Source organism: Hypanus sabinus, chromosome 13, assembly GCF_030144855.1.
Source record: "Hypanus sabinus isolate sHypSab1 chromosome 13, sHypSab1.hap1, whole genome shotgun sequence".
NCBI lineage: Eukaryota > Metazoa > Chordata > Chondrichthyes > Myliobatiformes > Dasyatidae > Hypanus > Hypanus sabinus.
In genome coordinates, this window is record NC_082718.1 from 3,181,946 (window position 1) to 3,254,034 (window position 72,089).

Consider the following 72,089-nt stretch of genomic DNA (forward strand, 5'->3'; position numbering starts at 1 on the left):
AGGACAAGATTGGACAAAGTCAGCATGGTTTCCTTCAACGAAAATCCTGCCTGATGAACCTGCGGATTTCTTTGAGGAGATTACAAATAGGATAGATAAAGGGGATGTAGTAGATGTTGTATATTTGGACTTTCAGAGGCCTTGATAAGGAGCCACACATGAAGCTGCTTACATAGAGACATTGAAAATAGGTGCAGGAGTAGGCCATTTGGCCCTTCGAGCCTGCACTGCCATTCATCCAACTCAGAACCCAAGTTAAGAGCCCATAGTATTACAGGAAAGTTACTAACATGGTTAGAGCATTGGTTGATTGGTAGGAGGCAGCGAGTGGAAATAAAAGGATCCTTGTCTGATTGCTTGCCTGTGACTAGTGGTGTTTCACAGGGGTCAGTGTTGGGACCACTTCTTTTTACGCTGCATATATATGATTTAGATGGCTTTGTTGTCAAGTTTGCAGATGATATGAAGATTAGTGGAGGGGCGGGTAGTGTTGAGGAAACAGTTAGGATGCTGATGGACTTAGATTAGGAGAATGGGCAAGAAAGTGGTAAATGAATTATAATGTTGGAAAATGCATGGTCATGCACTTTGGTAGTAGAAATAAATGTGCAGACTGTTTTCTAAATCCAGGAATCTGAAATGCAGAGGGACTTGTGAGTCCTTGTACAGAACACCCTAAAGGTTAACTTAAAAGGTTGAGTTGGTGGTAAGGAAGGCAGATGCCATGTTAGCATTCATTTCAAGACGTCCAGAACACAAGAGCAGAGATGTGATGCTGAGGCTTTATGAGGCACTGGTGAGGCCTCACCTTGAGCATTGTGAACAGTTTTGGGCCCCTCATCTCAGAAAAGATGTGCTGGCATTGGAGAGGGTCCAGAGGAATGTTGAAAGGCCTAGATAGAGTAGATGTAGAAAGGATGTTTTCCTTGGTGGGGGAGTCTAGGACAGGAGGGCACAGCCTCAGGATGGGGGAATAAGCTCCATCTACTTATTAAATACTCCCAATGGCGTGCACCTCAAATAGCTTCTGACAGCCAAGTCCAGCTCCTGACCTTCACATATGGCTGAGCTACCAGTCCAGCGGAACTATTTCTGCTGACAGGAGAAGGGGCAAGGGCAGGATACTGGCGCCTTAAAACTAGGTGCTTTAGGCAAATGGGGCTCATCAGCTGCAGTTGGCAGTGCATCTAGAGAAGGAAAACTCTGATCTCAAACCTCTGCTGCCTTGCGGCTAGACCCACACATGGGGAAGGCTTCAGGTATAAACCCTAATGGGGAAAAATCCAGATGCTGGAGTCCCTAAGACAGTCCTACATTGAGTTCAATAAGGACTGACAACTCCTGCGAAGTTGCTGGTACCAAACTGTATCGGTCTCTGCCATTCCCTTGGGTTCATCAGATGCATGGAGAGGGGGAGTTTGCTACGTGGGCAACAGCTTGCTCTCCATATTGTACTGCCCAGGCTTGTGTACCTAGGCAGCTAGGATGCAACATCCATGGCTGGCCCTGACTGACGAAGGTGAAGGCCTCACTCACAGTATACGTACTGTACTTTGATAACAAACTAACTTCGAACTTTGAACTTTTTGAACATGCAAAGAAGGTACTTGGTAATTGGTTTATTAGTATCACATGTACAGTGATAAACAGATTTACATGCCATCCAGACAGATCATTGCAAACATCTCTTCCTCGAGGTGGTACAAAGCAGAAAGCAATTACAGAATGCAAAATAGAGTGCTGCAGTCACCAAGTTCAGGTAAACAAGTAAGCTGATTAGCAGTCTACATAATAGTCCAAGCCTGATTCTTATCCAGGTTTTACTTCCAGCGGGCATAGATGACCACATTATCTGGAGAGATGTGAATGGAATTGTACAATCATCTGTAAATATCGCCACCTTTAATCTCATAGAAGGTCATTGATGAAAAATTTGAAAATAGTTGGGCCTAGGGAACAATTCTGAGTAATTAGTGTATTCAAACTCGCTAGACTCGATGATCTTAATTGCTTCCTTTAAGTGGAGAACTTTACCCTAATCCCCAATTAAGCTTAAGTAGGAAGTGAAGACATGTAGTTTAAAATTCCTGCATATATAAATCTATATACTGTATGTGTGCATGCATTTACATATTCAAACTACTAATATAACATGTCTAAAATTTATTTCTCAAGTTCATGTTCATTATCATCTGACTGTACAAATACACAACCAAACAAAACAATATTTCTCCAGACAACAGTGCACCCACAAAAAGCATTTCACACACATAAACCAAAATATTACCATAAATAAGTTAATAAAATATAATTCAAAATGCAAGTAGCGCACAGCGCAGGTTAACAGTAAACAGCTTGCTGATCTAGTGACGAGACCTTGGTGGTGGCAGGGTAGTCATTAGTCTCACAGCCTGAGGGAAGAAGCTGCTCCCCAGTCTGGCAGTCGTAGTCCTGATACTCCTGTACCTCCTTCCCGATGGTAGTGGGTCAACGAGATTGTGGGATGGGTGGTAGGGATCCTCAACAATGCTTCGTGTCCCTTGTTCGCAACTCTCCAGGTAAATGTCACAAATTAGGGAGAAAGGAGACCAGTGTTCCTCCCAGTGGTTTTTACTATCCTCTGTAGGGTCTTGCTGTTGTCTCGCAGCTTCTGTACCACGCAATGATGCAGACAGACAGGACACTTTCAATGGAGCTCCTGTAGAAAGTTGTTCCAAAGGAGGCAGGAGCCTTGCACGTCTCCATCACCTCAGAATGTGCAGGTGCTGCTGTGCCTTCTTGACTAATGAGAAGGTGTAGAGGGGCCCGGTTAGATTGTCTATTACGTGCGGGGCCCGGTTAGATTGTCTATTACGTGCGGGTCCCGGTTAGATTGTCTATTACGTGCGGGGCCCGGTTAGATTGTCTATTACGTGCGGGGCCCGGTTAGATTGTCTATTACGTGCGGGGCCCGGTTAGATTGTCTATTACGTGCGGGTCCCGGTTAGATTGTCTATTACGTGCGGGGCCCGGTTAGATTGTCTATTACGTGCGGGGCCCGGTTAGATTGTCTATTACGTGCGGGGCCCGGTTAGATTGTCTATTACGTGCGGGGCCCGGTTAGATTGTCTATTACGTGCACACCAAGGAACTTTGTGCTCTTTACTCTCTCCATGGCAGCACCATTGATGTGCAATGGAGAGTGGACAACCTGTGCCTTCCTGAAGTCCACAATCATCTGTTTAGTCTTGTCCATGTTGAGACTCAGGTTGCTGTTCTCTCACACAATGATACAGGCTGACAGGGCACTCTCGATAGTGCTGACTCAGGTTGCTGTTCTCGAATCACACAATGATACAGGCTGACAGGGCACTCTCGATAGTGCTGACTCAGGTTGTTGTTCTGGCACCACACAATGATACAGGCTGACAGGGCACTCTCGATAGTGCTGACTCAGGTTGCTGTTCTCGAATCACACAATGATACAGGCTGACAGGGCACTCTCGATAGTGCTGACTCAGGTTGCTGTTCTCTCACACAATGATACAGGCTGACAGGGCACTCTCGATAGTGCTGACTCAGGTTGCTGTTCTCTCACACAATGATTCAGGCTGACAGGGCACTCTCGATAGTGTTGACTCAGGTTGCTGTTCTCGAATCACACAATGATACAGGCTGACAGGGCACTCTCGATAGTGCTGACTCAGGTTGTTGTTCTGGCACCACACAATGATACAGGCTGACAGGGCACTCTCGATAGTGCTGACTCAGGTTGCTGTTCTCGAATCACACAATGATACAGGCTGACAGGGCACTCTCGATAGTGCTGACTCAGGTTGCTGTTCTCTCACACAATGATACAGGCTGACAGGGCACTCTCGATAGTGCTGACTCAGGTTGCTGTTCTCTCACACAATGATTCAGGCTGACAGGGCACTCTCGATAGTGTTGACTCAGGTTGCTGTTCTGGCACCAGACAATGATACAGGCTGACAGGGCACTCTCGATAGTGCCGACTCGGGTTGCTGTTCTCTCACACAATGATACAGGCTGACAGGGCGCTCTCGATAGTGCTGACTCAGGTTGCTGTTCTGGCACCAGACAATGATACAGGCTGACAGGGCACTCTCGATAGTGCTGACTCAGGTTGCTGTTCTCTCACACAATGATACAGGCTGACAGGGCACTCTCGATAGTGCCGACTCGGGTTGCTGTTCTCTCACACAATGATACAGGCTGACAGGGCGCTCTCGATAGTGCCGACTCGAGTTGCTGTTCTCTCACACAATGATACAGGCTGACAGGGCACTCTCGATAGTGCTGACTCAGGTTGCTGTTCTCGTACCACACAATGATACAGGCTGACAGGGCACTCTCGATAGTGCTGACTCAGGTTGCTGTTCTGGCACCACACAATGATACAGGCTGACAGGGCACTCTCGAAAGTGCTGACTCAGGTTGCTGTTCTCTCACACAATGATACAGGCTGACAGGGCACTCTCGATAGTGCCGACTCGAGTTGCTGTTCTCTCACACAATGATAGAGGCTGACAGGGCACTCTCGATAGTGCTGACTCAGGTTGCTGTTCTCGTACCACACAATGATACAGGCTGACAGGGCACTCTCGATAGTGCCGACTCGGGTTGCTGTTCTCTCACACAATGATACAGGCTGACAGGGCACTCTTGATAGTGCTGACTCAGGTTGTTGTTCTGGTACCACACAATGATACAGGCTGACAGGGCACTCTCGATAGTGCTGACTCAGGTTGCTGTTCTCTCACACAATGATACAGGCTGACAGGGCACTCTCGATAGTGCTGACTCAGGTTGCTGTTCTCTCACACAATGATTCAGGCTGACAGGGCACTCTCGATAGTGTTGACTCAGGTTGCTGTTCTCGAATCACACAATGATACAGGCTGACAGGGCACTCTCGATAGTGCTGACTCAGGTTGTTGTTCTGGCACCACACAATGATACAGGCTGACAGGGCACTCTCGATAGTGCTGACTCAGGTTGCTGTTCTCGAATCACACAATGATACAGGCTGACAGGGCACTCTCGATAGTGCTGACTCAGGTTGCTGTTCTCTCACACAATGATACAGGCTGACAGGGCACTCTCGATAGTGCTGACTCAGGTTGCTGTTCTCTCACACAATGATTCAGGCTGACAGGGCACTCTCGATAGTGTTGACTCAGGTTGCTGTTCTGGCACCAGACAATGATACAGGCTGACAGGGCACTCTCGATAGTGCCGACTCGGGTTGCTGTTCTCTCACACAATGATACAGGCTGACAGGGCGCTCTCGATAGTGCTGACTCAGGTTGCTGTTCTGGCACCAGACAATGATACAGGCTGACAGGGCACTCTCGATAGTGCTGACTCAGGTTGCTGTTCTCTCACACAATGATACAGGCTGACAGGGCACTCTCGATAGTGCCGACTCGGGTTGCTGTTCTCTCACACAATGATACAGGCTGACAGGGCGCTCTCGATAGTGCCGACTCGAGTTGCTGTTCTCTCACACAATGATACAGGCTGACAGGGCACTCTCGATAGTGCTGACTCAGGTTGCTGTTCTCGTACCACACAATGATACAGGCTGACAGGGCACTCTCGATAGTGCTGACTCAGGTTGCTGTTCTGGCACCACACAATGATACAGGCTGACAGGGCACTCTCGAAAGTGCTGACTCAGGTTGCTGTTCTCTCACACAATGATACAGGCTGACAGGGCACTCTCGATAGTGCCGACTCGAGTTGCTGTTCTCTCACACAATGATAGAGGCTGACAGGGCACTCTCGATAGTGCTGACTCAGGTTGCTGTTCTCGTACCACACAATGATACAGGCTGACAGGGCACTCTCGATAGTGCCGACTCGGGTTGCTGTTCTCTCACACAATGATACAGGCTGACAGGGCACTCTTGATAGTGCTGACTCAGGTTGTTGTTCTGGTACCACACAATGATACAGGCTGACAGGGCACTCTCGATAGTGCTGACTCAGGTTGCTGTTCTCTCACACAATGATACAGGCTGACAGGGCACTCTCGATAGTGCCGACTCGAGTTGCTGTTCTCTCACACAATGATACAGGCTGACAGGGCACTCTCGATAGTGCTGACTCAGGTTGCTGTTCTCGTATCACACAATGATACAGGCTGACAGGGCACTCTCGATAGTGCTAACTCAGGTTGCTGTTCTCTCACACAATGATACAGGCTGACAGGGCACTCTCGATAGTGCTGACTCAGGTTGTTGTTCTCGCACCACACAATGATACAGGCTGACAGGGCACTCTCGATAGTGCTAACTCAGGTTGCTGTTCTCTCACACAATGATACAGGCTGACAGGGCACTCTTGATAGTGCTGACTCAGGTTGCTGTTCTCTCACACAATGATACAGGCTGACAGGGCACTCTCGATAGTGCTGACTCAGGTTGCTGTTCTCTCACACAATGATACAGGCTGACAGGGCACTCTCGATAGTGCTGACTCAGGTTGTTGTTCTCGCACCACACAATGATACAGGCTGACAGGGCACTCTCGATAGTGCTAACTCAGGTTGCTGTTCTCTCACACAATGATACAGGCTGACAGGGCACTCTCGATAGTGCTGACTCAGGTTGCTGTTCTCTCACACAATGATACAGGCTGACAGGGCACTCTCGATAGTGCTGACTCAGGTTGTTGTTCTCGTATCACACAATGATACAGGCTGACAGGGCACTCTCGATAGTGCTGACTCAGGTTGTTGTTCTCGTACCACACAATGATACAGGCTGACAGGGCACTCTCGATAGTGCTGACTCAGGTTGCTGTTCTGGCACCACACAATGATACAGGCTGACAGGGCACTCTCGATAGTGCTGACTCAGGTTGCTGTTCTCTCACACAATGATACAGGCTGACAGGGCACTCTCGATAGTGCTGACTCAGGTTGCTGTTCTTGTATCACACAATGATACAGGCTGACAGGGCACTCTTGATAGTGCTGACTCAGGTTGCTGTTCTCTCACACAATGATACAGGCTGACAGGGCACTCTCGATAGTGCTGACTCAGGTTGCTGTTCTGGCACCACACAATGATACAGGCTGACAGGGCACTCTCGATAGTGCTGACTCAGGTTGTTGTTCTCGTATCACACAATGATACAGGCTGACAGGGCAGTCTTGATAGTGCTGACTCAGGTTGTTGTTCTCGTACCACACAATGATACAGGCTGACAGGGCACTCTCGATAGTGCTGACTCAGGTTGCTGTTCTCTCACACAATGATACAGGCTGACAGGGCACTCTCGATAGTGCTGACTCAGGTTGCTGTTCTCTCACACAATGATACAGGCTGACAGGGCACTCTCGATAGTGCTGACTCAGGTTGTTGTTCTGGCACCACACAATGATACAGGCTGACAGGGCACTCTCGATAGTGCTGACTCAGGTTGCTGTTCTGGCACCAGACAATGATACAGGCTGACAGGGCACTCTCGATAGTGCTGACTCAGGTTGCTGTTCTCTCACACAATGATACAGGCTGACAGGGCACTCTCGATAGTGCTGACTCAGGTTGCTGTTCTGGCACCATTTGACAAGCCTCTCCACCTCCTCTCTGGATGCCGACTCATCATTGCTGCCGATGAGGCCTGCTGCAGTATCATCAGCGAACTTGATGATGCGGTTTGAGTTGAATCTGGCAGTGCAGTCGTGGGTCGGCAGTGTGAACAGCAGCGGGCTGAGTACACAGCCCTGGGACTCCAGTGCTCAGTGTGGTGGAGCTTGAGATGTTGCTGCCAACTCGGACTGACTGAGTTCTTTCCATCAATAAGTCCAAGATCCAGTTACAAAGATGGGTATTAATCCCAATGAGGACAGTTTACCCCCAGCCTCTGCGGGCTAATCATGTTAAATATCAGGCTGAAGTCTATGAACAACACTTGAGGCATCATTTTCTAGGTGGGACAGGACGGAGTGGAGGGTTGAGGCAATGGCATCATCAGTGGATCAGTTTAAGCAGTAGGCGAACCACTATCTCTTTCTTCTTGCCTTTAATCTCGTGCAAGTTTATTGACAGTTATCCTAGTGTAAACTGCCAGAAAGTTGCAGGTAACTGGACTCCAAAAGGGGTCCAATATTAGGCCACAGGAAGAATTTCAGGATTGGTCAATTGTGAGGAAGATTGGGAATTGTCTTGGAGTTGCAAACTACGTTATGGGCCTGGAGGTGAACATTCCCCATAGTGCTACTTGTTCTTGTAGAAATTTCAGGCCCATGAACATCCTTGAAATAAACCATGCAAACCTGACCAGTAACCAGACATTTAAGGTGTTTGCGGAAAGGACCAGAATTGCCTCTGCCCTGCTGTCACCCAAATGAACCCATATAAAAAAAGACTGTTGAACACCCCATGTGCAGAGAGAGAAAAAACACGTCATGCCCATAAAAAAAGAACCTATAAAATAATAAAAGAACCTATGAAAATAAAGAAGACCGAATGTGCAGAGAAAAAAAAAACACATCATACAAACAATAACCACAAGTAAATAGGGTTCTGAACTGGTCCGCAAAGACAGTTCCATCGTTCAGTACTGAGCGAATCATGGAGCTGACCCGTCCCTCGCCTTGGGTCCCGACATCCTGACCTTTTCGATCTGACCCTGCGCCCAAGTTGATGTCCAAGCATTGAGTTCAATTTCCTCGATACGCTCTGGGGCCAGGATCCTGCTGCTCCGATTTGACCCTGCACTTAAACCTTCGTCCAGACGTTGAGCTCAGTCAAGTTGGCACAGTCTAGTGCCCAGACCTTGCTGCCTCCATTCAGCCTTCGGCATGGTGCTTGCACAGTTCTAGTGGGCCGAATGATCACCTGTTGTATGTATACATATCGATATACCCATGCAGAAATATTGCTTTTGTAGCATTCCTGTTGTGGTGACTTCTTCCAAACCACTTTGACTCACCAATTTACTCAATCTATTCGGATTTGATGCTTTCAATGTGTTCCTCATGTTGCATTTAGGTACGTGCTTTGGGTTATTGGTACGGCACTCATTCCAACACAGATCCTTTTAGGGTATCTGAGGTAATTGCTTCTGACCTGAGAGCTATGTCAGGCACAGAGGCAGAAACCAATTTAACTTGCCAGTCAATAACCACAGACCTCATCCCTGGGGCTTATGTGCAAAACACTAATTATTGGGGAATGCCAGATCTCAAGCCCACAAGACATGTACAGTGAAACCAAATGTCACAGCCATGACTCAGACTACCTCGGTGGCCAGAATGATGTGAAGCAGGAGATCATCATTTAAACCATGAACTGTGGGCAAAGGCTTTCAATGACATTTATACACAGTTTAGGAAGTTTTAGAGTAAAAGTATATTTACATTTCAACAAAAGCCTGCCCAGCAGTTTTGTAAATTCAAGGAATCTCTGCAAGATACATTATTCGCATTGCAATGATTTATACAACTACAGGAATACTCTTAAATATTTAGCATTTCTGCACAGCATTGATCTCAAAAGCAAAGTTTGTCCATTACACTTCTTTCATTTAATTTTCCCAAAGGAAATTCGGTGAAGACCCAAATGCAACAGGAACCTGTAAACTGCTTTGAACACATTTTAACTTCTTTATTTGTAGAGCTTGGAAAATCTCTGTGAAAGCAGGGAGAGAGGATAATCATGCACCTGCACATCCGACCAGTGCTGTTGATAGATGCAGATCCCCTGAGTCCGTCATCACGATCCCTCTCCCCCCCGAATAAGATACAATTCTTTTATCAACTAACTAATTCCTTGGAGCCCCAGTCCTCTTTGAAAATCATTTGGACTTCTGAAATCTACATCTAGACTCAAAGACTGGACACCACTGCTGTCATTTTCTCTGATATCTCTACCCTGCCACAATGCACAAAGATCAAGATTGCACTGGAGAATGTTTGTACTCTGACCTCCAACATAACGGAAGCATTACTTAACTTTATATTCTGCTTCTCAGTGAAAAATAAATAAGACTTTATTTACCACGATGGAGCTGTGAACTCAGCTCGCTCCATTATGCGTATCAACCTCCCTACTATCAAGGACATTGTCAAAAGGCAGTGCCCCAAGAAGACGGCATCCATCGTAAAGGACCCTCTTCATCCAGGACATGCCCTCTTCTCAATGCTACAATCAGTGAACAGGTATAGGAGCCTGAAGACATTAAACATTTAAGAACAGCTTCTTCTTTTCTACCATCAGATTTCTGAATGGTCTCTGAACACTCACTCATTATTTTCTCTTTCTGTACTACTTATTTATTTTTATATACATTTGGTACTGTAACTTAGAATAATTTTTGTGCTGCTGCCAGAAAACAACACATTTCAGACAGATGTTGAATTAAATTGAATTGACTTTATTTCTTACATCTTTCACATACATGAGGAGTAAAAATCTTTATGTTACATCTCTATCTAAATGTGCAATGTGCAATCATAATAATTTATAATAGATAGAACAGTCAATGTAATATAGAGTACACTCCAGTCAGCATGAGTTAATTAGTCTGATGACCTGGTGGAAGAAGCTGTCCCAGAGCCTGTTGGTCCTGCCTGTTAGGGGACAGGCAGGATATTCTGTGGACAAGAATGACATGATATTTCCTCCCAGGAGCCAGGATCGGAGACATTTTGTGTTTTGACAGAGAGTGGGGAGGGTGAGCAACCAGAAGATGTGGTATTTATTGACACCAATGGCATAGTTAGGAAAAGGGAAGAGGTCCTGTAGTGGGAATATAGAGAGTTAGGAAGGTCCTGTAGAAGGAATATAGGGAGTTGGGTGAATTTAAGGCAGAGATAGATAGGTTCTTGATTAGTCAGGACATCAAAGGGTATGGGGAGAAGGCAGGGGTGTGGGGATGACTGGAAGAATTGGATCAGCCCGTGATTGATTGGAGGAGCAGACTCGATGGGCCAAATGGCCTACTTTTCCTCCTATATCTTATGGTCTCAGCTGAAAAGCAGGACCTCAAGGGTGGTTATCTATGAATTGTTGCTTGTGCCACACATGGTGAACGTAAGGATAGAAAGATATTGTGGCAAATGCATGGCTGAATCAGGAAGGATTTCAGATTATGCATCATTGGGGAGGTATGATGCATAAACAGAATGGGTTACACCTGATTGCGAGAGGGACCAATGTCCTTCTAGTCAGGTTTGCTAGAGCAATTGGGAAGGTTTAAACTGGATTGGCAGGGGTTGGGTGGGAACTGGTGTTGGTACAGATGATGGTGTAAAAGCAAACAGAATCTGCAGGGAGACTGAAGAAGGACAGGCACCAGACAGGACATTAATGCTGGCAGTTGGATGGGTTGAAATGTGTTTCTGTTCATGCCAGAAGGCTGATGAGCTGAGAGTCTGATTCAGTATGGCGAACAATGACGCTTTAGCCATTACAGAGACAGTTGTCTCAAGGGCAGGAATGGCTACTGGATGTTCTGGGGTTAGATGTTTGAAAAGGGACAGGGAGGAAGAGGAAAGTGTGGAGTGGATATTGGCTAATCAGGGATAATATCACAACTGCAGAAAAGGAGGACATTGTGGAGGGAAGTCAGAAGTCAGATAGAGGGGTTAAGGGATATGGGGAGAGGGCAGGAACGAGGTACTGATTGTGTATGATCAGCCATGATCACAGTGAATGGCAGTGCTGACTAGAAGGGCTGAATGGCCTATTCCTGCACCTATTGTCGATTGAAACAGGAAGTGTGGGTGGAAGGCAGCAATCACTCTATTGAGAGTATTCTATAGACAACCCCCTCCCCCACCACCACCACCACAAATAGCAGCAGAAACACCCAGGGAGGCTGATTCAGGAAACGTGTAAAAATGACTTCAACCTCCCGAATATTGATCGGTATTTCCTTAGTGCAAAAGGTTCAGAACTAAATAGAATTTCTTGGGTGTGTTCAGAAAGGATTCTGGCAGTCTGGGGACAGGCTGACTAGAGGAGAGTTCATTCTCGATCGAGTACTAGGTAATGAGGTTGGTCAGGTGACAAACATGTTCTGGTAAGCATTTCAAAGACAGTGGCCATAACTCTCCGACCTTTAGCACAACCATAGACAAGGGGAGGAGCAGACTATATGAAATGTTTTTAACTGGGGAGCCCTAATTACCATGGTCTTAGGTAGGAATTTGGGAATGTAACCTGGGGACAAATGTTCTCAAGGAAATGCACAACAGAAACAACAGAAATGTGCAAGTTCTTTACAGAACGCCTGCATAGGGTTCTGCATAGGTTTGTCCCACTGAAACTGGCAAAGGATAAAGGAATCATGGTTGACAAGAGAGGTGGAAAATTTAGGCAAGAGGAAGAAGGAAGCAAAAATCAGACAAAGCTCTTGAGAGTTATAAGATAGCCAGGGTGGACCTTAAGAATGGGCTTCAAAATCTAGATGGGGCAATGAGAAAGCCTTGGTAAGTAAGATTAAGGAAACACTAGGGCAGGAGGTTGACTAGAGTGAAGGAATATCCACTCAGGGATAAATGGAGAAACACGTGCTATATTCACCAGGGAGAAGAACTTCTACAAATCTGAGGTCAGTGCAGAACAGGCTAATATACCAGAGCATGTCAAGGTTAAGAAAGAGGCAGTGTTGAAGCTTCTGGGAATCATCAGGATTTGCACTGCCTTTTGTGTGAAGAAGTGCTTTCTGGTTTCAGCCTGGATGGCATGGATCCATTTAATTTTTATATCTTTTTTTCCTAGATATAATAAAAAAAATTCTTAGAAGTATTAATTTCTTAGAGAAAATAATTTCTCTCTCTCTCTCTCTCTCTCTCTCTCTCTCTCTCTCTCTCTCTCTCTCTCTCTCTCTCCAATTTAACAACCCCTGTAAATTATCTTCAACATCAAAAATCAAAGTTAAAAGTAAATTCATCATCAAAATATGTAATATAATGGTTAGCACAGCATTTCACAATACAGGTGACCCAGGTTCAATTCCTGCTGCTGCCTGTAAGGAGTTTGTATGTTCTCCCCGTGACTGTGCAGGTTTCCTCCCATATTCCAAAAACATGCCAGTTGGTAGGTTAATTGGTCATTGTAAATTGGTCCATGATTAGGCTGGGGTTAAATTGGGGGTTGATTGGCAATGCAGCTTGAAAGACCAAAAGGGGCTATTCCACTCTGTATCTCAATAAATAAAAAATAAATGTTAAAAACACAAAATGCTGGCAGAACTCAGCAGGCCAGACAGCATCTATGGGAAGAGGTAGTGATGACTTTTTGGGCCAAAACCCTTCATCAGGTCCTGATGAAGGGTCTCAGCCCGAAACGTCGACAGTGCTTCTCCTTGTAGATGTTGTCTGGCCTGCTGTGTTCCACCAGCATTTTGTGTGTGTTGCTTGAAGGGTAATAGTTGTTCCTGAAGCTGGTGATGTCGGACCTAAAGCTCTTGTACCTTCTTCCCAATGGTAACAGCCAGAAGGGAGCATGGTCTGGATGGTGGAGGACCCCGATGATAGATCCTGCTTTCTTGTGGCAGCCCTCCTTGTAGGTGTGCTCGATGATGGAGATCAATGTCCCCTCTAAGGTGTGTGCAGACACATCTTTTGCTACGAGCGCACAAAGGAATTTAAACTGTGCACAAAAGGTTGTGCTGGGCATACTAAGCATATTTCACGATCGCACACAATCACATTTCCTTTTTCGGTTTCTGATGCAGACAGTGTTGACAACGTGGAGTTTGCAATGATTTGTTGGCAGGTTTTAGAATTGGCTTACTTATACTGCTTTTATTGAAGAAATTGTTCGGTGCACACATGTAGTTGTCACTGGGCAAAAAGATTCATGGCACAAGATTTTTTACGCACATTGCTCATTACACTTTAGAGGGAACACTGGAGGACATTGAGCTCTCCTGAAACTTGGATCTTGAAAGCTGATCATAAAGGAAGCTGAGCAAAACGTTGGAAAAGTTCACCTTTGTGGTGAATATGTAAGTCTCAAATACCAACTTTGCTGTTGACGTTCTCTTCTGTCCCTGCACCACGTTGTTCTATGAGATGGAGGTCACTGCCAATTGGAGAGCAGGTCTGTAATGTTCAAATAAAGACATTTTCCATGACGGGTGAGAGTAGATGTACTTTACTACAAAGCAATTGCTAATACTAACGAAAAGGAAATAGTTCAATTGCTTGTTTGAAATGACATTCACTAATCATTTGGTATTTATTTTGTGGCTTTCAATATGCCATCCGCCGCCCTTGGTTGAATTTCTGACTGATTAATCAACTGAAGCCATCTCTGTGTATCCTATTGCTAAGCTAAAAATTGGCTTCTGTGGCTGTGGGGAGGAACCACATGTTCTACTCATCTCCATTGGGAACCCTGCTGCTTTCCTTCCATTCTCCCCCCTCGCCTCTCACCTCCTCCATTCTGAAACATCGAGCATGACTGGTAGGCTGGTGAGACAGCTCTTCTGCAGTCCACTAATGGTAAAGCTCAGCTCCAAACACATCTTGCACTGAGGAATTCTATTATTTTTGTAGTGACCATAGACCCAGACTAAACTTACATTCGGCTTTAGCACCAGTTTTCATGGTTGTTCTTTCATTCTCGTCTGTGTGGCAATGATCGTTTAAAATCTGGTATTTTTTGGTACAGTGTCCACCCTGAAGGACTAACATCAGTCGTGGAAAAGTTACTAGAGAGATTTGAATCTGTAGCATTTGTAAAGGCTGGTTTCACTAGGGATAGTCAGCATGGCTTTGTGTGAGGAGAAATATGTCTCCTGAGTTCGACTAAGTCTTTTGAAGAAGTGACCGAGGTGATAGATGAGAACAGTCCAGTAGACTTTGTCGATATGGACTCTATCAAGGCTTTTGATCTAGTCCACACGGTAGACTAACCTGGAAGCTGAGATCACATGGGATTCGGGAGAATGAGACAATCAGATGTAACCAGGATGGAACAGAGATGATTTGCCAAGCGCTTCCACTCCATCCACCAAGCGTGGAATTTCCCGGAAGGCCAACCATTTTGATTCCTATCCCCATTCCTGTTCAGACATGTCAGTTCATGGCCTCCTCTTCTGTCACCATGAGACTAAAGGAACAACTTCCTATATTCCACCTAGGTAGCATGAACATCAGTTCCTCCAACTTACAGTAATTTTGTTTCTTATTTTCCTTCCTCCTTCTTCCATTCCCCACTCTGACCTCTCATCGCTTCTCCTCACCCGCCCATCACCTAGCCTGATGCCCCTCTTCTTCCCTTTCTCCCATGGTCCACTGTCCTCTCTTAACAGATTCCTTCTTCTCCAGCCCCTTACCTTTCCTACACATCTGGCTTCACCAATCACCTTCTAGCTGGCCCACCTTCCCCTCCCCCCACATTTTAATTCTGGCATCCTCCCCCTTCTTTTCCAGTGTTGAGGAAGGACCTCTGTCCAAAATGTTGACACAGATGCTGCCTGATCTGCTGAGTTCCTCCAGTATTTTGTGTTTGTTGAACCAGATACAGAACTGGCTTATTAGAAGGAATCAGAGAGCAGTGGAGGAAGGATGTTCTTCAGTTTGAAGCCCGGCAGCCAGGAATGTATCACAGGGAACTGTTTTTTTTATAGATCCCTGCTGTTTGCTGTGTGTATCAATGAATCAGATGGCATTATTTGTGTCCTTGTTAGGAAGCCTGCCGATGACACCAAGGTTGCGGGTATAGTGATAATGAAGGCACAGATACAACAGATCTAGATCAACTGATAAGGAATGGCAAATGGAATTTAACTCAGACAAGTGTGAAGTGATGCATTATAGAAAGTTAGGCCAGGGCAGCACCTTTGGAAGTGTTGTATAGTATTTGTGGGGCAAGAATGACAATGAGTGGTATGATTAAACATGTTTACTGAACCATGTTGTCACAGTACACTTTGGACAACTTACAGTGTGTGAGTTATCAGCTGGTTCCACTGAGATAAAAAAAAACATGCCCTTGAAAGCGTGTACATGTAGGAAGCACTCTATGTGTAGGAGATCCAATGGATTCACCGTGCAAACGGTCGGCCTCAATCCAATACACTCCATCGTAGAAGAGGGAGATCGAGGGGTACAAGTACAGAGTTTCCTCAAAGTAGCAAAGCAAGTTGACTAGGTGGTGATAGAAGAGCTACCACAGATGCTGGAAATCTGGAGTAATGCACACAACGTGCTGGAGGAGTTCAGCAGGTCAGGCAGCATCGATGTATCTTAAAAATATTTAGACACTAAACAGTAGGTGCAGGAGTAGGCCATTCGGCCCTTCTAGCCAGCACCGCCATTCACTGTGATCATGGCTGATCATACACAATCAGTACCCCGTTCCTGCCCTCTCCCCATATCCCTTGACCCCGTTATCTATAAGAGCTCTATCTAACTCTCTCTTGAATGCATCCAGAGACTTGGCCTCCACTGCCTTCTGGGGCAGAGCATTCCACATATCCACCACTCTCTGGGTGAAAAAGTTTTTCCACATCTCTGTTCTAAATGGCCTACCCCTTATTCTTAAACTGTGGCCTCTAGTTGTGGACTCACCCATCAGCGGGGACATGCTTCCTGCCTCCAGTGTGTCCAATCCCTTAATAATCTTATATGTTTCAATCAGATCCCCTCTCATCCTTCTAAATTCCAGTGTATACAAGCCCAGTCACTCCAATCTTTCAACATATGACAGTCCCGCCATTCCGGGAATTAACCTTGTGAACCTACGCCATTCTGGGAATTAACCTTGTGAACCTACGCTGCACTCTCTTAATAGCAAGAATGTCCTTCCTTAAATTTGGAGACCAAAACTGCACACAATACTCCAGGTGGGGTCTCACCGGGCCCTGTACAGCTGCAGAAGGACCTCTTTACTCCTATACTCAATTCCTCTTGTTATAAAGGCCAGAATGCCATTAGCTTTCTTCACTGCCTGCTGTACCTGCATGGTTGCTTTCATTGACCGATGTACAAGAACACCTAGATCTCGTTGTACTTCCCCTTTTCCTAACTTGACTCCATTTAGATAGTAATCTGCCTTCCTGTTCTTGCAACCAAAATGGATAACCTCACATTTATCCACATTAAACTGCATCTGCCATACATTCACCCACTCACCTAGCCTGTCCAAGTCACCCTGCATTCTCATAACATCCTCCTGACATTTCACACTGCCACCCAGCTTTGTGTCATTGGCAAATTTGCTAATGTTACTTTTAATCCCTTCATCTAAATCATAAATGTATATTGTAAACAGCTGCGGTCCCAGCACCGAACCTTATGGTACCCCACTGGTCACAGCCTGCCGTTCCGAAAGGGACCTGTTAATCACTACTCTGTTTCCTGTCAGCCAGCCAATTTTCAATCCATGTCAGTACTCTGCCCCCAATACCATGTGCCCTAATTTTGCCCACTAATCTCCTATGTGGGACTTTATCAAAAGCTTTCTGGAAGTCCAGGTACACTACATCCACTGGCTGTCCCTTGTCCATTTTCATAGTTACATCCTCAAAAATCTCCAGAAGATTAGTCAAGCATGATTTTCCCTTCATAAATCCATGCTGACTCGGACTGATCCTTCTACTGCTATCCAGATGTGTCGTAATTTCCTCTTTTATAATTGACTCCAGCATCTTTCCCACTACTGACGTCAGGCTAACCGGTCTATAATTCCCTGTTTTCTTTCTCCCTCCTTTCTTGAAAATTGGGACAACATTAGTCACCCTCCAATCCGCAGGAACTGATCCTGAATCTATAGAACATTGGAAAATGATTACCAATGCATCCACGATTTCTAGAGCCACCTCTTTAAGTACCCTGGGATGCAGACCATCAGGTCCTGGGGACTTATCAGCCTTCAGACCTAACAGTCTATCCAACACTGTTTCTTGCCTAATATAAATTTCCTTCAGTTCATCCTTTACCCTAGTTCCTTTGGCCACTATTACATCTGGGAGATTGTTTGTGTCTTCCCTAGTGAAGACAGATCCAAAGTGCCTGTTCAACTCGTCTGCCATTTCCTTGTTCCCCATAATAAATTCTCCCGTTTCTGTCTTCAATGGCCCAGTTTTGGTCTTAACTATTTATTTGCTTTTCACATACCTAAAGAAGCTTTTACTATCCTCCTTTATATTCTTGGCTAGTTTACCTTCGTACCTCATTTTTTCTCTGCGTATTGCCTTTTTTGTTATCTTCTGTTTTGTTTGTTATCCTCTTTAAAAACTACCCAGTCCTCCGGTTTCCCGCTCATCTTTGCTATGTTATACTTCTTCTCTTTTATTTTTATACTGTCCTTTACTTCCCTCATCAGCCACGGCCGCCCCATACTCCCCTTAGGATCTTTCTTCCTCTTTGGAATGAACTTATCCTGCACCTTCTGCATCATTCCCAGAACTACCTGGCATTGTTGTTCCACTGTCTTCCCTGCGAGGGTATTGTTCCATTGAACTTTGGCCAGCTCCTCCCTCATAGCTCCATAGTTCCCTTTGTTCAACTGTAATACTGACACATCCGATTTTCCCTTCTCCTTCTCAAATTGTAGGTTAAAACATATCCTATTATGGTCACTACCTCCTAATGGCTCTTTTACCTCAAGGTCCCTGATCAAATCTGGTTCAATGCACAACACTAAATCTAGAATTGCCTTCTCCCTGGTAGGCTCCAGTACAAACTGTTCTAAGAATCCATCTTGGAGGCACTCCACAAACTCCCTTTCTGGGGGTCCAGTACCATTCTGATTCTCCCAGTCTACCTGCATGTTGAAATCCCCCATGACAACTGTATCACTACCTTTGCGACATGCCAATTTTAACTCTTCATTCAACTTTACACCCTACATCCAGATTACTGTTTCGGGGCCTGTAGATAACTCCCATTAAGGTCTTTCTATCCTTAGAATTTCTCAGTTCTATTATACTGATTCTACATCCCCTGATTCTATGTCCCTCCTCGCAAGGGACTGAATATCATTCCTCACCAACAGAGCCACCCCACCCCCTCTGCCAGTCAGTCTGTCCTTTTGATAAGATGTATAACCTTGAAAATTCATTTCCCAGGCCCCGTCCGTTTGAAGCCATGTCTGTTATTCCCACAACATCGTACTTGCCAATTTCCAACTGAGCCTCAAGCTCATCTACTTTATTCCTTATACTTTGGACATTCATATATAATACTTTTAATTCATTACTCCCCTCTCCTTTCATATCAATTCCTATTTCACTTGACCATACTGTGTGATCTCTTCTTGAGCTTTCTGCTCCATTGATTCTGTTGTCCTTTTTAAATTTTCTTATTTTCACTTTGCCTTTAACTCCATCCTTATATTTCCAGTTCATCCCCTCCCCCCCCCAGGAAGTCCTGCTTTTCAGCCTTCTTCCAAGTTCTCTGAAGTCCCACTGCAGAATGTCCTTCCTCTTCTTCCCGATGTCATTTGTGCCGACATGCACTACCACTTCCGGCTGTTCACCTTCACCCTTGAGGATTCCCTGCAATCGGTCTGTGATGTCCTGGATCATAGCACCAGGGAGGCAACACACCATCCTTAAATCTCGCCTGTTGCCACAGAAACCCCTTTCGGTTCCTCTTACTATAGAGTCCCCTACTACCACGGCTCTTCCTGATGTCTGACTCCTCGGCTCTGCTTCTGCACCAATTTTCAGCTTGCAGACCTGTCCGCCTCTCAGACTGGCGGTATCTTCTGTCCTGACAGCTTCTAAGAAGGTGAACCTGTTTACGAGAGGTACATCCCCTGGGGTCTCCTGTACTTCAAGCATCCTTTCCTTCCTCATCGTCGCCCCCTTTCTCTCTTCCGGTATCCTCGGTGTAACAACCTCACTGAAGGTCCTGTCCAGAAAACTCTCATTTTCGCAGATAAACCTGAGGTCATCCAGTTCTTTCTTCAGTGCTGCAACATGCTCCTTCAGAAGCTGAATCTGGACACACTTTCCACAGCTGTAGCAGTCAGTGTCCCTGACCTCCCACATCATGCACGTAGCACACTGAATCAGCTTAGCGGTCACGTCTTCACCCTCTCCAATTGTGGCGTAGTCTCCTCGCCGAAGACACTGGAGCCAAAGACTAGCACTTTTCACTCCAGGCATTTCCCTCGATCGGGCCGCCTCCTGACAGTGAAGAAGCCTCAATTTAGCGAAGAAACCTCAATTGCTTCCCTGGGCAGAGAATTCCACAGATTCACCACTCTCTGGGAAAAACAGTTTCTCCTCATCTCTGTCCTAAATCTTCTCCCCTGAATCTTGAGGCAACGTCCCCTAGTTCTAGTCTCACCTACCAATGGAAACAACCTTCCTACTTCTATCTTATCTAGCCCTTTCAAAATTTTGTATGTTTCTATAAGATCCCCTCTCATTCTTCTGAATTTCAGAGCATATAGTCCCAGGCGATTCAATCTCTCCTCATAAATTAACCCCATCACATCTGGAATATTCCGTATAATTGTATTGTCATCTATAGTAATTCGCAAAACAACAAATTCCATGTTAAATGTCAGTGATAATAAGCCTGATTCTGATTCTTTGAAGCTGAAGTCTCTTTTAATTTTTCTTGTAAAAGGTATTTTGCTTTGCACTGCATTGCATTAAATTTCATCTATAAATCTCGCTATTAGATCCATTACCTTCTAAAATCTGTAGTTACCCTGAGTTTCATCACATTTGCAACTTTGAAATTAGGCCCCATTTACCCAACAACTAGTCAGCAGCAGATATCCAAGAGAACTGTAGTCTGAAAACTGACCCTAGCAACAACACTCCATATTGATGATGCAGCCATAGCTGACAAGCGAAGTCAAAGCCAGCATAAAAGCCAAAAAGAGGGCATATAATCCAGCAAAAATTAATGGCAAGTTAGAGGTTTGGGAAGCTTTTAAAAACCAACAGAAGGCAACTAAAACTATTAAGAAGGTAAAGATGGAAAACAAAAGAAAGCCAGCCAATAATATTAAACAGAATATCAAAAATTTCTTCAAATAGATAAAGTCTAAAAGAGAGGCGAGAGTGGATATTGGACCACTGGAAAATGATGTTGAAGAGTTTGTAATTGGGAACAAGGAAACAGTGGATGAAATGAAAAAGTATTTTGGATCGGTCTTCATTGTAGGATACACTAGCAGTATGGTGAAAGTTCAAGAGTGTCAGGGGGCAGAGATGAAGTGAAGTTGCCATTACTAGGGAGAAAGTGCTTGCAAAACTAAAATGTCTGAAGGTAGTTAAGTCACCTGGACCAGATGGTTTACCAGGGTTCTGAAAGAAGCGGAAGAGATCGCGGAGGCATTAGTGATGATCTTTCAGGAGTCAATAAATCCTAGAATGGTTCAAGATTGCAAATGTCACTCCACACTTCAAGAAGAGAGAGAGGCAGAAGAAAGGAAATTATAGGCCAGTTACAATGACCTCAGTGGTTGGGAAGATGTTGGAGTCGATTGTTAAGGATGTGGTTTTGGGGTACTTGGAGGCATATGATAACATAGGCCGTGGTCAGCATGGTTTCCTCAAGGGAAAATCTTGTCTGACAAATCCGTTGGAATTTTTTGAAGAAATAACAAGCAGGATAGACAAAGGAGAGTCAGTGGACCTTTTGTACTTGGATTTTCAGAAGGCCTTGACAAGGAGCCACACATGAAGCTGCTTCACAAGCTAAGATCCCATGGTATTACAGGAAAGATGCTGGCATGGATAGAAGATTGGCTGACTGGCAAGAGGCAAAGAGTGGGAATAAAGGGGCCTTTTTCTGGTTGGCTGCTGGTGACTAATGGTGTTCCTCAGGGGTCTGTGTTAGAATTGCTTCTTTTCATGATAAAATAGACTGAGGTCAGCATGATTTTCCTAAGGGGAAGTTTGGCCTAACAAATCTGTTGGAATTCTTTGAAGAAATAACAAGCAGGATAGACAAAGGAGAATTGAAGGATGTTGTGGACCTGGATTTTTAGAAAGCCTTTGACTGATGCCATACCTGAGGTTGCTTGACAGGTTAAGAGCCATGATATTACAGAAAAGATTCTAGCATGGACAAAACAGTGGCTGATTGGCAGGGGGCAAAGAGTGGGAATAAAGGGGGCCTTTACTGGTTGGCTGCCAGTGACTACTGGTGTTCCACAGGAATCTGCGTTGGGACTAATTCTTTTTATGTTATATGCAATGATTTGGATGATGGGATTGATGGCTTTGTTGCAAATTTTCCAGACAATATGAAAATAGGTGGAGGGCTAGGTAGTTTTGAGGGAGTAGAGAAGCTACAGAAAGACTTGGCCAGTTTAAGAGAACGGGAAAAGAAGAGGCAGATGGAATACAGTGTCAGGAAATGTATGGTCACACACTTTGGAAGAAGAAATTAAAGGGTTGACGATTTTCTAAATGGAGAAAAAATTCAAAAAACTGAGATGTAAAGGGGCTTGGGAGTCAACGTTCCCTTTAATTTGTAATGACCAGTGTGCGCAAAAATCTTGTGCTGTGCAATTTTTTGCCCAGTGACAACATGTTTGCACTGAATAATTTCTTCAATAAAAGCAGTATAAATAAGCCAGTTCTAAAATCTGCAGACAAATCATCGCAAACTCCACATTGTCAACACTATTTGCATCAAAAACCGAAAAGGGGACAAGCGATTGTGTACGATTGTGAAATATACTTAACATGCCAACGAGGTAGAGGGTGACAAACTTTTGTGTTCAGTTTTACTTCCTTTGGGCACTAGTAGCAAAAGATGTGTGTGTGTGCACACGTGCGTGCACCTCAGAGAGAATATTGTTAGGAATCCTCTTGCAGGACTCCCTAAAGGTTAATTTACCGGTAGAGTCAGTGGTGAGGAAGGCAAATGCAATGTAGCATTCATTTCGAGAGGACTAGAATACAAGAGCAAGGATGTGATGTTGAGACTTTATAAAGCATTGGTGAGGCCTCACTTGGAGTACCGCGAGTAGTTCCAGACCCCTTTTCTAGGAAAGGATGGGCTGACTTTGCAGAGGGTCAGAAGAGGTTCAGGGAAATGATTCCATGATTGGAATCTGATGGCTCTGGGCCTCGACTCACTGCAATTCAGAAGAATGAGGGGGGGATCTCATTGAAACTTATCAAATGTTGATAGAGAGGATGTGGAGAGGATATTTCCTATGGTGGGGGAGTCTAGGACCAGAGGGCACAACCTCAGAATAGAGGGGTGTCCATTTAGAATGGAGATGAAGAGTAATTTCTTTAGCCAGAAAGTGGTGAACTTCATTGCCACAGGCAGCTGTGGAGGCCAAATCATTGGGTCTACATTAGAATTGAATTGACTTTGTTTCTTACATCTTTCACATACATGAGGAGAAAAAACCTTTATGTTATGTCTCCGTCTGAATGTGCAATGTGCAAATTATAGTAATTTGTAATAAACAGTATGTACAACACAGCAGTCAATATAGCCTAGAAATATAATTGTGTCAGTGTAATTTAATCGGTCTGATGGCCTGGTGGAAGAAGCTGTCCCAGAGCCTGTTGGTCCTGACTTTTATGCTGCGGTACTGCTTCCTGGATGGTAGCAGCTGAAACAGTTTGTGGTTGGGGTGACTCGGGTCCCCAGTGATCTATCAGGCCCTTCTTACGCACCCGTCTCTATAAAAGTCCTGAACAGTGGGAAATTCACATCTACAGATACGTTGTTCTCTCCACACCACTCTCTGCAGAGTCCTGCGATTGAGGGAGGTACAGTTCCCATACCAGGCAGTGATGCAGCCAGTCAGGATGCTCTCAATTGTGCCCCTGTAGAAAGTTCTTAGGATTTGGGGACTCATACCAAACTTCTCCAGCTGTCTGAGGTGAAAGAGGTGTTGTTGTGCCTGTTTCACCACACAGCTGGTGTGTACACACCACGTAAAGCAATCGGTGTATACTTAACCATTGAATAGACCACTACAGCACAGTACAGGCCCTTCAGCCCTCCATGTTGTGCCGACCCATATAATCCTTATAAAAAGAGTACTAAACCCACACTACCCCATAACCCTCCATTTTTCTTTCATCCATGTGCCTGTCCAAGAGGCTCTTAAATACCCCTAATGTTTTAGCCTCCACCACCATCCCTAGCAAGTCATTCCAGGCACTCACAACCCTCTGTGTAAAAAACTTAACCCTGATGTCTCCCCTAAACTTCCCCCCCTTAATTTTGTACATATGCCCTCTGGTGCTTGCTATTGGTGCCCTGGGAAACAGGTACTGACTATCCACCCTATCTATGCCTCTCATAATCTTGTAGGCCTCTATCAAGTCCCCTCTCATCCTTCTACGCTCCAAGGAGAAAAGTCCCAGCTCTGCTAACGTTGCCTCATAAGACAACCTACAGCTCCATCCACAACTCCTCCAATCTTCATGTCATCCGCAGACTTACTCACCCATCCTTCTGCCTCTACATCCAGGTCGTAACTTAAGGCAGAGGTTGATAAATTCTAGATTGGAAAGGGCATGAATGGATACGGGGAGAAGGCAAGTGATTTAGGCTGTTTGTTCATTGGTTCCTCCAATGGACTGAGGGGTTGGTGGTCAGTTAAAGTGTTCAATCATGGGATTGGTAATTTTTTTGTTGGGTCATGTTATTAAGCGCTATGGTACCAATCTTCACATCACTCACTCCCCCTCTTCCTGGCTTTACCTCACACCTGCCACCAAGCACTTCTTCCCCTCCTCCCCCGTACTTTCTTACTTTGACTTCTCTCCTTCCTTTCTAGTCCTGATAAAGGGTCTCAGCCCGAAACGTCGACGGTTCATTCATTTTCATAAATTCTGCCTGATCTGCTGAGTTCCTCCAGCATTTTGTGCCAGTTGCCCTGGATTTCCAGCATCTGTGGCTGATAAATGGTACTGAGGTACTGATGCCTCAGTTAAACTCTGAGGAATGAAATGTCCAAGGACTTCGGTACCAAGGCTGTTAAATGCTATTGAGGTACTGATGTCCCATAATCTAACGGAACAATGAAATGCCCCAAATGACCTCCTCCAGTTTCCATATTCCACACTGCATGGCTCCAGGATGACTCTATCTACCTGTGATGAGTGAAGGGTTAAATCCCAGGGAAAAAAAATGCCTGCAAATGTCAGTAAAAACGGAAATCGCCAGAATTCCGTTGCTCATCGACTCTTTACAGTCATTTTTTCCCAGTGTCCTAATTCCTGCTTTGCCTTGCTCAAGAAACAGGGTGACATTATTGAAAAGTAGTCTCCAAAATGAATTTTCCTTTGTGTTTTATTAAATATTGACATGGATCATGTGACTCATTTTCCTCAATCCTTCCCCAAACTGCGTGAGCTCTTCACTTTGTTTTCCTTCCCAAGCAATGTTGGCAACAGTTTGGAAAATTGCGTAAACTGTGTAGTTGTAGACCAGACTCACTTGCCAAACACTCAAACACAAGCTCGGTTTCAGGCCGACTGGGAAAATCACCAGCAGTCCATGCTATTCTCTTCCTACACACAGGCTCTGAAAATAAAACAGAGTAACTACCCAGCTCAATAAAAGCCCTCTGAAACACTCACCTTCTATGCGGTTACTGTCGTAAACATCAAGAATTTTGCTGAAAATCCTTAACTGGATTAAGTACTTTCATAAGGTGAATTCTTTGTGGAATCCAGAGTTTTATGCTGACAAAATTTTGCAGAGTTTCGGTTCCTACCTGAGGGAATATTTACTATTCAGAGAGGGAGTAGAACTCTGCCACAGACGGCCCCAAGACTGGCTTTGGAAGGAGGAGGACTGGGCATCGGGCTAGGAATCCCTCCCTGAAACGCTAACAGAAGCTGCAAAGACCTCATCCCCACGAGAGAAAGGATCTTCAACGGGCTACACCTTGACAGACTGCGAGACTGGCCCAGGCCAGGAAGTTCTGGTGAGCTGCTGTTCATGGTCTGAAGAGGAAGAATGGGAGTTCAGGGAAGGTTCTCTAGCCTGATCTCCAGGATAGTTGGGCTGTCATACAAGGAGAAATTAGATCAACCGTATTCACTTTAGTTTAGAAGATGAGAGAGCAGATCTCAATAAAACCTGCGAAATTCAGACAAGATTGTGTCGAGGGGAATGTTTCTAATCCCAGGTCACATTTTCAGGAGATGGGGATGATGACCAGGAATGAGATAATGAGAAATGTTTTTACACAGAAGGTGGTGAACCTGTGGAATTTCTTTTATCGCAGTGGACTGTGGCGAATAAAACACGGACTGTGTTCGAGAAGGAGACTGATTGACTTTAAAGAAAAATTACCTTTATTTGTGGACACATATAGCAAAGCAGATTGAAATGCAATTGTTTGCGTCAACAACTAACACAGTCGCAGATGTGCTGGGGGCTCTAGAAGTGTCGCCACACTTCTGGTGCCAATGTAGCATGCCCACAAATTACTAACTCTAACCCATGTATCTTTGGAACATGGGAATTACCCAGAACACCTGGAGGAAATGCACACGGTCACGGGGTAAACAAACAGTGGCAGGAACTGAACCCCAGTCTAACAGCTGGTAGTGTAAAGCATTACGCTAACTGCTATGCTTCTGTACTTGCCTCTAGATCTCGAGGTACAAAATGCATCCGGGGAAATGGGGAAAAGTTCAGGTTCTGAGGCAGATGACCAATATTCAATGGCCATCTCCTGCTCTACGTCTCTATGAATTTAATGCTGGGGAAGGAAGTAGGAGAAGAGATCAGTTAGGTAAGCATGATTTGACAGACTACAGCTCTCTTCACGCTGTCTCAACAAGCACTTTCAGAGCCGATCTGGTATGAGTTCAGTGCTCCAACAAGTTCTCCCAGTGTCATTGCAAGTCCAGCTCCTTAGTCACCAGTGGAAGATGGATGGTCCCTGTCTTCATTTGGAATCAGATCAGTGACTCCTGATATGAACTGTTATGGAAGACTGCTCTCAGAAGGGAATAAAGGAAACTCAATCAAGATTGATACCTGCTTAGTTGGTGCTTAATTTGAGCAATTGTTTTCCTAGTTATTGAGAGGAGAATTACTTGTTCTTCCCCATTCCTTCTAACCCACTGTAAACTCATTTCATAAATAAAAACCATCATCCCCTTCATGCATTTAGTCCTACGATAAGGTAACTAGATCAGCTGGCAGAGACCTCAATAAGACAGTGAAAACACAGCCCGTACATTCATGGTATTCCCTAACAGGAACTCCAACAATCCATCTCCTCTCCTTCCATACACGACGTACGGTACTGTGCAGAGGTCTTAGGCACACAACACTCACACACACACACACACACACATCACACGCACGCACAGACAGACACACACACACACACACACATGCACAGACAGACACACACACACACACACATGCACAGACAGACAGTCACACACACACACACACACATGCACAGACAGACACACACACACACACATGCACAGACAGACACACACACACACACACACACACACACACACATGCAGACAGACACACACACACATGCACAGACAGACAGACAGACAGACAGACACACACACACACATATATATATATATATATATATATATAGATAGCTAGGGTTCCTGAGACTTTTGCGCGGTACTCCAATAATTTTATGTATCGCACTGCACTGCTGTCACAAAAACAAACAAATTTTATGACAGATGTGAGTGATGATGAACCTGATTCCAATGAGATCCCCTGTGCTAAAATCTCAGAGCTGAGTGTGTGTGTCTGCACCTGTGCACCCTGGCTCTCTCTATATAAATGCCTGGCTTTGTCTCTTATCACCCACACTACCGTTCCTTTACAGTCCATGTCCATTAAACCCTTTTGTTGTCCTTGCAGTCTTTCATTTGAGTGGAGAGTCTGGTGGGGACCAGAGGTGAGTGAGCTTCCCCAGACTGGTAATACCCCTCGCTGGGCTCTCTCTGAGAGAGCGGACTGCCCCAGTGCAATGACTTTTCCACTTTAAGGACCCTCCTGCACAGACTACCTGCCATCATTAGACATGACAGACTTTAATTTCCAAATCGGGTACATATAAGTATTAACAGCCAATGGAATACAACTGAGTGAACTTGGGCAGAATCAGGGGAAGGTGCTGGAAGATGCAATACTGTTTCTCACCAGCAAAGGGCACTGTTGAGCTAAGTAACGTGGGCTGCTTGTCTCTTTTTGCTGAATTTGTCAGTATGTGTGAACTCAGGTCTGCCTTGCTGTTTACTTTGAATAAATTAGACACACCCCTCCCTAAATCTCCTTATATCCCACCAATAAAGGATTCAATGGATTTTGATGGATGTTAAGAAATGTTGACAAGATGAGGTGATGTCAGATCGCAGCCATGAGAAATGACCGGGTATCGAGGATGCTGAATGCATGACTATATGGTAAGGTGTGTCTGAGAAGTTCTGGAACGGTCATAACAAATCTAAGGTGTAGTCAAGAGCACAAGAGAGAAAAAGCAGCACCTGCAAATGCAAAGACACGCCTAGTGACAGCTGAACAGGAACCCGGTGCACCTTGGTGGTTCTATCCCACATGGCAGCTCAGATCCTCCTTTGACTCTGCTGGGGCAGGGCATGGGGGGCTGTTCGTCAGACTGCTGGAGATTCTTAGGGTGAATAACACCATCAAAAGTGGCAGAAAAACTTGTGAATGAGGCCACAGTGAAAGCAAGAAGGCTGAAATCAAACCAGATACTTAATCACCAATGATTATTTATGAATGGCATCACATTTAATAATGTTTTTAAAGTTAAAAAACCACTGGAACTTGCAGAAATCTTTCCTTTCGGTTAGTTCTGACGAAGGGTCTCGGCCCGAAACATCGACAGCATTTCTCCCTATAGATGCTGCCTGGCCTGCTGTGTTCCACCAGCATTTTGTGTGTGTTGTTGTTAAAACTCACAACCTGAGATCGGCTAGTGATTTATGAGAAACGTGTTGCACTGTGGGTGCCATGGTAGCATAGCGATAAGCATGATGTTATTACAGCTCAGGGTGAGAGTTCAAAGTTCAAATCCAGCATCCTCTGTAAGAGGTCTATATGTCCTCCCTGTAGAATGTGTGGGTTTCCTCTGGGTGCTCCAGTTTCCTCACACGGTCCAAACGCGTAGGTCCAAAAAGTAGGTTGATTGGTCACTGTAAATGGTCTTGTGATAAGGCTAGAGTAAAGTCTGGGGTTGCTGGGTGGTTGGCTCACTGTATCTCCAAATAAAATAAATAGTTGGGTTTTGACCCTTGCAGGACACTGGGCTTTGATGGTGCACTTACGCCAACCAAATGGCCGAACAGGGAAGGCAGTGTGGCCCAGGCCCCAGAATGTATTGAAGCAGCAGGGCCCAGGTCCAAGAGCGATGGACAACCCAAGGTTTGGCCGATTAAAGTGCCAAATTGAAAAGGTCAGGATGTCAGGGCTAAAGGAGAGGGACGCCCTGCTCCGTGAGGTTTGCCCGTGCCTGCAAATACCAGGATCCTGGATCGGCAGCCACTGGCTTCCTGGCTTTAGACTCACCTTCAGTTCTGACTGTTATTTGCTTATTTTTATTGTTTGCATGGTTTGTTTTTCCTCCTGCACATTGGGTGTTTGGGTTCTAATGTGTAGCTGCCTGTAAGGAGACGAAACTACTTTGATAATAAATGTACTTTGAATTTTGGCTGGAGTGTTCAAGGATACTCACTGCTAAAGTCAGAGTTCCCACCTGCTTCAAAAAGACATCAATCTTGCCAGTGCCCAACAAGAGCAGGGTGAGCTGCCTTTATGACTATTGCTTGACAGCACTCAAACCTACTGTGATGAATTGCTTTGAGCGGTTGGTCATGGCTAGAATTAGCTCCTGCTTAAGCGAAGACTTCAACCCACACACTCAATATTTTAGGAACAACTACTTCCCCCTCATCATTGGATTTCTGAATGGACCATGAACCCATGAATATTGTACAGCTTATTTGTTTTGTTATATATTGTAACGTAGTAGTTTTTAGGCATTGCACTGTACCACGGCTGCAAAACAACACCGCGGCATTTGTCAGTAATATTAAACCTGATTCTAACTCTGTCTCACTAAGAAATATGTTGAATGTACACCAGATCGAATGTATGGGAAGACATAAAATATTCCAACTGGTGGAAATGGCCTTTAAAAGGATTTCAGAGAGTATAGAACGTCAGTAAGAACAGTGGCATGAGTCCCGGTGGCAACTCTGATGTGGATTCTGGCTCGTGTAAACGTGAATGCAAAAGAAGCAAGTCTGGCAGGAAATCCAACTACGGTTGCAATAGTAGCCATTCAGCACAAGTGTGTCAGTTCGGAGACTCAGACTGGGTTACCTGTGGAAAGTAAAGGCATGTGACATCTGTATGCTGCACTAAACAGAGGACAGACAGCTAAAGTAAACTCCACAGAGAGGATCTCCAGCTTCTCCCTTCCCCACTTGTGACATTTACCAGGAACGTTGCAGACAAAGGGCCCAACATATTGCTGAGGATCCCTACACCCCTCCAACAATCTCTTTGACTCACTCCTATCAGGAAGAAGGAACAGGAACATCGAGACTAGGCTGTCGGATGGATGAGCACCCTGTCACTAGAACAGCAGCTGTTTGCTGTTTTCTTGTTCAGTGCACTACTGCACTTTGGATTATATTGGGGTTGTATATACATACAGAACTTGAAAAGTAATAGCAGTTAAGCAGCATCTCAATGGAAGGGAAACACTGTAACAGAGGAGGTGAACAATACAGGGTGTACGTTAGTTGGAAGGTTGCATGTACCCTTCCTACATGCAACCTCCCGGAAAAAAGGTGTATCAGACAATGGTACACAGTTCAATCATTCCAGTTCGAGGGACTTACAAAGATCAATAAAACCATTCCTCTGTTTCAAATAAGCAAGTGGAAAGATTGGTCTGCATGCCATGGGTGGTGTTGAATAAACAATAAGTGACAGCCGTTTCTTTAAGTGACGGAACAACTGCACACCTGTGGAAATGCAGGAGTACAAAAGACTCAAGTCACACCTGTCCAGCTCAGCTTACAGGAAAGGCTGAGGAATCATGGTGAATATCACTGGAGAAAGATGAGCAGGTTACATGGCGTGGTGTATTTGATGTGCTAGACCTTTCACCAGCTTGGTGATGTTAAGGTGGAATACAATGGGACTATGGAACTTAACGTTTTCCAAACAGTATCCCATCAGACTGTGTAAGAGAGTCAGAGAAGCTTACAAAGGCCACCTGATAGTAGCGCAGATCATATCTAAGATGGAAGATGTTCTTGAAGTCAATCCCATAATTGATCACGAAGAGAAAAGGTATAATATTTCCAATGACAGTCTAGATGAAATAACAACATCTGATGAATTTGGTGGAGATGGTCAACAAATTTAAATTCCTGGGTAATAACCTGCCCTGAGCCCGGCATGTAGATAGGATCACAGGGAAAACATCCCATCTTCCTTATTTCCTTAGGAAGTTAAGGAGGTCCAACTTCTCACCAAATACTCAAAAGATCTTCCACAGATTTGAAAGGCTGAATCACAGATTGGGATTTGTCGCTTTGAGGCGGCAGTAGAGGGCAAAGGCAGAAAGAGACTCTATTGATTATGAAATAAACAAGCAGTGCAAAGAAAAGCAAAAATAAGCTGGTGTTCATGAATTCATGGAGCAGTGAGAAATCTGATGACAAAGGGGAGGATGCTGTTCCTGACTCATTGAGTGTGGGTCTTCAGGCTCCTGTACCTCCCCCATTGTGGTAGTAATGTAAAGAGGCCGTGTCCTTGGTGAGGTTCCTTAACAATGGACACAGATTTCTCAAGGCACTGCCACTTAAAAATGTCCCTGTTTGTGGGGAGAGTTGTGCCTATAATGGGGCTGGTGGGTCTATACCCCTCTGCAGCTTCCTGAATCCTGTGCATTGGAGATGGTCTGGTGGGTCTATACCCCTCTGCAGATTCCTGAATCCTGTACATTGGAGATGGGGCTGGTGGGTCTATACCCCTCTGCAGATTCCTGAATCCTGTGCATTGGAGATGGGGTTTGTGGGTCTATACCCCTCTGCAGATTCCTGAATCCTGTACATTGGAGATGGGGCTGGTGGGTCTATACCCCTCTGCAGATTCCTGAATCCTGTGCATTGGAGATGGGGCAGGTGGGTCTATAACCCTCTGCAGATTCCTGTATCCTGTGCATTGGCGATGGGGCTGGTGGGTCTATACCCCTCTGCAGATTCCTGAATCCTGTGCATTGGAGATGGGGCAGGTGGGTCTATAACCCTCTGCAGATTCCTGTATCCTGTACATTGGAGATGGGGCTGGTGGGTCTATACCCCTCTGCAGATTCCTGAATCCTCTGCATTGGAGATGGGGCTGGTGGGTCTATACCCCTCTGCAGATTCCTGAATCCTGTGCATTGGAGATGGGGCTGGTGAGTCTATACCCCACTGCAGATTCCTGAATCCTGGGCATTGGCGATGGGGCTGGTGGGTCTATACCCCTCTGCAGCTTCCTGAATCCTGGGCATTGGAGATGGTCTGGTGGGTCTATACCCCTTTGCAGATTCCTGAATCCTGTGCATTGGAGATGGTCTGGTGGGTCTATACCCCTCTGCAGATTCCTGAATCCTGTACATTGGAGATGGGGATGGATCTATAACCCTCTGCAGATTCCTGAATCCTGTGCATTGGAGATGGGGCTGGTGGGTCTATACCACTCTGCAGCTTCCTGAATCCTGTGCATTGGAGATGGGGCTGGTGTGTCTATACCCCTCTGCAGATTCCTGAATCCTGTACATTGTTGATGGGGCTTGTGGGTCTATACCCCTCTGCAGCTTCCTGAATCCTGTGCATTGGAGATGGGGCTGCTGGGTCTATACCCCTCTGCAGATTCCTGAATCCTGTACATTGTTGATGGGGCTGGTGTGTCTATACCCCTCTGCAGATTCCTGTGCATCTGAGCCTCCATATCAGGCTATGATGCAACCAGTCAGAAGACTCTCCACTGTACATGTGTAAAGAAATTTGCTAGTGCATTTAGTGACACACCAAATCTGCTTTGAATCCTAATGAGGGAGAGCTTCTGCAGTGTCTTCTCCATGACTGCATTTGTGTGTTGGGCCCTGGGCAGATCCTCGGAGATGTTAGCATTCACGAGCTTGAAGTTGCTCACTCTTTCCACTACTGACCCGTCAATGAGGACTGGTCTCTGTTCTTCCGACTTCCCTTTTCTGAAATCTACCCTTAATTCCATAGTCTTGCTTATGTTGAATGCAACGTCACTCAACTAGCCAATCCATCTGACTCGCACACACTTCCTTGTTGCAAGCTGCGATTTTGTGGTGTCACCTAAGAATTTATAAATGCCATCTGAGCTGTGGCTAGCCCCATTGTCAGGAGTGTAGCAGGAGGTGTGCAGTGGGTAAGCACGCATCCTTGAGGTGTGTCTGCATTGTTTCTCAGTGAGGAGATGTTATTACTGATCTGCACTGACTTTGGTTTCCCAATTAGAAAGCAGAGGATCCAGTCGCAGAAAGAGGTACGGAGACTTAGGCTGTGGGTATTCATTGCCGAACTGTAACCGATAAACAGCAATCGGATCTGTGTTTTGCTGTGTTGAGGTGCTCCAGAGCAGATCGGAGAGCCAGTGAGATTGCACCTGCGTAACCTTTCAAAGTATGCATAAAAGATGTTTTCCTCACTGGGGAGCGAAGCATCACCTGCATTAATAGTGTTTGGTTTTGTCTTACAGGAGGTAAAAACAGACAAATCCTGGCAAATGTGATCGTATGTTAACCACATGAATTGCCTTTTTACTCTCAAAATGGCCTTCCCTAGGTTGTACCTGGTCATAATACATCAGGCAGAGGAGCAGAATTAAGCTATTTGGCCATTGATTCTGTTCAGGCTTCATTTATTATCCCTCTCAACCCCATTCTCAAGCCCCCTCCACATAACCTTTGCCACTCTAATCTAGAACCTCTACTTTAAATAGAGCCAATGACGTGGCCTCCACAGACACTTGAGGCAATGAATTCCACCGATTGAACATCACAGATCTAGCCCTCTGCAGACTGCGATTCTCCTGGTTCATCCAGGGCTTCTGGTTTGGGAAGACAGTGATGGCTTTGGCATATTAACTTGTTCCAAAGATAAATTCCTGAATATGGTCAAGTCCACATATTCAAAACAGTCCTGCAAATGCTTTGCTACTCCTCTTGACCTTTGACCTTTGCACCGTCACCAGTGGTACTGCGGTCTCGGTCTCCGCCTGTACGTCGGGAGAAGCAGTACTGCCAGGTAATTGAACTTGCCAAGGTGTGGGCACAGGAGGACATGGAAGGAATTCTCGATGGTGCTGTAACAGTGATCAATTTGGAGAAGGAAGCCTGAGAATCAGAACGGGAGTGCTGAGGGAGCCATTTTGATTTTTTCTTCTCATCGGGGATAAGAGAGGTGGGACTGTGCAGGCGTGTGACGGCGGGCAGTGAAGCGCGGAAGATTTAAAAGCAACACAGCCTTATACAGTGGGCAGCGGAGTGAGCTGGGAGCAGAGAGAAGGCTGAAGGGCTTGGGCTCAATGGGCTTAGGCAGAAACGGGCGAGGCAAGGCAGGTTTAGTTTTCAATTTTTCCTGTTATTTGAGGAAAGGGGGAATTATGAGTGTGAGGGCAGCTCGTTGTTCTCGGTGTCGGATGTGGGAGATCCTGGAGTCTCCGAGCCTCCCGGACGTCCACATCTGTGCCAGTGCGCCGAGCTGCAGCTCCTAAGGGACCATGTTAGAGAACTGGAGCTGCAGCTCGATGACCTTTGTCTGGTCAGGGAGAGTGAGGAGTTGATAGAGAGGAGTTACAGGCAGGTGGTCACACCGGGACCACGGGAGGCAGACAGGTGGGTCAGGAGGGGGAAGGGGAAGAGTCAGGTACTAGAGAGTACCCCAGTGGCTGTACCCCTTGACAATAAGTACTCCTGTCTGAGTACTGTTGGGGGGGACAGCCTACCTGGGGAAAGCAACAGTGGCCATGCCTCCGGCACAGAGTCTAGCCCTGTGGCTCGGAAGGGTAGGGAAAGGAAGAGGAAGGCAGTAGTAATAGGGGACTCGATAATTAGGGGGTCAGATAGGCGATTCTGTGGATGCGATTAGGAGACCCGGATGGTAGTTTGCCTCCCTGGAGCCAGGATCCGGGATGTTTCTGATCGCATCCAAGATATCCTGAAGTGGAAGGGTGAGGACCAAGAGGTCGTGGTGCATATAGGTACCAATGACATAGGTAGGAAAAGGGAAGAGGTCCTGAGAGAATATAGAGAGTTAGGAAGGCAGTTGAGAAGAAAGACCGCAAAGGTAGTAATCTCGGGATTACTGCCTGTGCCACGTGACAGTGAGAGTAGGAATGGAATGAGGTGCAGGATAAATGCGGGGCTGAGGGATTGGAGCAGGGGACAGGGATTCAAGTTTCTGGATCATTGGGACCTCTTTTGGGGCAGGTGTGATCTGTACAAAAAGGACGGGTTGCACTTGAATCCGAGGGGGACCAATATCCTGCCGGGGAGATTAGCTAAGGCTACTGGGGAGACTTTAAACTAGAATGGTTGGAGGGTGGGAATCAAATTGAAGAGACTAGGAGAGAGGAGGTTAGTTCACAAATAGAGAAAGCTAGTAGACAGTGTGTGAGGGAGGATAGGCAGGCGATAGAGAAGAGGTGTGCTCAGACCAAAGATGTAGGGGAGAAGGATGGAAAAGAAGATAGTAAAGTTGTTTGCACCATTAGGGATAAACAGAGAGTAAGAGGTGGAGAATTTCTTAAATGCGTTTATTTTAATGCTAGGAGCATTGTAAGAAAGGTGGATGAGGTTAGAGCATGGATTGATACCTGGAAATATGATGTTGCAGCTATTAGTGAAACATGGTTGCAGGAGGGGTGTGATTGGCAGCTAAATATTCCTGGATTTTGTTGCTTCAGGTGTGATAGAATCGGAGGGGCAAGAGGGGGAGGTGTTGCATTGCTTGTCAGAGAAAATATTACAGTGATGCTTTGGCAGGATAGATTAGAGGGCTCATCTAGAGAGGCTATTAGGGTGGAATTGAGGAATGGGAAAGGTGTAGTAACACTTCTAGACCACCTAATGGGGAGCGAGAATTGGAGGAACAACTTTGTAAGGAGATAGCATAAGGAGATATTTGTAAGGAGATGTAAGGAGATATTTGTAGTAAGCATAAGGTTGTGATTGTGGGAGATTTTAATTTTCCACACATAGACTGGGAATCCCATTCTGTAAAAGGGCTGGATGGTTTGGAGATTGTAAAATGTGTGCAGGTTAGTTTTTTGCAGCAATACATAGAGGTACCAACTAGAGAAGGGGCAGTGTTGGATCTTCTGTTAGGGAATGAGATAGGTCAGGTGACGGAGGTATGTGTTGGGGAGCACTTCGGGTCCAGTGATCACAATACCATTAGTTTCAATATAATTATGGAGAAAGTTAGGTCTGGACCCAGGGTTGAGATTTTTGATTGGAGAAAGGTTAACTTTGAGGAGATGCGAAAGGATTTAGAAGGAGTGGATTGGGACAATTTGTTTTATGGGAAGGATGTAATAGAGAAATGGAGGTCATTTAAAGGTGAAATTTTGAGGGTACGGAATCTTTATGTTCCTGTTAGGTTGAAAGGAAAGGTTAAAAGTTTGAGAGAGCCATCGTTTTCAAGGGACATTGGAAACTTGGTTCGGAAAAAGAGAGAGATCTACAATAAACATAGGCAGCATGGAGTAAATCAGGTGCTTGAGGAATATAAAGAATGTAAAAAGAATCTTAAGAAAGAAATTAGAAAAGCTAAAAGAAGATATGAGATTGCTTTGGCAAGTAAGGTGAAAATAAATCCAAAGGGTTTCTACAGTTATATTAATAGCAAAAGGATAGTGAAGGATAAAATTGGTCCTTTAGAGAATCAGAGTGGTCAGCCAAAAGAGATGGGGGAGATTTTGAACAATTTCTTTTCTTCAGTATTCAATAAGGAGAAGGATATTGAATTGTATAAGGTAAGGGAAACAAGTAGGGTAGTTATAGAAACTATGATGATTAAAGAGGAGGAAGTACTGGTGCCTTTAAAGAATATAAAAGTGGATTAATCTCTAGGTCCTGACAGGATATTCCCTAGGACCTTGAAGGAAGTTAGTGTAGAAATAGCAGGGCTCTGACAGAAATATTTCAAATGTCATTAGAAACGGGGTTGGTGCCAGAGGATTGGCGTATTGCTCATGTGGTTCTAATGTTTAAAAAGGGTTCTAAGAGTAAACCTAGCAATTATAGGCCTGTCAGTTTGACGTCAGTGGTGGGTAAATTAATAGAAAGTATTCTTAGAGATGGTATATATAATTATTTGGATAGACAGTCTGATTAGGAACAGTCAGCATGGTTTTGTGTGTGGAAGGTCATGTTTGACAAATCTTATTGAATGTTTTGAAGAGGTTACTAGGAAAGTTGACGAGGGTAAAGCAGTGGAAGTCTATATGGACTTCAGTAAGGCCTTTGACAAGGTTCCACATGGAAGGTTAGTTAGGAAGGTTCAATCGTTGGGTATTAATATTGAAGTAGTAAAATGGATTCAACAGTGGCTGGATGGGAGATGCCAAAGAGTAGTGGTGGATAACTGTTTGTCAGGTTGGAGACTGGTGACTAGTGGTGTGCCTCAGGGATCTGTACTGGGTCCAATGTTGTTTGTCATATTCATTAATGATCTGGATAATGGGGTGTTAAATTGGATTAGTAAGTATGCAGATGATACTAAGATAGGTGGTGTTGTGGATAATGAAGTAGGTTTTCAAAGCTGCAGAGAGATTTAGGCCAGTTAGAAGAGTGGGCTGAAAGATGGCAGATGGAGTTTAAAGCTGATAAGTGTGAGGTGCTACATTTTGGTAGGAATAACCAAAATAACCAAAATAGGACATACATGGTATGTCATGTATACATGGTAAATGGTAGGGCATTGAGGAATGCAGCAGAACAGAGTGATCTAGGAATAATGGTGCATAGTTCTCTGAAGGTGGAATCTCATGTGGATAGGGTGGTGAAGAAAGCTTTTGGTATGCTGGCCTTTACAAATCAGAGCATTGAGTATAGGAGTTGGGATGTAATGTTAAAATTGTACAAGGCATTGGTAAGGCTGAATTTGGAGTATCGTGTACAGTTCTGGTCATCGATTTAAAGGGAAGATGTCAATAAAATAGAGAAAGTACAGAAGAGATTTACTAGAATGTTACCTAGGTTTCAGCACCTAAGTTACAGAGAAAGGTTGAACAAGTTAGGTTTATATTCTTTGGAGTGTAGAAGTTTGAGGATGGACTTGATTGAGGTATTTAAAATTATGAGGGGGATAGATAGAGTTGATGTGGATAAGCTTTTTCTGTTGAGAGTAGGGGAGATTCAAACAAGAGGACATGAGTTGACAGCTGGGGGGAAAAATTTAGGGGTAACACGAGGAGGAACTTCTTTACTCAGAGAGTGGTAGCTGTGTGGAACGAGCTTCTAGTAAAAGTGGTAGAGGCAGGTTCGATATTGTCATTTTAAAAAAATTGGATAGGTATATGGACAGGAAAGGAATGGAGGGTTATGGGCTGAGTGCAGGTCAGTGGGACTAGGTGAGAGTAAGCGTTCGGCATGGACTAGAAGGGCCGAGATGGCCTGTTTCCATGCTGTAATTGTTATATGGTTACATGGTTATGGTTATAAGCGTATTGTCTCTTCTGGCTCCACAAATAGTTTGTCAGAGACTTCTTCAAGTTGAAGTCTCCCATAGTGATAGGAGGGCATCAGAGTGCCCAGTCTAAGGACTGTTATTCATGGTGCTCAGCTCCTTCAGTTCCAAAATGATATTTGCCGGGGCTGGTCTGTAATGGGGATTCAAATGTGCAGGAACATAAGAATCTGCAGAGAGTAGTGGACTCAGCCCAATACATTGCAGGCAGATCCAGTATCTACAGGAGGCACTGTGTCAAGAATGTAAAATCCATCATCAAAGATCCTCTCCACCCAGGCCATGCCATCGTCTTGCAGAAGGGGTGCAAATGCTTGAAGTCCCAAATCTCCAGGTTCAAGAACAGCTACTTCCCTTCAATCATTCTGTTCTGGAACCAACTGATACAACCCTAATCACGACGATTTAGTAACATCGTAATCACTTTGATTGTCATGCACTAAAATGGACTTTGTTGTTCTAGTTATGTTCTTTCTTATAAAAATTGCGTATATATTTTTGTGAATGCAGCTCATTTGATGCCCTGTGCCTGTGATTCTGTTGCTAGTTCCTCATTGCACCTGAACTACACCAGCAACAAACGCCAAGATGGCGGCACGACGCAGCTTGCAGCAGCCTCTCCGGAGCTGATATCTGTTATTTGTTAAGCGAGGTGCCATGCACAATCCTAATCTGATGAAAAATGGACGTGGGAGCACGGAGGAACATCTGGAAATCTCCAGGAAGACCTTCTTCGTTGCTGCTGCTGCTGTGAGGTCCGGGACTCTGCAGGGAAGAACAGGCCCCAGTCCTCGGGGTCGAATTGCCGATGGCCGTTGGCAGGGGCGTCTTAATACGCCCGGCAGAGGATGGAGCTTGGAGAAGCTGTGCCAGAGGGGATGGTCGTCGGCTCGGAGGTTCGAGGGACTCGGAGTCTGCTGCAGTTGGGGCGCTTTCACTGTGTGCTGTGTCTGCGAGGCTGAGTTGGGCGCCGCTGTGGAAGTCCATAGCGGGGGTACTCCCTTCTGCCGCTGGCATGGGATGGCATGTCTGTCAGGACCCTGAGGACTTGTGGAAACTGTGTGGTGGTTTCTTTTGAATTTATAGTCTTTTAACATATTTGGACTATTTTTACTGTGCCTATTGTCTGTTTTTTTTTTATCAATTATGCTATTGTTTGTACTGTTGTAACTATATGTTCTAACTACATGGTTTCATGCAGGTCTTGTAGCTTTAGTTTTTGGTCTTGTTTTGTCTGGTGGGATTGGGGATCGCGCTAAGACAGTAGCGCGATATTAATACGCAGCAGCCTATCTGGACTCTGGATTGGGGATTGCCAAACGTTATAACCATATAACCATATAACAATCACAGCACGGAAACAGGCCATCTCGGCCCTCCTAGTCTGTGCCGAACTCTTAATCTCACCTAGTCCCACCTACCCGCACTCAGCTCATAACCCTCCACTCCTTTCCTGTCCATATACCTATCCAATTTTACCTTAAATGACACAACTGAACTGGCCTCTACTACTTCTACAGGAAGCTCATTCCACACAGCTATCACTCTCTGAGTAAAGAAATACCCCCTCGTGTTTCCCTTAAACTTCTGCCCCCTAACTCTCAAATCATGTCCTCTCGTTTGAATCTCCCCTACTCTCAATGGAAACAGCCTATTCACGTCAACTCTATCTATCCCTCTCAAAATTTTAAATACCTCGATCAAATCTCCCGTCAACCTTCTACACTCCAATGAATAGAGACCTAACTTGTTCAAACTTTCTCTGTAACTTAAGTGCTGAAATCCAGGTAATATCCTAGTAAATCGTCTCTGCACTCTCTCTAATTTATTGATATCTTTCCTATAATTCGGTGACCAAAACTGCACACAATATTCTAAATTTGGCCTTACCAATGCCTTGTACAATTTTAACATTACATCCCAACTTCTGTACTCAATGCTTTGATTTATAAAGGCCAGCGTTCCAAAAGCCTTCTTCACCACCCTATCTACATGAGACTCCACCTTCAGGGAACTATACACTGTTATTCCTGGATCTCTCTGTTCCTCTGTATTCCTCAATGCCCTACCATTTACCCTGTATGTTCTATTTGGATTATTCTTGCCAAAATGTAGAACCTCACACTTCTCAGCATTAAACTCCATCTGCCAACGTTCAGCCCATTCTTCTAACCGGCATAAATCTCTCTGCAAGCTTTGAAAACCCACCTCATTATCCACAACACCTCCTACCTTAGTATCATCGGCATACTTACTAATCCAATTTACCACCCCATCATCCAGATCATTTATGTATATTACAAACAACATTGGGCCCAAAACAGATCCCTGAGGCACCCCGCTAGTCACCGGCCTCCATCCCGATAAACAATTATCCACCACTACTCTCTGGCATCTCCCATCTAGCCACTGTTGAATCCATTTTATTACTCCAGCATTAATACCTAATGACTGAACCTTCTTAACTAACCTTCCATGTGGAACTTTGTCAAAGGCTTTGCTGAAGTCCATATAGACTACATCCACTGCCTTACCCTTGTCAACATTCCTCGTAACTTCTTCAAAAAATTCTTCAAAAAATGTGGATTTTCTGGTGTAGTCTGTTTTGTCATATGCTTTTGTGATATCATTCTGGAGGAACGTTGTCTCATTTTTTAACTGCATTGCATTTAAATGACAATAAACTGAATCTGAATCTGAACATACCATGAAGAAGATTCTGAGTGTGAAACTCTGTAACTCAGTTCAATTTGTAAAGTAGTTACGCCTTCTTTTAAAAAATAGAAACCAATATGGCTTATATAAATATGTGTGATATAAATTATAATGTACTATGTCATATTTACTGTTTATTGTTGCTTGAATGTGCAGTCTGAGCACAACTTTAATGAACACAAACAAGAGAAAATCCTCAGATGCTGTAAATCCAAGCAACACACACAAAATGCGGGGGGGGGGGGGAGCAGAGTTCTGTGTGTTGATAACATCGCCATGTTGATCACATTTATTGATCTGCAAATAGACTGTTTGAGTTTAAGAGCTTGTCAAGGACACAGTCTTTTACACCTGGTACCAGGTTTCCCAGGTTGCTCCTCAGTACTAATGTGCTATACCTTGACCATAAATCTGATACAAACCCTTTTGAACTGGAACAGGTCTGACAGGCAACACACCTGCCAAATCAAGAACAATTAAATATAACTAAATGTGTAAATTTGCTTCAGGAGCTATCTTTCCTGGCACAGGAGATATAGATTTTGTGCTCGCACACCAGGTTCAGTTCTGACTTCTGGTGGGCTGTCCCTGTGACCATGTGTGTTGCCTCTCACTGCCCCAATTTCTTCCCAAACCCCAAAGATGTATGAATCAGTAGGTTAAATGGTCCTGGTAAACTCTCCCTGGTGGGTGGTAGAATCCAGGGAGGAGGAGTTGTGTGGGAAATTAGTGGGGAGATGGCACTACCTTTGTGAGTTAGTACAGATAACTCACCAGAATATGCATTGGATAGCTACTGTTCACAGATGGTAGGGGTATGGATGGCTATGGTCCCGGTGCAGGTCAATGGGACTAGGCAGTTTAAGTGGATTGGCACAGACTAGATGGGCCAAAGGGCCTGTTTCTGTGCATTACTTTTCTATGGCTTCATGAGCCTAAAATGTCTTCCTTTTAAATGATATAGAAACAATAAATAAATGCTGTTATTTTTGTGGTTATTGACAATGAATTGGATTTGTCACTGTTCAGACCACTTCCAGGATCCAAGTGCTTGACATAGCAACGTTGAAACAACAGTGAGATCTCACAGGGTAACAGTGAAGGGGAGCCCCACGAGGAGTTAGCGAGAAGTTAAAATGAAATTTAACAGCTCCATCAGAAGGCAGGGGAGGAGCAATTGACAAAGATTGCCTTCAGTTTTATTGAGGTCCTTTGATGTATATCTGGTCAAGTGTTGCTTTGATTCCCAAAAACAGTCCCTCTCAGCTGAATCTCAACTCTCTGTAATTCATCTTGGATCAAAGTTGTAATGTCAGGAATGGAAAAATCCAGGTAAAACAGGTGCTGAAAATTGCCGAACTGTTTATTGAGGAGGAACTGCCAAATTAAATTCATGGTTGATAGCAACTGATATCATCTAGAGTCAACTAATAGGTCAACGTCTGGCTGCAGTTGGTTTGTCTTTGAAAGGTCAGGACATGCTTGGACTGTTTTCCACGTGGTGGATCATCGTTCTGTTGCAGTTGGTGAGAGGTGGTTCCTGTTGCTGGAATCCATGATCTTTTCTGAATCCTGTCTGCCTGAATTGGATTGGCTAAGTCTGGCATTTGCACGGTGACAACCTCAGCTGGAAGCTAAAGGGACCATCTCGTTGGCTCCTGCGGAATAGAATAGTTGTAAATATTCAGTCTTGTCCTGGCATCTCAAAGTACAGGCTCCACCAGTTTAAAGACGACAATATTCAACCTTTCCCCAACCCCCACCTTCCCCATCTGATCTCACCTCCCACCTCTTCCTCCTTCACCTTCCTGCACCTCCTTATTCTGGCTTCTTCCCCTTCCTTTCTAGTCCTGATGAAGGGTCTTGCCCAGAAACGTCATCTGTTTATTCCCCTCCATGGATGCCACCTGACCTTCGGAGTTCCTCTAGCATTTTGTACGTGTTTCCACGTGTATGTGTAGATCTGTCCACTACAAATGCCATATCATGACCAACTATGGCAGCTCTGAACTGATCCGTTGAGTATGGGTATCTCAGGTCTACTTACAGCATGTTGTGTATGGATCTGCCTGACTGAATAAGCAGAACTACACCACCCTCAGCAATCATCATTACTTGCAGCAAGTTGTAACATCCCACAATGAATAAGTGATTGGACTTCCTGCTCACACCTGCTACAATTAGTGGTTAGATCAGAGGGTGCCATAATCTCTAATGGGCTGATGTCTAATTCCATTCCCAATTAACATTTTTTGTTTTAATTAGATTTTCTTTAACTATCAACCTAATTGAAGCACACAAAACCAAGCTGCTACACTGAAAAATGTGGTTATTATATTAAACATAAAATTAAAACAATGATTGGATTTCCCTTGATGGGGCCTTTTGTGCACTGTTGATTAACAGACCATTGGGTCTGTGCTTTGAGATGGTCATTCATACAGCGCAGAGAAACTATCTGACCCGTTGTCTGAATTAGCTGTTTAACAGAGTGACCCTGCATCAGGCACCATGGCGGTGTGGTGATTCGAGCTGCACTTCACAGTGATTGCTGAGTAGAGTAAGGAGTTTGTGCCACATGGTTTCCTCCTGGAGTTCCAGTTTCCTCACGCATTCCAAAGACAGACAAGTTCGGGTTAGTGAGCTGTGGGCAAGCTGGTAGGCACAATCCTCGCTGATTTGATCTGATGCAAATGACGCATGCTTCAATGTTCAAGTGACAAAGAAAGCAAATCTTTACCTTTACCTTTGTCCTGTAGCTCCATTCTCCTGCCCTTTACATTGCAAATAATCCGGTCACCATGGCGATGTCCAGATTTACACCAGTGAGTGACCCAGATCAAATTTAGCCTACTTCTGAGTGCCAAAGATCAATCAGTATGCCCCTTTGGAGTACAGTACAAAACTCTCAGGTCAAAGGTCAAGCAATATGCCTCTTTACAGCACAGTGCAAAAGCCTTCGGCATATATATAGCTACATAGGATGCCAGAGACTTTCACACAGTCCTGTACCAATTTCATACATTGCACTGTACTGCTACCACAAAAAAACAAATTTTATGACAGATGTGAGTGATGATAAACCTGATTCTGAAAGGGGTCTCTATCGTGGACTGAGAGTGGGAAGGGGGCAGGTTGAGTGGAATCATGGTTGGGAAAAGGGGAAGGGAGGGGGAGGGAGTGTGAAGTACCAGATAAATACTGTTTGGAATCAAATAACCTTGGCTGGTGTCTCTGGGTTGGGTGCGTCTGCCCGCACCCCAAAACTCTTTCTCTTCCACCTGTCCCATACCCCTCACATGGCACTCCACCCTCGCCATTCCCAACATTCTTCATCCCCTTCAGATTTACAAACTCGCTCTCTGCTCTATGTTGACAAATGCAGTACTGTGCAAAAGTCTTGGGCCCCCTATACGTGTGTAAGAGTTTTACAATTGTAATTGGTGACTATTACAGAAATAATTACCAGAAGCTCTGAAATCTTGTTGCAGTGCTGGGGTTTATTTGTAGTAGTAAAGATGGATTGCTGATGACAAGCAGCTTTATCTCCCCCGAACCCAAACGACGAGCCAAATCTAGCCAGCCTCATGAACTGCCTTGAGGACATGAAGTGTTAGTTGGCGCAAAACTTCCTACAGCTGAGTGAAGGCGAGTCTGAAATCATCCTATTTGACCCCCCTGACTCCATCAAAGTGATTACCAACAGTCTTGGTAACCTGTCCACCCTTGTCAAACCCCATGTTAAATCCTTTGGTGTAATATTTGATTCCGCCTTTAAGTTTGACAAGCAAGTTAATGCAGTAGTAAAAGCCAGTTTTTTTCCAGCTTCGTACAATTGCCAAAATCAAGCCGTTTCTCTCTTTCAAAGATCTCGAGAAGGTCATCCTCCCGCATGGTCTACTCCAACTCCCTGTGTACCTGGGATTAGTCAGTCGTCCCTGTCCCGTCTGCAACTGGTCCAGAACGCCACAGCCGGGCTCCTGACAGGTGCCCGGAAGAGGGACCATATTACTCCTGTCCTGGCCTCCCTCCACTGGCTGCCAGTACGGTTCAGAATTGATTTTAAGATTGTCCTATTTGTTTATAAAGCCTTAAATGGGCTGCCCCCCCATATCACAGACCCTCTAACCCCTTATTCTACTTCCAGGTCCCTCAGGTCGACTGACTTGGGGCTCCTGGCTGTCCCACGATCTAAACTTAAGCTCAGGGGTGACCACGCCTTTGCTATTGTAGCCCCTGGACTGTGGAACAGCATTCCCCTCCCTATCAGATCTGCCCCCTCCATCCAGGCTCAAAACTTACTTTCATTCACTAGCGCTTGAATCCTCCTGATGTGGCTGATTTTTGGCTCGTGCCAAGGCCCTTGTGTTCCTTTTGTGCCTGTAAGCTGTTTGCCCTGTTGGTTATGTCTGTGTTTCTTGTACTTGTAATTTTAGCTATCTGCTCTGATCTGTACAGCACTTCGGTCAACGTGGGTTGTTTCTAAACGTGCTATATAAATAAACTTGACTTGACTTGACTTAAGGAGTTGAAAGGGAGGACATTGTGGAGGGATCATCAGTGTGGGTTGAAGTCAAAGGCAACAAGGGTGGAACCCTCTGTTGCGAGTATAAATAACAACCTAGATACTGAGGAGCAGTCAACCAGGTAGATGCTGGAAAGGGCTGTTGTCATGGGCGACTTCAACTTCCCTAATATTGATTGGCACCTTTTTGGAGCAAAAATTTAGATGGGACAGAGTTTGTTAGCTATGTCCGAAAGGACTGTTGACGCTGAACGTAGGCAGACTGGAGGAGAAGCCATATATCTAGCTATATATATACAGCGCTTAAGTCTTTAGCAGAGTACTGTAAATTTCAGTGTCAGACATCCAATGGACTCTTCTTTTATCAAGTTTGTTTTATGTCTTTAACAGGATATTTTGGTGTTATCTACAAAAGTGATAGGAAGTGGAATGATTTCTGCCTGGAATCGCAGGATGTGTTAATTTGGTGCAAATCATACAAAATGCTGGAGGAACTCAGCAGGTTTGGCTGCACCTATGGGCCGAGACTCTTCATCAAGACTGAAAAGGAAGTGGGAAGAAGGTGTGGTGGGGAAGGAGAGGAGGGCTAGCTAGAAGTTATTAGATGAAGCAAGGTGGCTGGGAAAGGTAAAGGGATGGAGTAGAAGGAATCTGACAGTTGTGGACACTGGAGCACGGGGGAAGGAAAGAAGGTGGGGGGCAGGTATGGAGAAGAGATAAGAAGGCCAAGTGGGAAATAGAAGAAGAGGGAAGGCGGAGGGGTAAAGGATAAAAACACCAGAAGGAGAAATCAATGACTATCACCCAGTGGACTTGCACATCTACAAATTTGAGGAAGGAATTTCTTGCTATTAAGGGAGTGCAGCATAAGTTCACAAGGTTAATTCCCGGAATGGCGGGACTGTCATATGTTGAAAGATTGGAGCGACTGGGCTTGTATACACTGGAATTTAGAAGGATGAGAGGGGATCTGATTGAAACATATAAGATTATTAAGGGATTGGACACGCAGGAGGCAGGAAGCATGTTCCCGCTGATGGGTGAGTCCAGAACTAGAGGCCACAGTTTAAGAATAAGGGGTAGGCCATTTAGAACAGAGATGCGGAAAAACTTTTTCACCCAGAGAGTGGTGGATATGTGGAATGCTCTGCCCCAGAAGGCAGAGGAGGCCAAGTCTCTGGATGCATTCAAGAGAGAGTTAGATAGAGCTCTTATAGATAACGGGGTCAAGGGATATGGGGAGAGGGCAGGAACGGGGTACTGATTGTGTATGATCAGCCATGATCACAGTGAATGGCGGTGCTGGCTAGAAGGGCCGAATGGCCTACTCCTGCACCTACTGTCTATTGTGATGAAGTGCTTTGAGATGTTGATCATGGCCAGAATCAAGGCCTGGAGCTACAATTTGCCTATCACCATGATAGGTCTACAGGGGATGCAATCTGACTGGCTCTCCACTTGGCCCTGGATCACTTGGACAATATAATAATTACAGTGTATCGGGCTGTTGTTTACTGACTACAGCTCAGCATTCAACACCATCATACCCTCAGTTCTAATTAACAAGGTCCATAACCTGGGCCTCTGTACCTCTCTCTGCAACTGGTTCCTTTACTTCCTCACTCAGAGACCACAGTCTGTGGGGCTTGGAAATACCAATCCTGGGCACACCTCAGGAAGTTGTGCATAGCCCACTGCATTACTCTCTTTAGACCCACAACTGTGTGGCCAGGCAAACCTCAAATGGCATCTATAAAATTGCTGATGGCACAACTATTGCTGGCAGTATTTCAGATGGTGACAAAAAGGCGTACAGGAGTGAGATAGATCAGCTGATTGAGTGGTGTCACAACAACAAACCTCACACTCAATGTCACAGCAAGACCAAGGAATTGATTGTGAACATAGAAACATTGAAAACCTAAAGCACAATACAGGCCCTTCAGCCCACAAAGTTTGCCAAACATGCCCCTACCTTACAAATTAGCTAGTTTACCCATAGCTCCCTATTGTTCTAAGCTCCATGTACCTATCTAAAAGTCTCTTAAAAGACCCTATCATTTCCACCTCCACCACCGTCCCCAGCAGCCCATTCCATGCACTCACCACTCTCTGCATAAAAAACTTACCCCTGACATCTCCTCTGTACCTACTCCCCAGCACCTTAAAACTGTGCCCTCTCGTGTTAACCATTTCAGCGCTGGGAAAAAGCCTTTGACTATCCACACGATCAATGTCTCTCATCACCTTATACATGAAGGGGAAGAGGAAGTCGAGGGAACACATACCAGTTGTCATCGTGGGATTAGAAGTCGAAAGGGTGAGCAGTTTCAAGTTCCAGGGTGTCAACATCTCTGAGGATCTACCTTGTGCTGAACATATTGTTGCAATTACAAAGAAGGAACAGTGGCTATATTTCATTAGAAGTTTGAAGAGAATCTGTACATTACCAAAGACACTCACAAATTTCTACAGATGTATTATGGAAAACATCCGAACTGGTTGCATCACTGTCTGGTATGGAGGGACAACTGCACAGGTTCACAAAATGCTTCAGAAACTCAGCCAGCTCCATCGTGGGCACTCACCTGTCCAGCTTCCAGGAAAGCTTCATAAGACGATGCCTCAACAGGGCAGCATCAATCCCTAAGGACCGCCATCACCCAGGACATGCCCTCTTCTCACTGCTACCATCAAGTAGAAGGCACAGGGTCTTGTAGAAATGTTCAGCCCCCAACCCTTTGTTCACATAAGAGTATTGCAACCAGGAATTTTGATTAATTTAATTGAGAATTTTTATTTGTGAATTACATGCTCTTTTTTCCCGCAGTAGGACCCAAAAACAGGGAAAAACTAAAAATTCAAAAACTGAAATGTCAGCAATTCAAAAGTATTCATTCCCCTTTGCTCAATACTTAATTGAACTACCTCTCACAACTACAAAGTTTGTATTACAGCCAGTAGGCTTTTTGGATAAGTCTCTATCAGCTTTACACAACATAATCAAACAAAGTTTTCCCCATTCCTCCTTGTAAAATTGCTCAAACTGACCCAGGTTTGTTGGGAGTGGCAGTGGACAGCAATCTTGAGGTCCTTTCAGAGATGTTCGATCAGGTTAAGGTCAGGTCTCTGACTGGGCCACTCAAGGATATCGATTTTCTACATTTGAAGCTGCTCCCTGATTGCTCTGGCAGTGTGCTATGGGTCGTTGTCTTGCTGAAAGATGAACTTCCTCCCCAGTTTAAGCTTTATGGCAGAGCTGAGCAGGTTTTTATCTAGGATTTCTCTGTATTTAGCAACATTCATCTTCCCACAATCCTGACCAGATTTCCAGTCACTGTTGCTTAAAAGCGTCCCTATAGCATGATGTTTCCTCCACCACACTTCACAGTAGGGATGGTGTTACCTGGCTGATATACAGAATTAGATTTACGCCATACATACTGCTCAGTGTTTAGGCCAAAATTTTCCACTTCAGTCTCTGCCAACCATAAGACCTTCTTCCAAGACTATATTCTAAGGGGCACTTTGTAAGGTATTCACAGACAAGGGTTTGCTTTTTTTTAGTTGGCTCTTCTCCCTTGCCACTCTTCCTTTTTGTGCAAGGCCTCAAAGATTGTGGGGCTCACTCAGAGTGGCTGTTGGCGTCACAGTAGCTTCTCTTACAAGTGCCATTCTTCTCCGGTGACTAAATTTAGAGGGCTGACTAGAACCGGGCAGTGTGGCTGTAGTTCCATACTTTTTCCACTTTTCCATGATGGACTGCACTGAGCTCAAGGTATGTTCAGTGCCTTTAAGATGGTCTGTACCCTTCCCCAGATTTGGGCTTCTCTATTATCATTTCCCCGACTTGTCTTGAATGCTCTTTTGCCCTCATTTTGGTTTGGTCTGTTGATAATCTACCATACTGCTGGACTCTACTGAGAGAGGGGCATTTATTATTATGAATTCATTGAAAACAGGTGATCCTCCAATTTCTTACATCCACAATTTGGGTGGGTTGGTAAGGTAATACAGTACATAGCACCAGAGGAAAGTTAGTGTAGTAATTACAAAGGGGATGAATATTTTTTCAGCCTCACAATTTTGGTTTTTAATTTTTAGTAAATTGTTAACTCATTTTGGAATTTTTCTTTTGATTTGACACAACACACAATGTTTTGCAGATTAGCTCAAATAATCCTACTCAATATGTTTTAATTTTAGAAACTGAGAAAGTAAAAATGTGAAAATAGTTGTTCGGCTGAATATTTTTTCAAGGCACTGTACAGGAGCCTGAAGACATACACTTAATGTTTAAGGAATGCATCTTCCCCTCCATCAACATATTTCTGAATGGACAAAGAACCCATGAACACTACATCAGTATTTTTCCCTTTCTTTTAGCACTGCTTATTTGATTTTATATATACATATATATCTTAATGTCATTTATAGTTTTTATTACTGTGTATTGCAATGTACTGCTGCCGTAAAACAACAAACTTCACAACATATGCTGAAGATATTGAACCAGATTTGGATTCTGAAATCGACCCAGTGTCTTCAGAATGTCTTGTGTTAATCTGATGCTAAGGTGAAGCCTCATCTCTTTGAAGCATAAAAGTTCCCAAAACTGTCATTACACTGGCTTGCTTTTATTTTTATAAAATTGCCATTTGTTTAGCAACTTACCTTGAATGTCTTAAGCACTTTAATGTTTTATTTTAAATCCCTAAGATGTGTTGGTGAACAGTTTTTAATGGCCACAGTAAATTAACATTGGGATATGATTGAGGAGTAGAATCTGATAAAATGGTTGGTGCTAACTCAGTGGACTGAAGGATCTGTTTCTATGTGCTCTGATTTTATCATTCTGTGGTTTTCAAATCTACATTTGAAGGTTTGTGGCAGAATAATAAAGTCAAACACAATGAAGAATGAGAAAAGATCAGTTATTGAGCTGGAAGAGACTTTATGAATGAGACAGCAAGAAAGTTCTTCATAATTCAGCAAGAAGGATAAGAATTTTAAAATTGTGACATTGCCTGACTGAAATTAGGAGAATCTGTTTTTATTGGCCCTGTGTCCAAGAAACCAAATGCCATGATTTACTGTAACCAGCAGAGCGGAGCAAGCTGAGGAGAGTTACTCTTGCACCCAGCAAATTATAGTGTACAGATCTGAAACGTGGAAATAGATTCAGATTTGTTTTACCTTTTTAAATTAATCCAATTATCTCCACACAGTCTTAACTGGGAGAGCTGTTCGAGAAGGGGCAGCTGTGAGGTACTAACAGGGCGGTATTGTCTACAGTAGGCACCAGAGAGCCCAGGAACACCACCACCAAAGATCCCTCTGACAGATTACGAGGATCAGCTGGGAGGACAGGTGCACTAACACCAGTGTACTGGAGGAGGCAAACATGAACAGTATCTCCACCTCCAGAAAATGACACAAACTCCGATGGATAGGTGACATCATCGGGATGCCTCACTCAGATCCGTTACTCCCAGTTAATGGAAAGTCAATGGGTTGAAGGAAATGTTTGAAAAATAACACCAAAATCAGCCCAAAGAAATTCAACATTACACCTAAAAACTGAGAAGACATTGCACTCAGTAGAAACAGCTAATAGAAATCTGTTCAAGAGGGAGCTGTGCTAAATGAGACTGATTTCTGCTGTGCCGCACGGAGCAAGGGGAACTGTGAAAGGAGAAACTGAACAAACAAAAGACCCAAACACTAACCACAACCATTTACTCTTGCCCGCACTGCACCAGAACATGTGGATCCCAGATCAGCCTCACCAGCCACCTGACGACTCACCAATAAACAACCCCTAGGAGAACATCATACTCAGCCCAAGTGACTGTTCTATTACTAAAAGGATAGTTCTTTTGAGAACTGGTGCAAGGAGAATGGCCTGAATAACATTTTTTGTACCATTCTAAAATTCCATAAGCATTCAAAGTTGGAATCAGTGAACTAATTTCTAGTTATGTGCTCAAGCCAGACTATTTCTGGGCTTAGCCATTAGACTTACAGAATCAATTACCACAGTGCACAAGGGTTGATTTGGAGCTGCCGGTGTGATTTGCATGTTGTAGATATTAATGAAAGATACAACAGGTGGTAATTTTTAAATATTAAAGCTTTAATTTTTAATAAATTAAAATACAGGCATTAATCATAAAATCTACATTATTACAAATAATTTATTTTTTTCAAGTTCCCTCAACTTTTTTCCAGCCCCACTCCTCTCCGTTTGGATAATTTTTTACACATCCAAACACCAACAGTCCACGTTCAGTAAATATAGTGCAGCAGTCATTCAAGACATGGGAATCACTGGTGACGTAAAAGCCCAGTATTCCAAATAAATATGGACTTCATTACAGTGACATCAGGTGACAGGCTGGTTTGGACTAGAAAGTGCCTGAAGGTAGATTGCTGTACCCTGCTGGTGAGCTGATGGGAGACAGAACTTCACTACTTTTCATACCAGAAATATGCTCCTCTGGTCCCACTCATTACCTGTAAGCAAGTATATTGTAAACTAAAACTAAGGCAGTAATTTAAGGAAAATGTACTGGTAGATTCATTCTGCATTAAACCCTTGCACCAAATGGGCTTCTTATGTGTTTAATGGAGGAAGTTGATCCCAAGTTGGACCAAGTCAGAAGGAATTCAATACTGACTGTGGCAGAAAATAGTATTTATTTATTTTTTGTTTCTAGATTGTTTCTATCCTGTAAAGCCTACTGGTAGCAAATAAATAAATAAAATTTACCAAACCCGATATGATAAACATTAAAGAGACATAAATACACTTCCTGGAGCTGCATAATTCTAACTGAGCAAAGACTTATTTTAAGGACATTGTTTGGATATTCATTTATTCGTTGGTTTATTTTGTGCCATGTTGTATGATGTGAGCAATCATGGTTTTTCCATGACCATGATTGTTCTAGACAAATATTTCTATAGAAGTGGTTTGCATTGCCTTCTTCTGGGCAGTGTTTGGATATTATCAGTGAAGGAGCTATATCCCAAATGTTTTGATGAAGGGTCTTAAACTCAAATTGTTAACTGTTTTCCTTTCCATGGATGCTGTCTGTCCTGCATTTTCTGTTTTGGTTTCAGATTTCCAGCATCTATGGTTTATTTGATTTACATTCCAAATGTACTTCATTTACTGGCATTCTGGTTTTCCTGAAGTTAGGAAACGTGACTGCATCATAACAAGTCTTTTTTTTCACTTTCAGCAATAACCCAGTTTTGTGACAAGTGATATTCACCAAAAGCTTCAACTGAGAAGCCAGTGTTAAGGAGCACATAGAGGAGCAGCGTACAGAATATAGAGGAAGGGCCAGTAACATCACAAAGGATCCTACTCACCCTGCTCATGGACTGATTGTCCCACTACCATAAGGGAGGAGCCTACACAACATCCACACCAGAACCACCAAATCAAAAATAGTCACTTCCCCCAAACAGAAAATCTGATCAACACCTCCACCCAGTAACTCACCACACCAGACCCTACTTTATCATTTCACGTCAGTCACCTTGCCATCACTTTATGGATGTGCAATCAATCTCTATATAAGCTATGTCATGTGTTCATATTTAGTGTGTTTTTTATTATTATTGTGTTGCAGTGGAGCTGGAGACCTTATTAAGTTCTCCTTCACAATTGTGCACTGGAAATGATATTAAATTATGAATCCTGAATCTAAAGAAAGAATGGCAGGGAAGTCTGGGGGGGGGGGGCGGGGAGACAGTTCTTTGGCCAAGACAACAGATGATATGGTCATTAAGGATGTGGGAGGTCAAAAGTAGGAAAAGCAGGGATCTTCGAGGGTTTTGCAGCTTGGAGAGATAACTGAATTCAGGATGAAAAGAAGGATGTTAGTTTTATTATCAATATTTTACAGGACAGAAACTCATCATTTGTCACTTAGCAGAGGGGTGACTGGTGAAAGGAATATGGAGAATAGATATTTGACTGAACTCAACTTTACAAATAAAAGTTCAGTTGGCAGATAAGGTGCAATGAGATTGATGTGATTTAGTCACATTTCCACACCTGACACTGCCAGACATCTCAACTAGCCATTCCTTGCAGCAACCAAATGAACAAGAAGAATCTGATCCCGTAGAAGTTCGCCAGCCTGCTCTCTGAAAGATGGATGAACAGTTTTTAAAACGGGTGTCATGAGGGTTAGGAGAATCAGCCGCGATCATTGCGGGTGGCAATGCAGGTCTGGGGCCAGGTGGCCCGCTCCACTCCCTCGGGGTATCATTCAGGCCGTACTTGTGTTTTACCACTCAGCTGTGAGTGACTAAACTGAGCGGCCAGTTTTCTGGGTCCCAACAAAAACTTTTTGATACTAATTTTAATAGTTCAATTGACATATTCTTAGTAGGATTTTGGGATATAATTATATCAACATTGGGCAACTTTGACAACAGATGAATGTTTCCTATGGTTGAATTCACACATGCTTTCTTTGTATGAATATCATCCACACCAGATTCAGCATAACATGGTGCCAATTTATCACCAAAGGACAGAAGGCACGATATAAACATGAGAGAGTCTGCAGATGTTGGAAATCCAAAACAACACACACAAAATGCTGAAGGAACTCAGTGGGTCAGGCAGAATCTCAGGAAATGAATAAGTAGTTGCATTTTGGGCTGAGACCCATCATCAGGGCTGAGAAAGAAGTGGGAAGATGCCAGAATAAAAAGGTAGGGGAGGGAAAGGACACTAACTGGAAGGTCTTAGGTGAATCCAGGTGGGTGGGAAAGGCCAAGGGCTAACATTTATAATAATAAATATTTTTGAATGTACTCAATGGATTTTAAATATCTGAGATTAGTTGCCTATGATAGCCCTTGAACTTTAATTCACCTCCACACATTGTGCTCTTTGCTCTATCCTGTGGTTGTCCACAGAATTATATCTAGACAAATGTTCTCTTTCAACATGTTCTCCACTAAACTTTAAGGCAATAATTCTTGTTGGGATGCTTTCCCACCAGTGCACTCATCCACAGGAATAGGAAGAACAAAATGGCATCTTTGGTTCACATTGACCTAAGCAGATTTCCCAGCTCAAGCTGTGAAAGAGCATTCAGGAAGAGCCATTCTGCTTAATTTTCTAGGCCAAGGTCTTGGAATCCAACGATAATGCTCCCACAGCCAACCTAAAGTTGTGATGTTAAATGATTTGCAGCTAAGGAAGAATAATGCCTCTTTAAATCATACTCCTCCATTGCAGATGCACCTTCCAAATGCTCAAAATACATACCCTGAAGACCTTTTCAAGGCTGGACCATTGCAACTCAAAGGGTTGCTCAATACCACGAGCAGCCTGCTGAGGTAGTTTCGGAGCCTGTCCAGAACAACAGGTCTGATGGTGTGAATAAAGGCAGAGTACTGCTGCAGAAAATTCCTCAGTTGTTGAGATGCTGCACACCTGGAGGCAGGGCAGCCGTGCGAAGTTGCCAATGATCTGACCAGCACTTTGAGGCTCTTCAAATCAGTTTGGATCTGCACAGTGTTGCTTATCCGGAGAGTGGAGAGGCTCTCACCAAGACAGTCCAGTGCCCCATGCACAGTCCCCAGGTTCTCCTGAGTAATGTCTCTGAGTGGTGCCGGAATCAAATCAAGTCCAGTGATTTCTATGCTTGGTGAGAGTTTGAACTGAAAAAAATAAAATCATGTTTGAAATAACTTACCTCTAACATTAAGTTATGGAGCCACCCATCTATTAACATCGGATATCCCCACATTTTCAAACTACAGACATTTATGTATCATTGAAACATTTAGTTGTCGACTCCAAGACTACGGATAATGTCTATTTGGTTAAGGTGATTACGTAGCCAGTGCAGATAATGCTGTTGACTTCAATTTTATATGTTCTTATGCCAGCAGCTCTTTAATATAATAAAACTTCAAAATCTGTCTGTTGATGTGAAATGTTAATTCTGTTTTACTCTCACAGAGATGCTGAGCATCTCCTGTGTTTCTATTTCAGAACCTGGTACCTTATTAGCAGGACCAATAGCAGCTTCAATGGTGGAGCACAACATTGCCATCAAATGTTCCTTCTACATTAACCCTTTCCTTCCTGGGATTATTCTTGTGAATCTCTGAACCTTCTCGAATGCTAGCACATCCTTTCTTAGATAAGGGCCCCAAATGCTACCAACAATGTCTTTTTTATTTCTCATTTCCAACTGGCAATACATTTGTTTTTTTTTAATCTTTTATTTTCACAGCCTGCCCTTATACCTAATTTACCTACCTCTCTCCATGCCAGTAATTTTTCCATCTCTCATAACCCTTCAAAATCCTCAAATGGACTATCAGTAACTGGGATGATTTTAATCTCATATTCTCCATTTAAGTAGTTTTATGCTTATTTCTCTGATTGGCCTTTGCCACCTCTCTCCCTTAGGCCAGTTATTTCCCTGGGCTTTGCCAACCGCCTCACTCTGGGCTCGCAAAGTTCTCTCTTCGCCATTTCCAGCTGTGCCTGATGTTAAGCTCCTAAATTCTCTCCCCCTCCTCACTCTTACCCGCCTGTCAAACCTTTCAAGCTTTCAGTAACCTGTACCTCCTGATGAAAACGTCCCTGGAAGGTGCTATATAAACGCAGATTGGTTCTCACAACTGACTGACTTGCTTGCTCTGGGAGACTGATTTTTGCTGGCCGCTTTCGTCCAGTCCGCCAAGTTGACTACGATTTGAGCTCCTTGCTCTTTGGCGTTTTAATTCTGCATCTCACTTCCACCGTGACCTCTGACTCCTTGCACTATTCCAAAAGAGCTCGGGGTTAGACAAGTCTGCGGCGTCAGCATCGTTTTGATGGACATCAGCTCAGTTCTGCCCTCACGCAACAGCCGCACAAATTCAGGGCTTCGCATCTCCACACTAACGCGCCACGCCGGTTCAGCTGACAGTGTGCCTGGCGGGCTCGGCTCTGTTACTTTAATGGCGAGATAGCGAAAAGATTTCGTGTTACCTTAACTAGCTTTTTAGCCAGGTGCTCCGAGCGAGGGAGTGGGAACGAACTGGACTCAGGTAACCAATCGCAATATAGACGTACATAACCAAGCGAAGGAAGCTAACCCTGGAGTAAAATAAACGAACCTCTGCGGGGTTTCTGTTAATTGGTCCTGTTCCTCAGATCGGGAACCCCGGGTTAACTGCTTAATATGAAATATGTTTATTTTTGGCCATTTATTGACATGACATGTTCGTGTCATATAAGTCGTTTAAAATTCCGTTTTAATTTTCTACTCTCATACAGACATTAAGGTGATTGATCTGGGATTCCTAATGTGCTGAGAAATGTTACTTCATGTGTCCAGCTGTTAGCGATCTCGGCTCTGTGTGCCCTGTGTTTGGAAGGATTTGTCGCTGCTAATTTCGCTTTGCTGATCGGACGTTTCATTTCCACTCTTGAAATAATTTTATAATCGGACGGTTTGGAGCAGAAATATTCAGGAAGTAATTTACTAAGGAGCTTCAGAACGTACAAGAATTTTATGTAAATATCATAACGATAGAGAGGAGTAAATTGTATCTAAAATAGAGGGACATAATTAAACAAATAATTTCCAAGCTTTATTCGCCCTTCCGTTCGCAGCCGCTTACTAACTTTATTCTAATTTCCTTCGTTCATCTTTATTCCTCATCATCTTAATTTGTATAATAAATATGGAAATATCACCATATAACAATTACAGCACGGAAACAGGCCATCTCGGCCCTTCTAGTCTGTGCCGATGCTTACTCTCACCTAGTCCCACTGGCCCTCACAGTTGAGGTTGAGGTTTTACAAATATATAGTTTTATTTTATTCTTTATTATATTTCCAAACGTTTTAACGAATTATGTGTAAAACGGAGTACGGGACCGGTAGGTGCTTTCGTTGGAGGCAAGCTGACCGTCCCTCTGAATATTCCATCTATCCGTCCACTTGACTCAATTTCGTTTAGATCGTTTGCGTCTCTCGATGGACGAGACAGACAGATTTAACTGACTTCCTAAAGAGAAGGGGCACTGCTGTTGTGCTGGCCAGCGTCCCTCCGGGTAGCGGGCCAGAATCGAGAGGGCAGGCAGGCTCGGTAAAGCCGGCGGACCGGCCCTCGAGCGGTACGGCGCGGCGTCAATGTGTATGGTGGAGCAACACACAAGAAGATGGAAGAACTCAGCGAGTAAGGCAACGTCTATGGAGGGAAATAGACAGTCACCTGGACGTCGACTGTCCTTTTCCCTCCAAGCTCGCTGCCGAGTTCCTCCAGCTTCTTCTTGTTGTTCTCGTCTGTTTTAGGCTTCAGCAACCAGTTTCCTCTCCTGTCCTTTCCATCACTCAAATACGCCCAGTTTCCCGCGCTATCACTTAAATTCGCTTGTTCCCTCCCCCTTCCCCGCCTTCATCTTTCACCCTCACAAATCCACTTCCGAACCGGCGCCACTCCCACTCCTGCAGCTCGGAAGGGCTTACCCGGAGGTTGAGCAGCTGAATGCGGGCGATCGTGGTCTTGGCCAGCAGGCGTGCGTCTCGGATGCGTTTCTCGGTGACCGCGGAACGTCCCGAGCAATGAGGGGCCAGCACCCACAGGGCGGCCCAGACAGAGAGGGCGAAGCTTCTCATCTTTAGACTGCAGATTCGGGTTTTCCGAGGTTCAATCTAACAAACAAGGTGTTGGTACGGTTTTACACCGGCTGTACACTCTACTTTGCACTGGTAAACATTGTGCCTAGTTGGGGGAAACACACACACACACACACACACACACCCCCCTTCCTAAGGGCAACTTTCTAACTCTCAAAGATATTTTTTCTTCTTCTCTGGGAGAGACCGGATTTTCTCTAATGGCCCTGGTCCCTTTCCACGCAATCGACTGCAATAAACCTCTCAACCTCCCTGGAGGATTCAGCCCCGGCTATTTCTCGGGCTGGGCTAGCGGGCTCGATGACTCACTCGCCCCTGCTCGCTTACTCAGAGTGGAATCGCGCCGCACCAGGTTACGGTGCCGGGGCCAGCTCTGGCTCCGGGAGGAGGCAGAGTTCAAAGTGGCCGGTGGGGTAGGGGATGGAATTGGCGGTGTGACAGCCTCCTCACTCTCAGCGCATCTGTGGAGCCGACATGCTCGCTGAATGACAGTTTGAAGTTTATAGGAATTGGTAAGGTTTCATCGGAAAGTACGAGTGAAGGGTGTTGATCAAAATAGAAAGGCGGGTTATATTAGCACTGGGGTGTTTAGACAGAGAGAGATTGCGAAATTGCATTTATATGTAATAGCCGAGGGACAGACAGAAGCTGTGAGCGACGTGAAGGATGGACTAGATCAAAGTGGTGGACGGGAAATTGAACGAGACAGATGGATGGAAGAGTGAGCTGAGAAATAAGTGGCACGGGAAAGTCGGGGGGGGGGGGAGAAAGAAAAACGAGACAGCGAGAGAGAGAGAGGGGGGGATAAAGTGGACATAATGAAAGATAGATGAGATGACTGGTGGGGTAATTAAAGAGCAAGATGGGGCGAGTGAGAACTCCGCGGGGTAAAATGCATATTTTATCAAGGGGAATGAGAGACAGGGTTTAGGCAGGAAATAAACAGATAACTACAGCGGAGAGAAACGGCAGGAACAATTTTCAAGTTTTAAAGTTTTTCAGCAGTAGCCGAACTCAGTGACATCTACAGATGGTGCAGGAACCTTTTACATTTCAGGCATGAGATTCAACTGCCGATATGGATAATGCCGTTTCTGTCAGCAACAGCTAAAACCCGTCCGCGCTGCTCACGCCCCCAACGGAAACCGCGCAAAGCTCCACTCGAAGCAGGAATCATGCCCCCTCCTCCCCATCTGAGAGTCGGCTTACCTGTGCACTGGCTTCTCGCCCGGCTCCTCACTCCGCTCACGTTGTGCCGGTCCTTTATATATTGCGAATTCCATTGCACAATGTGCGTGTGTGATTCATGTAGCGTTTTGGAAACCCGGTCTGACCCCAGTTATTCCCGACCTGGCTAAATTTCATCTTTAATTGGATGAGCAACGTTAGGGGTTTGGAACGAGTTCACATGTCTTGTACGACACGAGGGAGAGAGAGAGAGAGAGCAACCCGATAACTAACATGGATGTCAAACGGAATCACTGAGTTTAAAGTTACTAGAGGTTTTAAAGATTAAAGAAAAACTTGTAAGAACCCGGAACGAAGAAATCAAAATGATGTTTCTATACGTTTAATTTGGACAAACAGCTTAATTCAATGAGTTTTTACCGGTGCATTTGTATCCCCATTGACCTTCTCTGCCCGATGATTTATCTGCGATTGAATTTTAAAAGCCGAATTTAATATAATTTATCAGGTCTTTTTGGTCAGTAGGTGGAACCCAAAGGTCGGGGTTTCGAGCCCCGCTCTGGGCTCAAGCACGAAGTCCAGGCTGAAACGTCGCTGCAGCGCCTCCGAGAGAAGGTTATGTCGGTATGAAGGTAATTCCCAGATTATGAGAGGGGCCCGACAGCTAGAATGGCGTAAGGAGAAAAAGTTAAAAAACATCAAAATGTGAAAGCTTGCATCCGCAGAGAGCCCGGGATGCTACAACATTCTATAACCAACTAAATCCTTTCGAAGTTGCAATGTTATGAAATGCGACAGCCAGTGAGCCCTCCCGGCCAGATAGCCGCTTTCCAGCCCTACTACTGAAGGATAAAAATTGGTCAGGCTCTGCTAACTTTATTTCAATAAAACCATGGGACATTCCCTTCAAAAGCAAAACACGGCAAATATTGAAAAACTGAACTTTGTATTTGGAAGTTGAGACAAATGGAAGTGATTCTGAGCCACAGAATTTACAGCAGAGTGGGTGACCATTTAACCCGTTGAATCTGTATTGGCTCCATGTAAGTTAGCTGGAATTCTATCTGATTCCATTCCAAGCTCAAGGAGAACAATCCTAGTCTCTCCAGCCTTTCCATATGTGCAATAGTTTTAGGAAAATCTCTTCAAAGCTCTCTCTGAAACCTTTACATTCTTCCAAAAGTGTGGTACCTACAGAATTACATTAAATTCGAACTGCGAACATCCATTCGACTAACTTTCACTTTTAGCTTTTGCTTCTGTTTATTTTGCTTCCGTGTATGTTAAACTGCTTTCTGCTACTTTCAATGAGCAATGCACATGTACCCATATGTGCCTTTATGTTCTTTTGCCCATATATAACCATATAACCATATAACAATCACAGCACGGAAACAGGCCATCTCGGCCCTCCTAGTCCGTGCCGAACTCTTAATCTCACCTAGTCCCACCTACCCGCACTCAGCCCATAACCTTCCACTCCTTTCCTGTCCATATACCTATCCAATTTTAACTTAAATGACACAACTGAACTGGCCTCTACTACTTCTACAGGAAGCTCATTCCACACAGCTATCACTCTCTGAGTAAAGAAATACCCCCTCGTGTTTCCCTTAAACTTCTGCCCCCTAACTCTCAAATCATGTCCTCTCGTTTGAATCTCCCCTACTCTCAATGGAAACAGCCTATTCACGTCAACTCTATCTATCCCTCTCAAAATTTTAAATACCTCGATCAAATCCCCCCTCAACCTTCTACTCTCCAATGAATAGAGACCTAACTTGTTCAAACTTTCTCTGTAACTTAAGTACTGAAACCCAGGTAACATCCTAGTAAATCGTTTCTGCACTCTCTCTAATTTATTGATATCTTTCCTATAATTCAGTGACCAGAACTGCACACAATATTCCAAATTTGGCCTTACCAATGCCTTGTACAATTTTAACATTACATCCCAACTTCTGTACTCAATGCTTTGATTTATAAAGGCCAGCGTTCCTAAAGGCTTCTTCACCACCCTATCTACATGAGACTCCACCTTCAGGGAACTATGCACTGTTATTCCTAGATCTCTCTGTTCCTCTGCATTCCTCAATGCCCTACCATTTACCCTGTATGTTCTATTTGGATTAGTCCTGCCAAAATGTAGAACCTCACACTTCTCAGCATTAAACTCCATCTGCCAACGTTCAGCCCATTCTTCTAACTGGCATTAATCTCCCTGCAAGCTTTGAAAACCCACCTCATTATCCACACCACCTCCTACCTTAGTATCATCGGCATACTTACTAATCCAATTTACCACCCCATCATCCAGATCATTTATGTATATTACAAACAACATTGGGCCCAAAACAGATCCCTGAGGCACCCCGTTAGTCACCGGCCTCCATCCCGATAAACAATTATCCACCACTACTCTCTGGCATCTCCCATCTAGCCACTGTTGAATCCATTTTATTACTCCAGCATTAATACCTAATGACTGAACCTTCCTAACTAACCTTCCATGTGGAACTTTGTCAAAGGCCTTGCTGAAGTCCCTATAGACTACATCCACTGCCTTACCTTCGTCAACATTCCTCGTAACTTCTTCAAAAAATCCAATAAGGTTTGCCAAACATGGCCTTCCACGCACAAATCCATGCTGGCTACTCCTAATCAGATCCTGTCTATCCAGATAATTAATAATACTATCTCTAAGAATACTTTCCATTAATTTACACACCACTGATGTCAAACTGACAGGTCTATAATTGCTAGGCTTACTTCTAGAACCCTTTTTAAACAATGGAACCACATGAGCAATACGCCAATCCTCCGGCACAATCCCCGTTTCTAATGACATCTTAAAGATCTCCGTCAGAGTTCCTGCTATTTCTACACAAACTTCCCTCAAGGTCCTGGGGAATATCCTGCCAGGACCCGGAGATTTATCCACTTTTAAATTTCTTAAAAGCGCCAGTAATTCCACCTCTTTAATTGTCATAGGTTCCATAACTTCCTTACTTGTTTCCCACACCTTACACAATTCAATATCCTTCTCCTTAGTGAATACCAAACAGAAGAAATCGTTCAAAATCTCTCCCATCTCCCTCGGCTCCACACATAGCTGACCACTCTGATTCTCTAAGGGGCCAATTTTATCCCTCACTATCCTCTTGCTTTTAATATAACTATAGAAACCTTTCGGATTTACTTTCACCTTATTTGCCAAACCAACCTCGTATCTTCTTTTAGCTTTTCTAATCTCTTTCTTATGATTCCTTTTACATTCTTTATATTCCTTGAGCAATTCCTTTACTCCATGCTGCCTATATCTATTGTAGACATCCCTCTTTTTCCGAACCAAATTTCTAATATCCCTTGAAAACCATGGTGCTTTCAAACCTTTAACCTTTCCTTTCACCCTAACAGGAACATAAAGATTCTGTACCCTCATAATTTCACCCTTAAATGACCTCCATTTCTCTATTACATCCTTCCCATAAAACAACTTGACCCAATCTGCTCTCTCTAAATCCCTTCGCATCTCCTCAAAGTTAGCCTTTCTCCAATCAAAAATCTCAACTCTAGGGCCTGTCCTGTCCTTCTCCATAATTATATTGAAGCTAATGCTATTGTGATCACTGGACCCGAAGTGCTCCCCAACACATACATCTGTCAGCTGACCTATCGCATTCCCTAACAGGGGATCCAACACTGCCCCATCTCTAGTCGGTACTTCTATGTATTGTTGCAAAAAACTATCCTGCACATATTTCACAAACTCTAAACCATCCAGCCCTTTTACAGAATGAGCTTCCCAATCTACGTGTGGAAAATTAAAATCTCCCACAATCACCATCTTGTGTTTACTACAAATATCTGCTATCTCCTTACACATTTGCTCTTCCAACTCACGCTCCCCATTAGGTGGCCTATAATACACTCCTATCAGTGTTACTACACCCTTCCCATTCCGCAATTCCACCCAAATAGCCTCCCTAGAGGAGCTCTCTAATCTATCCTTCCAAGGCACCGCCATAAGATTTTTTATGCCCCTTTTTAGAATTGCCCCCTTTCATTTGTGCCTCTTCTCATTCTTCTTACCAAAGTGTAACTTTCAACATTTCTGAGCATTAAATTTCACCGACCACTTATCCACCCATTAGCCTGTCTATGCCCACTTGAGGCCCAGTGTTGGCCACCTCCCGGTTTGCTGTGTCTGCAAGTTCTGCATTGTTTGCAGATTTGGAAATGTGGGTCTGTACACCCACGATAAAAAGTGGTATCATTTCTAATGCCAATGAACTCCACCACACATTTCCTTCCTTTCCAAAAGGAAAGTTTTCTCTACTCCTGTTGCTTAGTAATCTTCAATCATGCTACTCCAGCCCCTTTTATTCCAAGCCTCGAATCTTGTTGAAGACTGTTATGTCTTCCATATGACATGCCTCATGGAAGTCTATATATATATTGCATTAACTAGGTTTCCTTCACCAACCTTTCCTCACATCAAAGAACTCTATTGTTAGTTAAGACACTAACTAAATAAATCCATAGGCAACACGAGTGAATCTGCAGGTGCTGGAAATAAATAAAAACACAAAATACTGGCAGAACTGTGTTCTCGGCCCACCCAGAGCCCTGCACTTCGATTCAGTCTGTGCCTGACCTTTCCAATTCATCCTGGTGTTTAAATTGATCAAACCACTGGTCTTTCTTTGCTCTCAGAGCTAGACCTGTGCCCCATTGCCTCAGCTCGTCTCATCTTTGTTCTGCCTCAATGGAATCGCCTCCAAATCCACTCCAGCAATGGTTAAACATTGGCTTACTCTCCACTCTTGGAAAGTGAAAAGCTCATCCTGCTCCTTTTTATACAGATCAAACTGTGGGCCAATGCCCTGTTCCCGTTCCACGTTATAAATCATTACACGGTGTATTGTACTATAAAAGGGTAAAACAATAACAATGTAGAGCAGAGTGTAAGTGCCACTGAAAAGTGCCGTTCTGGTAAGTGATCAAGTGCAAGATCATAACCAGGTAGATTATGAGGGCAAGAGCCCATCTCATAGAGGGATCTGTTTTAGAGTCTGGTAACAGTGGGAGAGAAGCTGCCTTTAAGCCTGGTGGTTTCAGACTGTATCTTTTGCCCAATGTGAGAGGAGAGAAGGGAGAACGTCCAAGGTGGATGGGGTCTTTGATTATGCCGAGGCAGCAAGAAGTATAGACAGAGTCCACAGAGGGGAAGCTGGTTGTGTTCAGCTGTGTCTGCAGCTTCTTGTGGTCCCATGTGGAGTAGTTACCAAACCGAGCATTGAAGCAAAAAGACAGAACGTTTTTTGACAAAAATTGGTAAGAGTTGACATGGACAAGCCAAATTTCTTTAGCTCCAGAGTAACTCGCCTCTGGTTACCGGGTTTATTCCTTTATGAATTTTTGAACAAAATAGTAACATTTGTGATTTTCCAGTCTTTAAGTGTTAATCAGAAATCAACTATTATGCCTGCGATTTCCTTCCATCAGTAACTTACAATGCATCCCACAGAATCAGATGCTAAGGCCATAAAACTATGAGTCATAGAAGCAGAATTAGGCCATTTTGCCCTTCGAGTCTGCTTTGCCATTCAGTCATGGCTGATCCTTTCTCCCTCCTCAACTGTACTCCCTGACCTTCTCTCTTGAACCTTTGATGCCATGTCCAATCAAAAACCTATCAATCTCCGCCTTAAATGCACCCAATGACCTGACCTCCATAGCTGCCTGTGGTAACGAATTCCACAAACTCACCACCCTCTGGCAAAGGAAGTTTCTCCACATCACTGTTTTAAATGAACCCCCCCCCCACCAATCTTGAGGCTGTGCCTTCTTGTCCTTGACCCTCCCCCTGATCCTTCTAAATTCCAGTGAGTACAGGCTCAGAACCATCACATGTTCTTCACATGATAACCTTTTCATTCCCAGAATCATCCTTCTGAACCCTCCCCAATGTCAGTACATCTTTTTGTAGACAAGGACCCAAAACTGTTCACAACATTCAAGGTCAGGCCTCACCAGTGCCTTATAAAGCTTTAGCATCTCATCCCTGTTCTTGTATTCTAGACCTCTTGAAATGAATGTAAACATTGCATTTGCCTCCCTCACCACTGACTCTACCTGCAAATTAACTTTCAGGTTGTTCTGCACAAGGACTCCCAAGTCCCGTTGCATCTCAGAGTTTTGGACTTTTTTTCCCCATTTAGAAAACAGTCTGCACATTTATTTCTTCTACCAAAGTGCATGACCATGCATTTTCCAACATTGTATTTCATTTCTTGGTCATTCTCCTAATCTGTCTAAGACCTTCTGCAACCTTCCTGTTTCCTCAACACTACCTACCCCTCCACCAATCTTTGTGTCATCTGCAAACTTGGCAACAAAGCCATCTATTCAATCATCTAAATCATTTATATACAGCATAAAAAGATCTGGTCTCAACACTGACCCCTGTGGAACACCACTAGTCACTGGCAGCCAACCAGAAAACCATTTCTCCTGACAGTCACCCAGCTCCCCACCTCCTGCAACTTAGGGGTGATTACTTCCCTGTAATTCTGATCGATTATCTCCTCACTCTCCCGTAGAAACTGAAGATCATCCAGCTGCTGCTCCAGATCCCTAACACAGTCTTCAGGATTTGTGATTAAATAATGATGCTGAGAAAGTGGATGTTAAATTTTATAGATGAAACATTCTGAAAAGCAATGCATCCATTTCTGAACATATCACTCTTCATAGAAAGCAAGGGAACAGGCTCCATCTACAAATCAGTGCAAACAAAGAGAAGGCTCTTGGAGACCACATCACGAAGGTGCTGAGTGAAAGAGCAATGCAGTTATCACAAAGCCAAGGATACGAGGATTACTGAGAATATGCATCAAACTAGCAGAAAACGTAAAAAGTTACAAGCACAAAAACGTATGGAATCTAAAGTGGTATTTGGAACACACCTAACTACTTGTCAGAGAGACTACCAGGATATCTGCTCACAATGCCATGCCAGGAGCTGATGACTGCTGGACTGATCAATAGTTACTCTGTTCTATTCTCCATGAACACCATCTCTAATCAGCAATGACAAGAGGAACTTTCCCACAGGAAAATGCTATTTGACCTGCTGCTTCCCCTCTGCTTTAATCACCGGAAAACAAAATGTTAAAGAAAGTGAAAAAATAAAATCACGTAGTTTTTTTCCCTCTTATCTGCTGTTATCAGTCATATCCTGGAGAGTAATCACTGGAAGTCTTAAGACATTTTGAGAAGATTAAGACTTTATTCTGAACCATGATACCTGCTCCACTATTTCCAGTACACAAGTGTAAAAGAGAACAAAATAATTGTTACTCCAAATCAGTTGCAGCACAAGAACACCAATAAGATAAAGAATAAATAATTAAAAAACACAAGAAATATATTTAATAAGGTCGCTTATATACATGGATTTGCTGCTTGTACATCAAGTGACTCCAGGCACAGGAGTGCCCGTACATACAACAGGAAGTGATAAAGTAGTGATAGTTGTGGGTGTGGAGGGGAGGGTTAGTGGGTGGAGGTGTTCATCAGCCTTACTGCTTGGGGAAAGTAAATGATTTTTGAGTCTGGTGGTCCTGGTGTGGATGTTAAGTAGCCTTCTCCCTGATGGGAGTGGGACAAACAGTCAGGGCTCTTGGCATGAAGTTAAAAAACAATAATCAGATAAATGCAAAACATCTCATCTGTATATATTGGTAAAAGAATGTCCCAAACAGGATTTGCTAACACTGCCATTCTACATTACAACATTGTTTTCCTTGTTTATTTGAAGAGGCCATTCTCTAATGTAACAATAGTTCCCAACATAAAGTTTCTTTTCCTCCTGAGAAATTATAGTGTGTTCCCTGTTTTATTGCAGGCTCAACTAAATACATATTTGCTAAACCCAAACAATGTAATTTCAAGCTGTTAACGTCCAAATTTTACAGATAACTTGGTAAGCAGCCTCACGTATGGCACCTTGTCAAAGGCCTTCTGAAAGCCCAAGTATACAACATCCCCTTTATCTATCCTACTTGTAATCTCCTCAAAGAAATCCAACAGGTTCATCAGGCAGAATTTTCCCTGAAGGAAACCATGCTGACTTTGTGCTATCATATCCTGCGTCACCAAGTACTCCATCACTTCATCCTTAACAATTGACTCTAATGGTTTATAATTTTCTTTCTGCTGCCTTCCTCCCTTCTTAAAGAGTGAAGTAACATTTGCAATTTTCCAGTCCTCTGGCACCATGCCAGGGTCCAATGCTTTCTGAAAGATCATTGCTAATGCCACCACAATCTCTAACGCTACCTCTTTCAGAACCCTAGGGTGCAGTTCCTCTGGTCTGGGTGACTTCTGTACCTTTAGGTCTTTCAGTTTTTTGAGCACCTCCTCTCTTGTAACAGTAACTGCACCCACATCTCCTCCTTCACACACTACAACATCAGGAATACTGCTAGTGTCTTCCACAGTGAAGACTGATGCAAAATATTCATTTAGTTCATCAGCCATCTCCTTGTCCCCCATTATTATTTCTCCTGCCTCATTTTCTAGTGGTCCTATATCCATATAACCATATAACAATTACAGCACGGAAACAGGCCATCTTGGCCCTTCTAGTCCATGCCGAACGCTTACTCTCACCTAGTCCCACCTACCTGCACTCAGCCAATAACCCTCCATTCCTTCCCTGTCCATATACCTATCCAATTTTTTTTTAAATGACAAAATCGAACCTGCCTCTACCACTTCTACTGGAAGCTCGTTCCACACAGCTACCACTCTCTGAGTAAAGAAGTTCCCCCTCATGTTACCCCTAAACTTTTTCCCCTTAACTCTCAACTCATGTCCTTTTGTTTGAAACTCCCCTACTCTCAATAGAAAATATGCACACTCATTTCTCTTTTATTTTTAACATACAAGGGGTGATTGATGAGTTTGTGGCCTAAGGTAGAAAGAGACAGTTTTAGAAAACCTAGCACATTTATTTTTCAACGTAGTCCCCTCCTACATTTACACACTTAGTCCAACGGTCGTGGAGCATACCGATCTGCAGTAAGTGTCTACAGCAGCAGTGACTGATAAGCTTGTGGCCTAAGGTAGAAGGAGATGAGTTATACAGCTCTCGTTACATGCACGTGCAGTTCAACTCTTTGAGTGATCTTGCAGAAAGTTTGAAGTAAATAACTCAACTTCTACAAAGAAGGGATCCGTATGCTCCACAACCTCTGGACTAAATGTGGAAATGTAGGAAAAATAAATGTGCTAGGTTTTCTAAAATCGACTCCTTCTACCTTAGGCCATGAACTTATCAATCACCCCTTGTATTTGAAAAAACTTTTACTATCCACTTTGATATTATTTGCTAGCTTGCTTTCATATTTCATCTTTTCCCTTCTAATTATAATTTTAGTTGCTCTCTGTAGGTTTTTAAAAACCTAACCTCCCAATCCTCTATCTTCCCACTAATTTTTGCTTTGTTTTATGCCCTTTCTTTTGCTTTTACATTAGCTTTGGCTTCCCTTGTCAGCCACAGTTGTACTATTTTACCATTTGAGTATTTCTTCATTTTTGGAATACACATGTCCTGCATTTTCCTTGGTTTTCCAAGAAACGCACACCATTGTTGCTCTGCTGACATCCCTGCCAGTAGCTCCTTCCAATTTACTTTGGCCAACTCCTCTCATACCACTGTAATTTTCTTTACTCCACTGAAATACTGCTACATCAGACTTTACTTTCTCCCCAACAAATTTCAAGTTGAACACAATCATATTGTGTTCACTGGTTCCTAAGGGTTCTTTTACCTTAAGCTCCCTAATCGCCTCTGGTTCATTACATAACACCCAATCCAGTAAAGCTGATCCCCCAGTCGGCTCAATGATAAATTGCTTTAAAAAGCCATCTCGTAGGCATTCAACAAACTTACTCTCTTGAGATCCATTACCAACCTGATTTTCCCAATCGACCTGTATGTTAAAATCTGACTATCATAACATTGTCCTCATGACTCACCTTTTCTATTTCCTGTTGTAATCTGTGGTCCACCTCCCAGCCACTGTAGGGAGACCTGTATATAACTGCCATCAACGCCTTTTTACCCTTGAAGTTTCTTAACTCAACCCACAATGATTCAACATCTTCCGATCCTATGTCACACCTTTTAACTGATTTCAAGCCATTCTTCACTAGCAGAGCCATGCCACCCCCTCTGACGACCTTTCTATCCCTCCGATAAAATGTATAGCCCTGGACATTCAGTTCCCAACCACGACCATCCTTCAGCTACGATTCAGTGACGGCCACAACATCATACCTGACAATCTGTGATAGTGCAACAAGATCATCCATCATTTACATCCATACTACTCATGTCTCTACAACATAAACAATGGCATGCAAAAGTTTGGGCACCCCTGGTCAAAATTTCTGTTACTGTGAATAGCTAAGCATGTAAAAGATGACCTCATTTTCAAAAGACACAAAGTTAAAGATGACACATTTCTTTAATATTTTAAGCAAGATTACTTTTTATTTCCATCTTTTACGGTTTCAAAGTAACAAAAAAGGAAAAGGGCCTGAAGCAAAAGTTTGGGCACCCTGCATGGTCAGTGCTTAGTAACACCCCCTTTGGCAAGTATCACAGCTTGTAAACGCTTTCTGCAGCCAGCTAGGAGTCTTTCAATTCTTGTTTGGGGGATTTTTGCCCATTCTTCCTTGCAAAAGGCTTCTAGTTTTGTGAGATTCTTGGGCCGTCTTGCATGCACTGTTCGTTTGAGATTTTTGATGATGTTTAGGTTGGGGGACTGTGAGGGCCATGGCAAAACCTTCAGCTTGTGCTCCTTGATGTAGTCCATTGTGGAGTTTGAGGTGTGTTTAGGATCATCATCCTGTTGTAGAAGCCATCCTCTTTTCATCTTCAGCTTTTTTTACAGACGGTGTGATGTTTGCTTCCAGAATTTGCTGGCATTTAATTGAATTCATTCTTCCCTCTAGCAGTGAAATGTTCCCCATGCCACTGGCTGCAACACAAGCCCAAAGCATGATCAGTCCACCCCTGTGCTTAACAGTTGGAGAGGTGTTCCTTTCATGAAATTCTATACCTTTTTTTCTCCAAACATACCTTTGCTCATTTGCGGCCAAAAAGTTCTATTTTAACTTCATCAGTCTCCAGGACTTGTTTCCAAAATGCATCAGGCTTGTTTAGATGTTCCTTTGCAAACCTCTGACACTGAATTTTGTGGTGAGGATGTAGGAAAGGTTTCCTCCTGATGACTCTTCCATGAAGGTCATATTTGTGCAGGTGTCGCTGCACAGTAGAACAGTGAACCACCACTCCAGAGCCTGCTAAATCTTCCTGAAGGTCTTTTGTGGTCAAACGGGGGTTTTGATTTGCCTTTCTAGCAATCCTACGAGCAGTTCTCTCAGAAAGTTTTCTTGGGCTTCCAGACCTCAACTTGACTTCCACTGTTCCTGTTAACTGCCATTTCATAATTACATTACAAACTGAGAAAACAGCTACCTGAAAACACTTTGCTATTTTCTTATAGCCTCCTCCTGCTTTGTGGGCATCATTTATTTTAATTTTCATAGGCAGCTGCTTAGAGGAGCCCATGGTTGCTGATTGTTGGGACAAGGTTTGAGGAGTCAGGGTATTTATAAAGCTTTGGCATTTGCATCACCTGGCCTTTCCTAACGATGACTGTGATCAAGCCATAGCCCTAACAAGCTAATTAAGGTCTGGGACCTTGGTAAAAGTTATCTGAGAGCTCAAATCTCTTGGGGTGCCCAAACTCCTGCATGGTGCTCCTTTCCTTTTTTTTAACTCTAAAATTGCACGAAACAAAAATAATGCACTAATCTTGCTTAAATTGTTGAAAAGAATGTGTTATCTTTAACTTTATGATTTTTGGAGTTCAGTTCATCTTCTACTCACTTAACTATTCACAATAACAGAAATTTTGACCAGGGGTGCCCAGACTTTTGCATGTCACTGTATACCCATACTGCAAATGTCCAGGAGCCCCTAATGTGTCTGCAATATACACACTACTAGTACTGCAAATGTCCAGGAGCTGGTAGTGCCATCTGCCACACACACACACACACACACACACACATCATTCTTTAAATGGCAATTTATGTTACAGGTACAAGGGCTGGCTAAGGTGGATAGCCTTACTGACTTGTTACTTTTTACCTAGAATTCTGTATCTGCATAAGATTTGAAAGCTACACAGAGCCAGGTATGTACGTGACTCT

General features: G+C 44.0%; 1 protein-coding gene across 1 annotated transcript; it reads right to left on the bottom strand.

Moving 5' to 3' along the window:
- Window positions 1–42,755: 42,755 nt before the first annotated feature.
- Window positions 42,756–59,830, bottom strand: LOC132403428 (uncharacterized). The gene is made up of 4 exons (XM_059986832.1): window positions 59,814–59,830; window positions 58,434–58,619; window positions 55,224–55,618; window positions 42,756–43,055 (listed from the first exon to the last, which is right to left on the bottom strand). The coding sequence occupies exons 2-4, from the start codon at window positions 58,581–58,583 to the stop codon at window positions 42,992–42,994; spliced, it is 609 nt and encodes a 202-aa protein (XP_059842815.1). The 5' UTR covers window positions 58,584–58,619; window positions 59,814–59,830; the 3' UTR covers window positions 42,756–42,991.
- Between the last annotated feature and the right edge of the window lie 12,259 nt (window positions 59,831–72,089).

Bases quoted from the DNA above. Each gene is read 5' to 3' on its own strand.
- LOC132403428 (XM_059986832.1), bottom strand. From the start codon at position 58,583: ATGAGAAGCTTCGCCCTCTCTGTCTGGGCCGCCCTGTGGGTGCTGGCC. The intron at 55,619-58,433 runs GTAAGCCCTTCC...TATTTTTTTCAG, and splicing joins TTCAGCTGCTCAACCTCCGG to TTCAAACTCTCACCAAGCAT. The intron at 43,056-55,223 runs GTATGTATTTTG...TCTATTCCGCAG, and splicing joins GCCTTGAAAAGGTCTTCAGG to GAGCCAACGAGATGGTCCCT.